The sequence below is a fragment of the Rhea pennata genome, chromosome 12, assembly GCF_028389875.1.
Source record: "Rhea pennata isolate bPtePen1 chromosome 12, bPtePen1.pri, whole genome shotgun sequence".
Lineage (NCBI taxonomy): Eukaryota > Metazoa > Chordata > Aves > Rheiformes > Rheidae > Rhea > Rhea pennata.
Window position 1 is genome coordinate 21127085 of NC_084674.1, and position 71445 is coordinate 21198529.

At 41.1% G+C, this 71445-nt stretch overlaps 1 protein-coding gene across 5 annotated transcripts; it reads left to right on the forward strand.

The window, feature by feature from the left end:
* Positions 1-317: 317 nt before the first annotated feature.
* Positions 318-59782, forward strand: POC1A (POC1 centriolar protein A). 5 transcript variants are annotated; one of them, XM_062585760.1, is made up of 11 exons: positions 318-552; positions 1982-2066; positions 5005-5176; positions 8996-9175; positions 9955-10062; positions 11491-11606; positions 17019-17152; positions 27154-27222; positions 30401-30499; positions 45554-45694; positions 59501-59782. In XM_062585760.1, exons 3-11 carry the CDS (start codon positions 5016-5018, stop codon positions 59597-59599), a joined length of 1107 nt encoding a protein of 368 aa, XP_062441744.1. In that variant the 5' UTR covers positions 318-552; positions 1982-2066; positions 5005-5015; the 3' UTR covers positions 59600-59782. The 5 variants fall into 5 exon arrangements, with proteins under 5 accessions (XP_062441744.1, XP_062441739.1, XP_062441740.1 ...); XM_062585755.1 differs by lacking the exon at positions 318-552 and adding an exon at positions 673-713; XM_062585756.1 differs by lacking the exon at positions 318-552 and adding an exon at positions 673-713 and having other exon boundaries at positions 45557-45694.
* Positions 59783-71445: the final 11663 nt, after the last annotated feature.

Consider the following 71445-nt stretch of genomic DNA (forward strand, 5'->3'; position numbering starts at 1 on the left):
ATTTCTCTCAGATGGGTTGTACTAAATAAGCCCTCGATGCTAAATAACCATTGTATCTTCTGTATATTCTGGTTTATTTATGTTCAGAGAAACAAAAGCTAATATTCAAATGCTAGAGAATTTCACGAGGTAGAGGTTAAGCTGCCCTGGAAACTGCCTCAGATTTCCAGGGATGGTGGGTCCGCAGCTGTACGGACAGAAGGACCAAGCTTGCAGGAGACGGAATCTGTGCAGAGCCGGAAGCCCAAAGGCTGGGGATAAATGCAGAGCCGCTCGCTCTCAACCCGCCCCCAAAGCCGCAGAGCGGTGGCCGCAGGATGGCGGTGCAGGAGGGGCGGACGGGCAGCTGCTGGGCGGAGCCCCGTCTTCGGGCTTCACCCCTGTGTGCCGGTGCCTGGGCCAGCGCTGCGCCTCCGTCAGTGCTGCGTTTGGCTCCAGGGCAGCCTGGACCGCACCAGGACTGGCCTGCTGTGGCTACCGGGGATGGCAGCAGGCTCCAGAGGGCCAGCGTGGCCGCTGCGTGGGGGCTAGTGACCGTGGATCAGGCCTGCGGTGCGGCGGGCCGGAGGGCGCGGGCGCGCGCGCGGGGGCCTGCGCCTTTAAGGGCGGCCGCGCGCCTGTAAGGGCGGGCGCCGTTGCTACGGGGGCGCGCGAGGCGCGGAAACCGAATCGCGGCGCGCGCGCGGGCGGGTGTCATGGCGGCCGCCTGCCTGGTGAGGGCCGGGCCGGGCCGGGCCGGGCCGGGGGGGGGGGGGGGGGTGCCCGGGCCTGCCGCGGCTGGCGCTGGGCCGCGGGGGGGGAGCGGGTTTGGGGGGTGGGGGAAGGTGCGGTGCTGCCCGGCGTGGGCCGCGCTGCGCCGCGCCGCGGAGAAGGGCCTGGGCCTGGTGCGGCAGTGCTGGCGCGAAGGCTGCGGACGGGGGGTTGCTGGGCTGCCGGAGGAACGGTCCGTGCGGCTGGGATGCGGCTGGGCGCCCATTGGCTTGTTCTGAAGCGTGGCCAAATGTTCTGTTGTGTTATAATGATTCTCTCTGCACTTTTTTTTTCCCTGTCTGACCCCCCCTTGCTTGGCCTCTGCTGGAGGCTGCTGTGTGGGGAGACGCTGCATTTGTCAGCAGTAGGGAAATGGGAGCAGTTGGTCCTTTTTGTTGTTGTTCCCGTGCTACCTGTCTGTTTTGATGGGCCTGCTCGCTCTTGCAAGTTTGTTCCCTTCTGTGCAAACAGTGGGCTCTTGGCTACACCTGGGGTGAGCTGAGCAGCTGTAAGAGCAAAGCTGTGCTTGACTGCTTGCTCAGGTGGTGCAGCAACAGGACTGATCTGTTCTAAAGCAGCTCTGGTGTGCCTGCACCAGGAGCGGTGGGAAGTGTGTTGCAGATACGTACAAATGGTTTGCACAGGTTGGTTAAGATCCAGGTGGTTACCTCAGCTTGGATAATTTTTCCTTTTTCCAACTTGTTAGTATAGGTAAAATTCACAATTTGTCTTGCAAGATGTACTTGTCTGTAGCAATGCGGTAATATGTTAGTGGGAAACATAGACCAATCTGAAAATGTTAAAAATCCGTTTGAGCAGCTGGGCAGCCCACATCCTGTCTCTTTGTGAGATTGCCATGCTGAACCACAGACTGTCTTACCTGCAAGTGCTTCTTATGCCAGGTATTTCACATAAGATGGATTATTTGAGTTCTTGCATCATGATATAGGACCCTGGCTTGTTTTATGCTTTGCTGGGACTGTGGAATCAGTCTGGCACCAGTGTGAAATGCACAGTAAAGAACTCTGATTCATTGGGAGTATATTGATTTAGGATCAGGGAGGAAGAACACTTAAACAGTCTCAGAACTTGCTGGGTTTTTTTTTGTCCTGAGTAGTTGGGCTTGCATGGTATGAATATGTGGTTTGGTTAACTTGTCGCAAAAATAAAATGCTTTTATTGTGCAAAGATAACTCTTAATCTATAGTCTCTAAACATTATTGTCTTTTAGGAAGATCCGTCTTTAGAGAGACACTTCAAAGGCCACAGAGATGCTGTCACTAGCGTGGACTTCAGTCTCAATAAGAAACAACTGGGTAAATCATCTCTCTGTGTTTTGGTAGTTGGGAAATAAAGAATGTCTCTCAGTTAAATGAAGGGAGCTGTGGCAATACTGAGTTATGAAAGAAGCAAATAAATTATTTTCAGGTTTAAGAGGTATATGTTTCTATGAGGACTTTAAAAAGATTGTGTTGCTAAACGTAGAGGTGGTTGATTGTGTACATCCTGCTAGAGCTTTAGGGACATCTATTATTGCATGTCATTTCATGTACCTTGCTTTCAAATAGTAGGCTTAAAGTAAAACCTCCCTCTTCCTTCCCCTGCCCGAGAGTCTGTCCTCCTCATCTTCCATTGGTCATGCTAAGGTGTCTCTCATAAGCTGCTATCTAATGAGCCAAGCTGTGGTCCGCTCTTGGCTCTGTGTGTTGAGAACGAACCAGTAGTTTTTTGGCTTTTAGTGAAGTCATTGCTCAGGGTAGTCTACATGCATGGTAGATGTGTGAGAACATCACTTTGACTTGCAGAGAAGATAAGGCAGAAGCGATGGAAGATGACTAGCTATAGGTAGCTGTATGCTCCTTGTAATAATCCTGTTTTGATCTATAAACCTACAAAACACGCTGGAAGTTGGAAGGAAATTAAAATTAATCAAATTAATTTTGGACCACCTGTCTTGGAATACCTGCTGTTGTTTTATTGCTGTCTACTATCTTTTTGTTTTTACTCTCTCTGTCATCACTTGTGGAGTAATAATTCTTTCTCTATCTGCGTCAGTGATTGTGTTTATAGATCCCTAAAACTTTATCTAGAGAGTACAAATCTGTTTCGCAAGGATGCTTTGAACGTAGTTTAGCATTGGTTTCTGTTGGCCTTTCAGAAGTAGTCCATGGGTCTTTGCTTCCTCTTACTAGGCCATTAAAATGTTATTCTTGGTATTTGTTATATGTGAGATCCAGTAAGAAAGGAAAAAAAAAACCTCTAAGACTTGTTTTTCTTTAGTTAATGTTAGGTCAGTCATGTATATGTGACTCTTTTTGAGGTTTAAAATTTTTTTTTTCTGTCTTCCGTCCTTTACTACCTTCCAAAATAAACCAACCAGACATAAAGGATGAAGTCTTTATTATTTTATTAAATTGTTTACTCAATCCAGTAATTATAATAGTTATCAATAGGTCACATCTAACCAACATCCTATTCGAGTGCTTTATTGAGATGGCAGAGCATTATTTTCCTTAAATTGTGTAGCACCGGAACTGGGGAAGCTGTTGTATTGCAATTTAGTATCTTCACCAGGCAGTGACTTAGTGTAGTTTTAACTAAAGTTTAAATGTCTTGACATTGTCTTCCCTTAAATCTTAACATCTCTAAGGAAAGATGTTGCATGTATGAAACAAACAACAACAACAAAAACCTGTCAGCGTAAACTGAAGCGAAAAATAGATAAGATTTCTCTTTCCTCAGCCCCCTTCCCCAGGGGACATGCATAATGAATGACCACATTTGAAATGGGCATATATTAATCCTGAATCGATAGCAGGAAAGGAGGTAACTATTACTTTTGTGTTGAAATGACTGTGAAAGAAAAGGACGTTTCCAGCAAAAGCTATTTGGTATTTTGCCATAATGCTAATGAACTGAAATCTCTTTGTAATTATCATACTGCAGTATCAGAACCTACCATCAAACTGTTCCTTTTTTTTCTAGGAGCAATTTAAGCCTTCCCTGGAGATAAGCCCCACTTGGCACTTGGGCAGAGAGATACAGATGCAGCTTTGGTTTGTTGGCAGGCTAAGATGTGTATACCCTGTACTTGCCTGTGGAAAATCTACAAAGTTTTCTGTTATTTAGGCAAAAATTGATTGAAGTGGTGTTTTTACTGTCACGGTTTCTGAGACTTGCCATCTAGTATTTTTTTTTCTTTTTGTTGAGTTGCTACCGGTATATATTTGCTCTTCTGCAAATCACTAGGATTCCTGTATTGCACGCTTGCACAGCATGGCAGGCTTCAGGGGAAGAGCAGCTCTTCTGAGCTCTGGGGAATTTTAGGCTGAAATGAAGTTGCATTTGGGGAAAGCTTTTGCCTAGTATTCTTGGCAGGGACAGGTTTTGCTCCCTTCATGTCAGGAGAGGTGTATAGCTTGTATGAAGTTCAGCGTCATGGAGGAGTCTGGGAACTAGTTTGCTAGGCAAGTAGGGAGCCTTTGTTGAACAAGATGGAGTAAGTTATGCTTGCAGCAGGTGTAGTGTGTGCATCTGATTTCTGCGTCCTGCTTGCATGACCCTGCACTAAGGGAGAACTTGGAGCAGCAGCAGTCCTGAGGGACAACTGTGTTCCTGTAAGTCGAATCTCTGCTCTGTGGGATCTCCTCCCAGCCCCTTCACTTTTCTCCTGCCTTTGGTCCTTTCTGCTCTCTTCCCATTAGGAACAGACCCTTGTTCTGTTCTATCCCTTTCTCAAGAGCCCAGGAGTGAAGGCAAGTTGCAGTTAGTGGGCTTTCTTTTTTCCCCCCCTTTTTTCCCCCACCCCCAATAAGCATAGAAGTAGTCCTGAGAATGGAAGAGGTATGAGTAGATGGACTGCTTCACAATTAAAAAAAAAAAAAAAAAAAAAAAAAAGGCTGCGAGATAACCTTTATCCACAGGATACTTGTGTGTTTCCTTAGTATGTACTTGTTTAGAAGTTTTGCTGCTTTTGTGTATTTTTGCCTCTGCAACTATTGCATGAACTGACTCCTAGTGGTAGAAATGTCGGTCCAGTCCAATATATGACTCTGTTTGAATTACCAATGCAATATACAATATGCAGTATGTTAATGAAGTTTAGTGCTCAAAGGACAGCACGCTTGAGATTGCTGGAAGCTGTGATATTGAACTGAGTGTGAAAGATAGTTAAGTGTAATTGGAGAAGAACTAATGTAAGCTTTTTTTTTTTTTTTTTTCCCTTCTTCTTTTTCCTTTCCATTTTCAATTCAGCAAGTGGCTCAATGGATTCGTGCTTGATGATCTGGAGTATGAGACCTCAGATGAGAGCCTATCGCTTTGTGGGCCACAAAGATGCAGTGATGTGTGTTCAGTTTTCACCTTCTGGCCACCTAGTGGCTTCAGGCTCCAGAGATAAAACAGTTCGTTTATGGATTCCCAGTGTGTAAGTATACATTATGTTTAACTATGGTTTCAGATTTCTCCCTGTTTCTTGATAGCAGTTCTTTGTGTCTGGAAATGGGAATTGTTTAAAGGAGCAGACAACCACTTTACATGGCAGTTCTGACAGAGGAGAGAGAGCTTGGTCTTGAAGAAGCGTTGAAAAAGAATCTAAAATTCTTTGTAGAGCTTAATGTGTCAATACTAACTTCTACTAATATAACAAGTCATTTAATATAACTAAGCAACGACTGTTTGATGCTTCTTCCCCTCTCCCTTGTCTTTTTTCTTAGCAAATTGCTCCTTTCCTTCTCTGCCAGTATTAAGTAAAGTGCTGAAGCACGAGTGGGGTTTAGTGGTGGAGAGTCCTGTTCCGTGATCAGGTCAGAGGTTAGTAGTCCACCAAACTTGCATAGCTTCTAATCTTTTATTTCTTGTGTTCCCCTGATAGTAAAGGATGGTGTATTAGTGAGATAAAGATGACCTTGATTGTATTTTGACAGTTTTGTGAGCTTGCATGTGATTAACAACTGTTTACTTACTATTTGTGTACCTTGTTGTCTTTTCCTCTGTAATTATGAAATCTCCGTTTTTGAGTAGAGAGTTTGATTGGCTTTAATTCATTAATGCTTAAGTCCTCGATAATCGTTGGCCGAAAGGTCTTATAACTTGCATCATTCTCGTCCACGATGTTGTGTTTTACATGATATGTGTCTTCAGTAAGGAACATTTAATTGAAATACAAAGCAATTGTGAGAGAGCTGCAAAGTTCTTGAAAACATGATCTTGCTCCAAGTAGTGAGAAGCTTTTGTAGCTGAGTTGCAGGAAAGCGGCTGCCAGCATTTCTTCTGGTCACTTGGTTCCTGCGCTAGAAAGCGCAATCCTCTCTGCGAATGGGCTGCCACGTAAAGAGGTTTCTTTGCTTCTGAGCTTGTGAATTCCTACTCTTAAGGATGGAAGAAGCACTGTCTCTGGGACCTGTGAGAAGCAGCCCTGATGTGTGTAGTGTTAGAGAAAACCCCCTCCAGTTTATTATAAACATGTCGCTTCAGGAACCTGGGAAAACTTTATTTGCTTGATTTTGTTGAGTTCTTCTGGTTATGATCAAGCACTAGAAGCTTTTTAGATGACTGTTGATGAATTTGATGGTTTACTAAACCTCTAGTAACCTGTGCTATGGAACTGATACAGTCTGAAAGTGGCTTTTTAAAATCTGTGCTAATGTTTGCTGGAGTAATACTCTTTCTCTGCTCCAGGCTAAACTAGATTTATCACCCCACTTCTCCCCATGCCCAACCGTCAAGGTGCTCACCTAAAACTGTCAGAATGCCTGAACTCTTGTAAATACCTATTGCTCATTTTGTATTCCGCTTAAGTTATACAGCTGGGGCAGATATGCCGTTACTCACATGTGACAAAAGCTTATTCCTTGCTTCTATTGCAAATTCCAATATATCTTTTAACTACAGAACTGTCACAGCGCTTTCTTAATGATGGAGTGACTATACTAGAAATATAGTAGAAACTGGGTAAAGAAAGTTAAAATTAATTTATAGTGGATTGGAACTAAAATGTACAGCTTGTAATTTTAATTCAGTTTAGTTAAACTTTCCCAGAGTTAATGATCAGAATGACATGCTAGCATATACATTATTAAAGGACACAAGGTATATTACATTCAATTAAAATTTAACCTTGCTGCTCATCCACCTGGAATAAAAAGAAGGATTCACAATATCTTTTTGCTATTTCCAATGTAATGATGAAAATAATTTAGGAAGTGAACTTCTTCATATTCTTGGACACTAATGTATAAATTGCAAGAAAGGACCAGAATGAAATGGGAAAACTGAACTTAAATGATTTGTGCTGTGTGATGGATCTTAATTGCTTTGGATGTGAGCACTCTGTGGTCTAAGCTGTACCTGTAGCTGTCATATCAGAAAATGGCCAGCATGGAAAGGGAATTATTGTTATGCTAGTCACACTGCCATGCACCGAGGTGCTCCTTTAATCTGTGCTTATTCAGTATTCTCTGTCAATTTACCTTCTCTAGATATAGCAAAAAAGCAGACATTGAGGTTGAATCAGATTTACAACCTTTGACTTGCAAGTTTTGCAGTGTGATTAAAAGCAGTGCATCCTCTCTATTGACAGGAAAACGGAGAAGGTGGATATTGTTCTACTGAAGTTATTAAGAAGTGCTAATCTTAGGTTAGCAAGGCACAGAAGTTAGTAGCCTTGCTGTTGAAAGCGTTCTGCTCGACAAAGTCGTGTCTTTGTTGAGAAATAGTACTTTCAAGCAATGTCCGTAACAGTCTCTAAAAAGAAGCATTTGAAAAAAAGACTGCTGACCTTAAATGTGCTTTGTTCCCATTCTCAGAATTATTAAGACTTTGAAGCCAGCTCAATGAAGAGTTGAAACACTGTGGTGATTCACAGTTAGTTCCTCCCAGAACGAGTGCACACACAGATTATAAAGAGACAGAACGGCATTCCATGATACTTGCAGAAGAGCAAACTGAATTTCAAGGGATACGGCATATCATAGCTTGTTTGTGGGACAGGACTTTTTTGGAAGAATTTGAGAACTTGCAGTCCCTTTCAAGGGCAGCATATTACTGATAGAGTCAATGCCACTGTCATGTGCGGATTTTTCTTTTGCAGTTTTGTATTTTTACAAGCCATGTTGACTTTTTTTTTTTTTTTTGCGCTATTTTGTGTTTCTGCTGCAAGTTTTTATCAGATTTGGGGATGTTCTGTGTCTTTGACAAAAAGAACTTTCCAAAGAAGCAGCCTTTCATTTTGTTCTTTTGCATTCTGGCAAATAAGATTTGAATGAAACGAGGCGGCTCTGACCTTTTTTTGAAAAGGGGGGGGATGTTGCTGGAAGTTAGAGTATTTTGATTTTTCTGCCCTTAGAGTTTCTGTAGTCTTGTAGATTTCTGTGTATGATGGGAGATTCTGGTTTTCTAGCAACCACACTATAAAACTTGACTATTAAATACTAATGGATAAGGGAGCAAACCACCATGTCTCTCTGTTCACTTTTGTCTGTGAATTTTGCGCTCATGGTAGTTCAGTAGATGTCGTGGAGATGTTCGTGACTCTTGGTCCAAAATACGCCTACTGGATAGTGAAATCCATTGCACTGTGCCTTGCATCAGTTTGCAAGAAAAATAATCCCTTACATGTACTTGGAAATGCTGCAGAAAGAAGAGTTAGTAATACTTAGCTTTCATCTTGTCCAGATTGCGTTAATGGTAGTTTTACTCAATTATCTACAGCATCAGACATTCCGAATTTACTGCATTATTTCTTTGTATGATGATACATAGGAAGCATTCTGCTGGAGTTAGGCCATTACAGTAGTAGTTGTGCGATAGTTGCCTGCTTGAATCTGTCTAAATGAACTGTGAAACCATTTACCCCCTTCTTACCTACATTGCAGTAAAGGACCTGGTAACTGTGTAGAATCTTCACCTCTTTTTTTATATTGATGTTGCTTCTGTAAAAATTGTTTTTTGATAGTTGCACAGATTAGCATTTTTGACTCTTCATAGGCCATGCAGATTGTTTCAATTTGAATTGGGCTCTGGTACCAAAGTAGAACAATTTTTTCGACTGTATGTTTTGAACAAACTCGTGGAGCTATACAATGGAGCTTGATCAATATTTTGTTTCATAATGTAAACATACAGAGTTCACATAGAAATAAAGGTTAATAGTACTGATTAGCATGCAGAAACTTAATGTTTTCAGATATGAAGCGTCTTTGCTGTCTTGTTACACAGTTTCAACATACTCTTTCATTCTCTACAGCAAAGGAGAATCTACTGTGTTCAAGGCTCATACGGCAACTGTAAGAAGTGTTCATTTCTCCAGCGATGGCCAGTCCTTGGTTACAGCTTCTGATGATAAAACGATCAAAGTGTGGACAGTTCACAGACAGAAATTTCTATTCTCGCTTAGTCAACACATAAACTGGGTTCGTTGTGCCAAGTAAGTACAGGTTTCTGGCAAATAGTGATGGTGATCTGTCCTTTGAAGTCAAGTATCATGATGATTTTGTGTAACATGCTTCTATTTAGGCTGGTTCAAATGTGTCTGTTGACTGAAATACATTGGTAACCTGCAGAGAGATTCCTCAGATAATAGTTGTGTAGCTAATCTGTATTTCTTTAATGATCTGTTCTAAACCAGACTTTTCTACTTAACTATTTGCTCCTTGTTTCAGTTTTACTTGATAGTGAGAATTTTATATATCAAAGCTACTGCAGAAGCAGAATGAGAGATTATATTTAATCTCAGTTTGGTTACTCTGAGGCTTGTTCTGCCTCTATTTTAAAATAAGTATCTGTGCTTCTTGCCCTCCCTTGTTTTGAGAAGCAGGACACTTAGGAGAACATGAAGATAATCATCTACAAGCATTTGGGTATGTGAAATTATTATTGTCATTCACAAGAACCACCTAGTGATAGCCTTTGATGCTTTTTCTAACGATAACAGAAAAGTGCATAAAATACTGGAAATGCTGCCAAAATAGAAGTGTTATTTTCTGTTAATTTGTTGACTTTTGGATAGTTTGAGGCCTTACAGATTGCTTTTTTCCTCAACCTACAGCAATTGCATTTGTAGTCTCACTGATAACCAGTATGATTGTTGGAAGAGCGAGGTGTGTTTACTGGCATAACTTGATAGTTGGCCCAATCCAGTTGACCCTATACACTTTTTTTTTTTTTTATGCAGGCAGTTCTTAATTGCTTTAATTCTTGTCTTAGATTCTCTCCTGATGGACGATTAATAGTGTCAGCCAGCGATGACAAAACTGTCAAACTGTGGGATAAAACCAGCAGAGAATGTATACATTCCTTCTGTGAGCATGGCGGGTAAGTACGTGGAAGTGCATGAGGACCAGCCTTACTGTGATTGCTAAAACAGGGATGCCTGCAGAATGTGCACGTGCTTTTTGCGACTGCAGTAAGAGAAATGATCCTTGTTCTGTCAATCATTTTCCCCAGTCTCTTGCAATTGGGCTTGAAAATTGTGCGGATGTGCATTATAGATGGAGTCGAATTAGCTTTTGGCACTTATTACAGAAGCAGCTAGCAGGGAACTCAATACTAAAAGCTTCCAGAATTGCTTTGATCTTGTTATGACTTGTCCAGGTTGGGACCCTGAGAATTCTATTTCAATAACTGTCCAGCATGTCAAGCCTTGGGGGCTTTTTGTTTTGTCTTGGGTTTTTTGTTACTATTCTTCATTTTTGGAAATAAAGTTAAGTTCTCAATTCCTTCTTCTAGTTTTGTCAGACTTTTATTGTGCTCTCAGCTGATGAAGTAAATTCAAAGAGAAGTGTACTGACAGATTGGTACCTGGATTATTTGTTTCATCCTTAGAACGATAGTTATTTAAATAAAAACTTCTTGTTCTAGTCAGCTGTTGAATCTGGGAATATTTTTGAAAGGGAATGCTGAGGCTCAGCAGAATTTAGTTTACTCAGAAATGCAGAACAAGTCATCAGTGAAAGACTGGAATCTTTCTAGTTTCTTGCTGCATTGAATTGTTTTTAAGCACACAGTTCTGTTGCTTTGAGATAATATACTATGATACTAAAGACATGTTCAGGCAACATTATTTTTTCCAATGCATTTAAGAACATGGCTTCTCCAAACAACCAACTGAAATTTCTTAGCTTTCTCAGCATTTGGTACACTAACTCAGTGTTATTAATCTTGTCTAATTTCTTGCATGAATTGGATGAGGTGTTAAAGATGCCTTTCATTGAGGGTTCTAAAGGTTCCTTTCTAGTTATACATCCAAATTAAAAGATGACGGCATGCAAGTCCAGAAGGAAGTTTGCTCTCAGCCCTGCTGTCTTTTATGTGGCAACATAATGATTTCAGGCACAAATTCATGAAGCTCCATCTTAAAACTAGTTAAGGGTAATAACAGAACAATCTGAATTTTGTATATACTAGTCTAGAAATACTGTTAATTTAGTAAAAGTCATGTGTTATGCAGACAATTTAACACTTGAAAATGTTGTAACAGTTGGATCCATCAAACTTTAGGATGTTTAAATCTACAGCTCCTACAATTATAATCCAAAACTTTGAAGATAGGTATTTTTAGATATGATCCTGCATTCTACTTAAGCAAGGTCTTGAAAATAATTCATAATACCAAATCACTCTTAAATTTTAATATCCTCCTCTCCATAATATATTAAGATGTCGCTTCACTCCTTGAAAAGGCCTTCTCCAATCTTAAGCAAGAGTTTAACATAAATCATTGGATTTAACTGCAATTTACAGGTTTGTGAATCATGTGGATTTTCATCCCAGTGGTACATGCATTGCTGCAGCTGGCACAGATAACACTGTGAAGGTGTGGGACGTTAGGATGAATAGACTTCTGCAGCATTATCAAGGCAAGTTAAGACCTTGGGGGTGGGGGGGAATATCTTAAAATATAGAGTTATCCAAAGTCCAAGGACTGCTTCTCCATCACCTGCTGGCTTTCCAGAAAGGCACTGACTTAAGCCTGCCAGGGAAGCCTTTTGTCACTAGACCTCATGCTTTGCTTTGTATTAGCCCCAAGACTGATTCTTACACACTGATGGGAAACCAGAGGGAGAACCTTGGTTCCAATTTCTTCCTCCCTGCCCGCCATCAAAAAAGGCAAAAAAAAACCAAACAAACAAAAAAAAAAAAACCCAACCAACCAACCGAAAAAACCTGCACAGTCCCATGTTGTGGATGTGCAGAGGTGTTATCTGCAATGTGTTTAGGTTTGTATTTACTGTTCCTGAAGAAATGATGTGCAATAGACAAGTTGTGGCCTTTGTCACCGCATAAGCACATGGAAAAATTGGATGCAGTCTAGCAAAGCAAATGGCTAAGTTCTTCATGAGAAAAATAAGAAAAGTTAACAAAAGAGGAAAATAAAAACTCATAGATTGCAATTTTAGACCGTAATTCATGTTTACAGTTCCCCCTCCAGTGTCTCCTTTGTTTTTTTTTTTTTTTTTTTTTTGAGTTGATTGTCCTTGATGTAGCTTGCCCTATGTGTCAGAATCTACATCTCTTCCCCCTTAGCCTCCAAATGGCATCTCTACACTATTACTGTTCCAGTCAAACTGATCAGTGCTTCCATTTGGTAGAACTGTGTAGTAACAAAGGACCTTTTCCATCCCTGTAAGCTTTTTTGAGTTTAGTTGTAGTTCTGTGCGTGTTAGTAACTTTAATGTAGCGCTTCTTTATTGCAAGTGATTTTAAGGATGTTACAGTATTTCGTAAATCCATGCATTCTGAGGCACTGTTTTCAGTACAGATAGCTTACTGAACTTAATTTTCTGTTAATTTTCTGTTAACTTTTTGTAAAAACCACTTTCAGTATATTGGTAAAGCATTCTAGAGATACAGGGTTGGAGCTTGCTCTCTTGTTCTTTCTGCCATCCACATCAGATAGTGCCAGTTTGTGAGCTCTTGCAGCTGAATGCCAGGCAGGAAAGGCAGAGTAGTAACTTAGTTTGCAGTTCGTTCTTGCTAACTTTAAGTTCAGAGCCATAAATTGAGTTCTAAATTAAAGCTGTTGGTCCTCTTGGATTTATACAACTATAGTCTAAAGCACTTCAAGAAGAATTATACATGTCTCTACTCACTCATTCAGGCAGTGAAAGAATTTGCATATTCTTTCAATATAAGTTCTCTAGCTTCCGTGTATCTTGATACAGAAGGACAGAGTAAGCCGTAGCAATGTCTGAAGAGCAGAGTTCTTCCGTTTGTCTTCGTTTACAGCGATCTGTGAAAGAGTAGACTTGCTGCCAATGAGAGCAGTGGGAGTTACTCATCTCAAAGCAAATGCAGATTATCTGCAGAGAAACTATTAAGATTATGAAAGTCCTTTGGGTTCCATAAGAAACTTAAAAGAGATCTGCAAAAAGAGCTTTCTAGGAAGTCTGCAAAGTTTGGAATCCTTTAGTACTTCACACAGAGGGCAGTTCTTTCACTCTTTCCATATGATAAAGACAGACTACTACGATGATATAATCTTACCATTAAGCGCTGATGGTGCCATGACCATCATTGGAACGGTTTTCTTCTTGGATAAAATTCATATCTTATTTCTGGCCTCAGCTTCTTGCAGCTTGATTGTGTTTTATTCTTGGCTTCTAGATTTAAGGTCTTTTATCAAGTGTATTCTCCCTATGTAGTCAAACCAAGCTCTTCAAGTTCTCTTTCAATTTTAAACCAGATTAAGCTCCTAGAACTCCCATATAAGATGGCTATTTTTTAATCAGTTATTACAGACTCGCAATCACTTCTAGTTCTCTGGTAGTTAAAATCTAGTGAAAATAAAGCCTTTTAATGATAATTGTTCCAATTAATTGTAATTGTATCAGCGCAACACTGGATATGAATGCTGAAGTGTGATTCTTGGTGTAATAACTATTGATAATTTGTGACCCTTATCAAAACTTGGAAACACCTTTGTCAAGTCTTGTTACTAAAATAGATAGCATACTTAAATACTTGAGCAGTGTCAGACTTTTACTCTACTCGATTAGCTTTTAAGCAGTGACAAGATCTGCAATGCCTGTTTCCAGACACAGTATTACTTGGCTCAGAAATGATCTCTCTTGCTTTCCGTTTACTGCTATTAAATTGTCCGAGTCCAATGTGAGTTAGATTTGGCTGCCGCGTTTCTTTTTGTGTCTTGGAATTTTCCCTTGTATCCCACCCTTACTAAATAGCATTTTAGTCAGGCACTCTTCCTATCGAAGTGTTACTTTTTGAGTGTTACTTTTAACAGCTACTACTGTATGAACCCTAATTATGCATGAAATATTGAATTAGAAATAGTCATGAAAGCCAAAGGAATCTAATAAATTGAAAAAGTAGTTATATGTAGTGATTTTATGCAAGTGTGGCTGCAAGGTTTTGTTGCTTTAAAGATGTCTGAGTCCTGTTCTAAGGATTTATACACAGGCCTTTCAGCTAAATCTCAGTTCCATGATCTCCCATGCAAAGAAGTGGCTATCTTAATTCCACTAGAGGGCACCTCTTCCTTCAGGATAAGGTCATAATGATAAACCAGTGCATAGTTTTGACCTGTTTCAAGGGAATCCCTTTTAAAGATTAAATTGGATTAAGGAGTTAATAGATAAGTAGTCCTTCCCATTTGCATTGCCACAGACTCTTACATGTTAAAATTTGATTGTTCTTCTGAAATCGGTAAGTCTTTTAGCTGTTTTGCTCATGTTACCAGTTCTTTTTCTAACTACGACCTTTGTAAATGCAGTTTAGAAGTAGAAAGCAAACTGCAAAACCTCTTGTATGGTATATCTCAGCAAAGTGAAGTATGCTCTGGCCCTTTCTGAACAGGAGAATAGAAAAATGCTTTATTCACGCCTCTGCTGCTTACTTCTTTGGTATAGTAAGTTAAACCTCTACAAAAAATGGCCAGTGCTTATTACCCAAAATTGTTCTCCCCCTGTGAAAATGTGTGTAGGGCGCATCTGTTGCAGGCCCACAGAAAATAACTCTAACCTGCTTTTCACTGCTATTTTAAAAGAGCAGTTAGTACAGCTGTACATTTTAGACAGAGGCTAGATGATGGTTATCTGTTCGTTGGGGACCATGATAATGTCAAATCCATCCCAATTTATTTTCTGACGATTTGGTTACTAAGGTGTTACTACTTTTATGTAGTAAACACCTTGTTAGCCTTAAGACAGTTATGTTCAGTCGCTCAGTAGGTTGCTGTGACTCTAATGGTTATCATGCAAGGGTGGTGCTTGAGCCCAGTGTCAATCTCTGAACTGACCTGTATTTTTCTAGGGCTTGGGTGGCGGAAGGGTAAGATTGTGGCAACAAGTCAGTGGGAGGTATCTCCTCTGGCTGCACCTGATTCAGTGGTTACAACATGAAGTGGACTGGGGTTGCAGGACTTGTTGGCGAGCTTCTGGGAGTGGTGTTCTGAGTGCTTTGGGGGGAGGTATGAGCTGGTTAAGCAGAAGATGGATAAAACTTTCTCTGAGCTTTTAACAGCCAAGAACTGCTTGGACACAGCAGCTGTGAGAGCTCACAAAGGCACGCAACCGATGCGGTTTCTTTCCAGTCTGAAAAGATTCTTGGTGAAGCTGGAAATGCTTTTTTCACTATCTGGAACTTAGAGGATGTATCATTATCTCCATCTATTGCTGATGTGATTCCATTTAGAACTTTAGTTCACAGAATATGTGCTTTCCTTTATCCAAATATAGACATTGAAGGGATGAAGAATATTACAAACTATTCAAAATAAAATATTTAAAGGAGAAACGTGTTTAGCTATTTTTTCAGGAGGAAAACCTCCACTTTTTTGTGTATGTTTTTCTAAGGTATAATATAATCTCATTGTGGGAGAGAAGAGCTAGCTTTCTGATAGAGGCAGTATTCACCTACAGGAATAATTGCTTAGAAGTCACCTATAATGAATTAAGACTTTTTTTCTATGCTTTGTTTTAGTAGTCCAGGTGAAGAGGAGTTATCTTTAAGAACTTAAGCTGACATGTCTAGTGTTTCTGAGGTAGTCTTAAAAGTAGATGCTTTCTGTTTTACAATTAAGCAGCTTTATTTCAGATTTCTGCTTCAAATCCACATCTGCAAAAAAAAAAAAAAAAAAAAGTGCAGTGTCTTTAAAATTGTATTTGGAGGGAGTATTTTTAACATGCAATTTGGACATACACCAGTAAGTATAAGTATACCAGTATATGAAACTCCTAAGGAAATGTAAGTTTAAATTTTTTTTCTTATTATTTATTTATTTATTTATTTTTATTAGTAGTAGATTCAAGATACCAGAATGTTTGGAGAGCAAGTAGTATAATTATTCTTAATTAGATACTTAAACGAACCAAAACTCTTCGAGCATAATTTCACTATTTTATAATGTCACATACACTCGAAAAGCTGTGCATATGTGAAGTACTGCCTGTTCCCATAAATAAATATACTCAGTAGCTTATTTTCTTAAAAGTTTTTAAAAAAAGTCTACATTAGGTGAATGTTTAATGCTACAGTGAATTTGTTTGACTTTTTTCTAGAGCATTTTCTTTAACTCTCTTCAGAATAACTCCTCAGTTTCATCTTCATGCAGGAACACTTGCTTTATTCGAAGTTCATACCCACTTGCTTTATTGGAAGTTCATACTTAGGCATAGTTTGTCTACTCATACTTGTTATTTTAATATTTTCAGTGAGGTGAACTTAGTCTGAAGAAGTAATATTTACACTGCCCAATTACATGGGATCATTTTCAGATTGCAAGTACTTTCCTAATGTATCTTAAACCCAGTTCCAGTTAGTCAGGTAGCAAGCAAAAAGAACCTATACAAAGCCAATTTTGAGTCTGTCTTTCGTGGTAATTTTAATGTTCTCCTTAATGTACTTAGCTTATAGATTTTATTTTAAAATGGCTTGAAAGTGAGAAAATTAGCTCGCCAGTGGTAAAATATGTCAATGTCCAGCTTTCTTACAGAATCGTGCAGCTCACTCATGCACCCAGACATGTTTTTAGGGCTAACTGGAAGCTTTTGTAGGGCTAAGTTGCTCAAGAATAATTGGCAAAACTTTCTTTTCCTTTCAGTAAAGTAATGCCCGTTTTCACAGGAGTTCAATACTGCCCTTGTTCTATAGCGCTTTGAGGAGTTCTGTGGAGTCTTTCCCCAGTGATGACTTTCCTGTTAAACTTTATAACAGAATATTGGAATGTGCTTGTACCTTATTTTATTATTTTGCCTTGGGCTTATTATGTAAGTGGTCTCAATGATAATTGTGTACATTTTTTCCATTCTTAGTTCACAGTGCTGTGGTAAACAGTCTTTCCTTTCACCCTTCTGGAAATTATCTGGTTACTGCTTCCAATGATTCAACACTTAAAATTCTGGATTTGCTAGAAGGACGACTTCTGTATACTCTTCATGGTCACCAGGTGAGGAAAAGCCTTTTATACAGCAATGTACAAACCCACAGCATACCAGACAAATTTGTGACAAAGTCTTAGATTTCTTCATAACCAGAGTATTTTGAAAGTTTCCTTGTGTAAAATAATGGAAACTTTTGAAATTATCATTGTTTTGGAGGGAAGGAGTATGGGGTTGAAAGGAGATAAGGTAGGAATGGAGAGAGTGATGAAACAAGACAGAAACCAAGTCCTCGTGTTGAGGATGCAAACCGTCAGTGCTGTTCCCCAGATTCTGTGCCCCTGGGTCAGTCGTGCACTCTCTGTACCCCAGGTCTGTCGTCTCCCTTTCTCTAAAGCTCTACAAACAGCACTTCACTCCCTGACCGGACTGCTGTAAAAATAAATGCAGTTCTGCAGTCAGGCAGTTAAGGACAGTGGTGGTAAAACTGAGGAAATGTATTTTGGGGTGTGCTTTGGGAATATCCTTCCATCTTATTTACTTACTGAATTAATTAATTGAAAGTGATAAATGCTATTGTTCCGTTAAGTTTAACCAATCGACCTATTAGTACTCTGCTGCTGGATGTGTTGCTTGTAAAGTTAATAATTATACAAATGCTTGGAGCGCTTCTTTTAAATGTTAGATGTAAACAAATAGCCTAATTTCATTGTCTGTGCTGAGCAAGTCTGAAAGGCATGGAAAAAACAAGCCTATTTTAAAGGCTTTCCTTTTTTGAAGGCGACAAAACATATTCTTAACCCACTAGCCTCTGTTAAATTAAGGCTGAACCTTAAAATGCCAGAAGCTAGCTGGGGAAAATCACAGCCTGGAGCTGTAGGGAGTGGAGGTGGCAGGTGAATTCTAGGCAATGACAGTAGCTCTATAAGCTGCAAAACTGATAATTCTGGCTTTTTGGGGCTTTAGGTCTAGTGATTGCATTCTCTCATGTCTGGAAAGGGTTGAGTTCATTCTGCAAATGCTCTTCCACTGTGCATATTAATACATTTCTCTCATATTTTGTAATTTCAGTGGAAAAAATAATAATCTCATTCTTAAAGCTCCACCTCGTGGAAAGATCTGATTAAAACTGACCAAAGGGTTCAAACGTTGGAAAGGGTGGGATAAAGGTGTGGAGGAAAGAGGGAATGGTCGCTCTCCCAAAGGATACACCTCATCTGCGTAAGACTTCCTTCCTTTGAAGACTGGAGCAAGGGGTTATGCACATCAGGCAGGGCTGTAAAGTTTTTAACTGTTGTCTTAATCTCATTTTTATATTTGTCCTTTGTGTTAACTGGCCAGCTGAATGGTTAGGAAGTAGCTATCTGGAAAAGGATAAGTGTAGTTGGATGGTGGGCAGCCTTAATCCGTCCCTCAAGAAGGGACGTGCTTGGTTATTAAGTAGTAAGCTGAACTTGCTTTCAGTTCTTTCCTTTAAGCTGTAGGCTGTTTCTGGCCAAATGCAGTGGCGTGGGGAAGAGATCTTACTTTGAATGAGAATCACAGCTGTGGTAAAACTGATAGTGATAATGGAAGTCTTCAGAAGAAGGCCACAAAGCCCTTTCTAGGCTGATGCTGTACTAAATTAAGGACTTCTACAAAATGTTTCTTGAATCATCTGCTTAGATGTTAGGTTAAAACTGCATGATTTTTTGACTCTTTCAGATCAATAAAATAATGACTGTCACTTTATCCCAATCACCTACCAGGCATTGGAAATGCTTTGACACTGGCACAACTGAGGGGTGGTTGTCATTGTGGGCTTACAGCTTCTCCTGCTTGGAAACAAATGGAAGTGCAAAAGTGGCTGGTAGTGCTTTCTGGTTTTCTTCCATCAGAAGGTAGATTCCTTTACTGGCTGCTGCTCTATCCAGCCTGCTCTGCTGGTAGATAAACCGAGTCTATTTGATACTGAGAGCTCTATTTTTTTTTTTTTGACCAAGAAAAACACACAAAGGGGGTGTGGTTTCCTTGGTCATTAAGTAGATTTGTCTTTTTAAGTGAGGGCTATAGGAATATTAGTCACCAAATGAACAGCCTGTTCTGAAGACATTCTTAAGTAGTGAGTTTGTGTGGGTGAATATGTTGCTCCAGACTTAGTTTGTACTCTTGACAGCTGACTGCTTTTCTGTTGTTCTCAGAGGGCTGCATGAAAGTGGACACTCGAAGAAAGAAGACTTAAGGTCCTTTAGACATACTTTGACGCAACTTTTGGAGTGCCAGGAATTTGTTACCAGCTGATTAACTGTAGTTTACATAGGGAGAATTGCCAAGTTTACATTGCTGTCTTTAATTATAACAGTGCTTGCTCCCTTGTAGAAGGATCATTAGAGACGGGAGTTTGCAGCTTGGAGCTGACATCTTGCAGCTGCAAAATGTAATTCTGTACAGAACTGCATATTTTCATTCTTGAGTGCCTCAAGTTGTGAAGTACTTTTGGCTGATTCTATACAGATGAGACACAGAGCTGATACGTAGGTCCAACATTGGGCCTGAGTCATCATCCAGGAACAGACTGTTTTGGGGCCTGTAAGTCACCTCCAGATAGTTGTTAGTGAAGAGCAGGTATGTATACTGTGTCTGTCCGCCCTTTGGAGCGGTCTGATGAGAGCATTTCCAGACAGCTTCCTTAGGGGAATGAAAGTTCTCAGTAAATATTTGGAAAACATCCGCATTGTTATGTTTATAAATGGGAAGCCAGAAAATGCAAAGTTAGGATTCTGCAAGCAACCTTAGCTTGAATCATGAAGTAGTTGCATTCCACCTACCTGGGTGGTGTAAGTGCTCTCTGCTTTGCTGAGTAAAAAGCAAGATACTGTGAGCAGGTATGCAGGAAACGGATGTGCTCCTTTACTGTCTGCTGCCAGGTCTACATAGGTGGCATTCACACGCATGCATGGTAGCCCGCTCTAAAGGGTGTGAGGGCCTCTTTGGGTCATACAGCACTGCACCAGGATGGGGAGAGAAAAGGGTGCATTACAAAGAATAAGCAACTGGCTTTAGATATCATTCTAAATTCAAATGAATTGCAATCTTTCTGTGATTCTTCTTCTTTTTTTTCTTGTATTTGGTTTGGTTTGGGTTGAGTTTTTTGACCTTAAACTTCTGGAATCAAAATGTTACTGAAGATTCAGTTATAAGGTGCCAATGTATTAGGGAAACAGCATTAATCTTCCCCTGTTAGCTGGAGCACACCTTTATTGTCTGGTCAGGGATGGCGCAAGCCTGCAGTTCGCGCTTCATATAGCGATAAAAGACATTTCAAAACTGTCTGCTGAGACTCCTTGTGACTTCTTGCTAGAGCTCTTTTCTATATGAAGACAGCCCTTTTTGTTGCCATCTTTGTCTCCTTGTCCTTTTTTCCTTAGTTCTCCTTATCTCTCTCCTTTTCTCTTTTTTGTGTTACCACCACCATTGTGCAGTTTCTAGGAATCTGCCCCGTGTTATCTGGAAGTGCTGATTCTTTTTATACTCACTATAGCCTTCAATTCCATCTCTACTTGGGGACAATACTTAGCTCTATCCTACACCTCTTGACTTGCCAAGGTAATGCCTGTGCTAATACCTTTTCCCCCTGCATTGTCTTTGCTACTGTCTCATTGCTGCTCCCCCCCCCACCTTAGACTCATATTAAAATTGGCTTTTCCTATCTGGTGTTTCTTCTACAGCATTCATGCTGTATCTTGTATGAGATTATGAAACAAGTTATGTTGGCTTTGTCAGCATTCCTGTCCCTCATTCTTCCTGACTGACTTCCTCTCTGAATTCAGCTTTCTTCTTCTACAGTGCATCCAGACTTGTCTTTCATCTTTTGTGTTGAGGTTGAGTAGATCTTTGTAGCTATGTGCTTCCTTGTTTGCAATTTGTCGTTAAACTGAGACCTTGGATCATTGTTCTCCACCTTACCAAAAGATCTGTTAATTTTAGTTAGTCTTCACTGAACTGTTCTCGGCTATCTTTTTGCTGCTAAAATGAAGTGATAGGGGAAACATGTGGGTCATTCAGCATCTTGTCTCAGACCCTCTGTATTCCTTTGGCCTTTGGAGCATTTATCAGGTTTCTCACTTGCTCTTGGCACTCTCATAACTGTCCTGATCACCTGCTCTTTCCCTCTCTTGTCATTTCAAAGTTAGTCTGCTTGTCCTCTTGCCTTCTTCTCTTGTGCTTTAGAGCAGTTGAAAGCATCTTAAATAGCGACAATGGCTACTCTGTTAAACTGATAATCCCATGCCTGTTTACCACCTCCCAGACTTTCTTCTCAGGCTTTTGTCATTACTTATCTCTTTTTTTTTCTCTTTGTGCTAACTATCTATTCCAGGAGAATCTGACTGAGTGTACTGCCTGTTTACTTCCCTCTTTTATGTCTCCTTCTATGGGCAGCAGAAGAGGAAGCTCTAATTCAACTGTTCACGTTCCTGTTTCCAATTCTTGGTACCTCTCTTACTCTCTTACCTCTCTCTTCTCTACTAAGCAAATATTCATTTGTTTCTTCAAGAACTTAAATAGGTCTGCCAGCATCCTTGACCCTACTTCTCTCCAACTACCTTCATCTCTGCCTTTCCTTTCATCTTACTGAATGTGCATCATTAAACTTACGGTTTATTCTTGGACTCTCTCAAGTTTGACTTGTTTCTTCTGTTATGCTAAAGTCAAAGTCTTAGCTTTCATCTTAGCTGAAGCTCAGAAGTCTGCCTTCTCCTGACTTGAATTGACCGTTGATGGTGTTGGCCCTGCTGTTCTTGAAACTGTGCACTCTGTCTTCTGTCTTTTACCAATTTTTTTGAGGAAGGAAGTGTAAGGCTCAAGGTACCTCTCTGATTCATCTGCTGTCTGTACGCAGGTATGGCTCTTTGCTCCAGATATATTTCCATTTCTCCGTTTCCAGGATTCTTGACTTGTCTCTTCAGTATCTCTTTAGAGATCCGTTTTTTAGCTCTGCCATTAAAAGCTTTGTTTTCAGGAATGCTATTCCTGCTGTCCCTTGTCATTGCTTTCTCATCTGTTACAGATGCTACTAACATCCTGCCAGTCATTAGTGCTGTAATCAGTATGCTGCCTTCAGATCTGATCTCTCTAGCTGATGAATGCAGACTGCACTGAAGTCATTCATAATCTTCCTGTGCATCGTTTCTTAAAGCCACACTTTGTGTGAACTGATCAAACTGCAGATCGCTAGAGCAATAAAGGCCTTGTGGTCGCTAGCTTTAATCAGTAGGAGGTGAGAAAATTGGAGTGGGAAAGGAAAAAGTGATCTGTCTCTTGGTGGTCAGTGTTTAAATTAGACTGTGTAATATGAAGCTGTGCCTCGGGTTTCTTAACTATGTATGCAGCTAGAACTGGTTGCCCTGTGTTTCAGCTACCATGCCATGGCTGTCTGATCTTGTCCAAATCTTGTTCAGTGGGAACTCTGTCGCAAAGGACTAGGTTTAACCATGTTAGCGTTTCTTTTGTAGCTCTTGGTGCCCCAGTTTCTTTGCATTCAGTGCTGTTTGTCCTTTTCAGGGCACCTTGGAGCATACCACTCAACCTGGTGCTGTTCTTCTGCTGGGGGATTTGAATCCTGATAGCTATGATGTTCTTTTCACTCAACTTCTCCAATGCATGATGTTTTGTTTTGTTTTTTTTATATATACTTTCCCTCAGACTTTCCAAAGTTGTCCTACTGTCACTAAAACTGTAGTTACCCTTTCAAACTTTGAGGTGCACAAAAGCTCAACAGTCTTCTTGCTGTCTTGGTATCTCATTGTCAAACCTCTTCTCTCTGAGCCTTTCTGTTTCCTAAGCTGGTAAGGCAAGAAACAATAGGAATTTGGGGACTGATGCTATCAGCTTTTAGTTCCTGCAACACCTGAAGTAATGAGGATGCAGAACTAGAACTTCCGACTGCTCTGGGGATGCTAATAAAAGGACATTTATATTCTGCTACAGGAAAAAATAATACAGGTGATCCTTTAGAAGGTTGCTATAACCCAGCACATTCTGGCTGCACTGGAAATAATGAAGCATAAATTTCTGCCTACAGCTTGGAGAGAAGAACGTGCAGCCACCTCTTTAAATGCAAAATAGTAACTTTAAAGAAAAAAAAAACTGAAGGAAGCTTTGAATTTTTCAGGCTCCAGCCATGTACCTGTTGTCCAGGACTTTGTCACAGATTCATCAGCTCTTTGCCATGCTTACCTGGAACGAATGCAAGTTAGGCTATGTCTAAACACTGGTGTGTGTGGCTTTTTCAATTTTTGTTTTATGTGTTTATATTAAATCCGAAGAGTATTTGGCAAACAGTTATTTGTATGTTGCCATAGCAAACCTGTTATATCCGGGAGGAGTGCTGTATGTGTATGTAGCAAAAAGTCTTTTCACTTAATTTATGTCAACAGATCTGTAGAGGATGTTGTGTCTATTGACTTGTTTGTTCCCCTTCTTTCAATTTCTAAAGGCACATTCCACCTTTGATACCAGTTTCTATTTTGGGAGGAATATGCTCTGTAGAATCTCCTCCCCTCCCCTTCCATTCAGAATGTCCTGACTTTGGAGTTAATTCATGTCCTGTTTTGATGTGATTTGTAAATTGTGCTAAATTTTATCTAAATACACTGAAATATTTAGAGACTGAGGAAATCATTTTGCAAAATGTTGCTGTTCTCGTGTGTTCCTCGCTTGTGCTCATTTCTGAACGTTTTGTCTCAACTGGTTCCTCCCCGCGTCCTGACTTGCACTCTGACTGTCATAAACAAGTAAAACTTCCATATCCTCAGAACCCAATCTTTTCAAATACAGCATTTGATACCTTGATAATGCACCGACATAATAGAAGGGTACTGTTTATAATGTTTCCCACTTCATTCAGAAACTTCAATCATTCAGCAATATTCTGGGTTTATATACTTGTTTTTTTCCTTTTTCCGTGTCTGTCTTTTGCTTTTCCTTTTTATTTTAGGGAACCTCCATTAGTGACAGTGTGGTCAGAATGCTGAGTATTTCCTGGGGTAGGGGGAAAGCAGATGGGAGCAGAAGAGGGCAGAAGTACACTTTGTCTCGGTCTATTGACGACGGTGATGTTGGTTTGAAAGGACTGCACCATTTAATGCCATGTTAGCTGAACAAGCTTAGTCACGTTAATGATTGTGCGTGCATTCTGAAAATACTGCAAGGAGATCTATTCAGGCTAGGTACTCCATAACGAGATGACCTACACTATTAGGTGATAAACCTCTTTAGAAATCACTTCAGATGAAATGATGGTATGGGAATGTCAGAAAGTGTTTTTAAGGAGGCTGAAACTCTTCAAACACAGCATGAGCAGATAGAGATTGTAGTTTTGCCAGCACAATCTTACGCCAGCGTATTTGAAAGTATAGAAGACTGTAGGCTGCAAGTTGCAGTGAGTGTGGGGCATTTATCCAAAGTGCTGTTGTTCGTATGTACGTCTTGCTTCAGGATTTTTAAAGATGAATTTGCTTTTTTAGGACATGAGAGAAAGAAGGGAGATGAGAAATGATTTGGTCTGGAGATGTGGGGTTTTCATGGAAGACCCTTTGGGAAGACGTAGTCCTGCTAGAATAGTACATCCATGTGATACAGGGTGCTGAGAGGTTGCTTACCTGCCTTCTGAGAGATATATCTCAGAATCTGAGAGATATATCTGAGATAGTGTTACTTGAAGGCAGATAACTTTATTTCCATTGGGAAGTATGTATTTGTGTTTTCTTTCTTTAAGTCTGTCACAAGCTCAGCTTGCTTTCCCAGCAAACTTGGCCATGTGCAGCCTCTGGAAAGTTAATTTGAGCTCAGGCAAAAACTTAGACTTAAGACAGTCTGCTAAATAGTATGTTTAGTAGCTGCCATAAAACCTCCCTATCTGCATCCTTGGCTGTTTATTCCCAGCAGAATAGTTTGTCTCTTGCGTCTATGCTCTAACACACATAACTGTTTCCCAACTCTGTTCAGCTGCATCTCGGAATGTCTCTCATCGTTCTCGCATGCTTCCTTCCGAGTGCTTGCTTAAAGGTTGAAAACCTATTAAACTAGATGTGTGGTGTGGAATGCCTGCCTCTGCTCAGGCACAGCTTCAGAAAAAGAACAGACAAGGCTGTTCAAAGTCTCTCGGAACTGACTGTTTAAGTGCACGGCTTCCTCAAAATGCAAGGGTCTCTGCTGTGCAAAGGTGATCATGGACACGTTAGTTCTGGCATCTCTTCTGTAAAACTACTGCGAAGAGAAAAGCAGTTTTAAACCTGACAACTGACATAAATCTACATAGATTGTTATCCTGTAGCTTGAAAATAGCAAGCAACAGTGCCGTAAGTAGTGCTTGCCTCCTCTTTGCATTCTCTTGTGCTGCTGCAGGTGCCTAGTGCCTGCTTGGTTTGAAGCCTTTGTCATTGCTTGTCTACATCCTCTAACAGGTGAGGGTCTGCGAAGAAGTGCTTCTGTGGCATCGTCTCCAATAGCTTCAGATGTTCTCCCCTGTGTTGACTTTGTCCTGTTAATGTGTATCCAAAGGAGAGCAGTTGCCTCCTGCCAAACTCTACAGTAATCTGTAGCACTCTTTAAGTTGAGGCTAATTTACAAAAGCAGGTGGGTTCTGCTGATGCTGTTGTCTGCCATTCAGTGACCTGCCCTTCTGTTGTTCTTTCTAGCACTCCTCAGTCCTTGTCTTTTCCTTCCTCTTGTGCTGAGCACAGTGGTCTTGACTCTCAAGTCTCAAAGTGAGTAATTGGATTCTACTCTGAATACTGAAGTGAACATATGTTCAGTTGTTCTGCTTGTACAGATTCCTTGACTTAAAATGCTGCTAGCCCTGTCTGTCTTATAAAAATCAGATATATGAGGCATAATTGATTGATTACTTTGGTAGTTGGTCAGATGTATTCTGAAGTTATGCCACGGTGGAGTGGTGATAGCTTTAAGTGTTGGGTCTTCTGCAGTGGGCAGTTTGCATGGAATGGCCTAGAAATATATAGACCATAATAACAGTTGCCTAAATCTTTTAGCTTTGCTAGAAAACTGAAGCTGTAGAACTGAACATCTTTCACCTCTTGCCTGGGAAGCAATCATCTAGCCTTACTTATTGGCTATTTTCAGCATCAGTCACGTGTTCTGTGCTGTCCCTTAGTGACAGCTATATATTTTCAAAGAAATGCTGTGCCATTGTCTATGGGGAATGTGTTGCACACTGCAGTCTATGAAATACAGTGTCTACTGGTGCCAGTACCTTGAGTATTTTGGATAACATGCAAAGTTGTGGCCCCTTGCACAAGTAGGTGGCACATGCGTATTATTGTGTGAGAATCTTGGATTAGCGGGTTTTTCTTTCATGTTTCTAGTGCTCATGCTCTGAAGAGGAGTTTGGAAAATATGAAATCTTAAGGCTTGGCAGTTGGAGTCTGACAGGTGAATTTATCACTTCTCGAAGTTGTGATTCAAAACCCTGATTTTCATGGGGCATGGCATATGATATGTGAATGCTGAATGTTGTCAGTATTGGGGATATTTTTTTTTATCCTAACAGTCTCTCTCAGTACTGTTTGCTGTACTCTGTGTGTCTGTGTCTGTTTAAACCTCCTTTTCTAATTCCAAACGTTCCATAAGGATGGCTTAGGAGCAAGCTTTCTTCCGGGCCCCAGCTGAAGGCTGCGCTTACAGATCCAAACACTCTCACCTCTTTCAAAAGATAAACAGGAGTTTTAGGACATGCTAATTCTAAAGGGAAGAGCAAATGACTGAGGAGGAACAAGGAAAAAGCTGAAGCAGTTAAATTTAGTTTGTTCCTCTCTGTCTTAATGTCATTCATATTAGCAAAGCTAGGTGTCTTAAACTCCATGAAAAATGTGGGAAACAGTAACCCACTACTAGCAAGATCAGCATGCTGATTGTGGGCCATTTATGTGACTGATAAGAGCTTTCTAAGTTTTGCCTTTAGATTGCTGATGTCAAAAGTGAAGTATCTTGTAAAGCTATAGTAAATAAAGCTTTATAACCTTACCCTCCATGCTGCCCTTCTCAACCTATCCCTTAAATTTATTCACAGGGGCCAGCCACCTGCGTAGCTTTCTCAAGAACTGGAGACTTGTTTGCTTCTGGGGGTTCTGATGAACAGGTATGTGACTGCTTTAATTTGATAATGATATGCCCTGTTCTTACTGTTTTCTCTTAATTCTCTTAATAGCTATACTAGTGTACCTAGTTGCTTTTTAAAGAAAACGATTGTTTAAAAAATGATGAGGAGTATTAAATACAGAGGTTTTTCTGACTGAGGAAGCATGTAAGCTGAATGGGTTGGGAGTGAGGCACATGAAACGGAGGGAGTATTACCTTTATATACAGGCCTTGTTTCTTACATGCTTTTCCGAGGCATCTGCTTCTGGCTGCTGCTGGGCACTGGGCTAGAGGGGTGTAAAAATGACTGTGTTGAGTCAGCCTGACGATCTGCATAGCCCAGGATTCTCTCTGGCATGTACTACTGGCTAATTCTGAGGGAAACGTGTAAGGACAAGGAAAGCAGGCAGAACTTCCCGTAGGTAGCCTTCCATACTTTACTGATGTGCAAGGCAAGGACCTTGTATTTCAGAGTTCCCAATGTTCTCTTCCTCCCACAAATTTGTATTGTCAGTCGTACTTGATATTAAGCCATTTCCAGTGCTGAGACCAAATGGTTTCATGTCTGATTAGACACACATACAGGCTGCAAGTCTTTTGATTAATGGTAACCTGCTGCCAAACTCTACAAATGCTGCAGTTGCACAGCTTTTTTTGTGTCAGAGTTGGACTTTTCTCTGCTCAGCTCCATATGTGCACCGGGACTAAGAACCTGTATATCTCATATTGCTTGTGCGCCTTTGTGTAGAAGCTTTTGGTGGATGAAGGAGTTGTATCTCTTTCTTACGCTTTTTGGTTTTGATTTGTAATCTAGATTCACATTTCTTTATAAAAAGCCGCTGGATTTTATTCTCTGTTGTCAGCAGGGTGAAGCAAAAACATACTCAGTATATCTGTACCATCCTTAAGTGACTTGCAGTGCTCTTCATAGCTGGTGACAGTTTTAGGAGCTGTTGCTTTTTAATTTCTTTTCATAGACCAGCTAAGAAAGATGGCATAGCTTGCTATCCTGTCTCTCCAAGACTGCTTTTCATTTAAGCTTTTAAATCAGAGGTTTTCAAAGGAGGGAGGGAGAGAGAGAGACAGAGAAGCATCTAGTTTTTTGTCTTAAATTATATTGCGATCACTTTATTAAGGGTTGCTCTTGAAATGCTTATCTAACACAAAAAATAAAAGTGCCTTTTGCTGCCGTTTAATGTGCTCTCAAGAGCTGAGATGACGCTGGAAGTTGCATTTGTATAGCAATTCATTGTTGTTTATTTTCAATAGGAAAAAAATGGAATATAGATTTTTATTTCCAGTTCTGACAGCCAAAAAGCTAACTTTTGCTTTCTAACTAAAAAGGGTGAGTTAGCCTACTTTTCTCCATTGTATGAAGGACATTCCTTTAAAAAGCTTTTGTTTTATCCTTCTTTTTCTTTCCATCGGTTGGAATTTCTTTCTATAAATCAAGGCTCATTGCAAGTATGATTTACTTTTTTTCTTAAAATGTCTCCTGCTACTATTAAAATGAGACAGTGAATGGTAAAGCTTCCCCCAGAAAGATCCTTTGTAGAAAGGTATGTTTTTGGCATTTGACCATAAACAAGCTTCTCTGGAAGCCAGTTCTATTGCAGCTCGGAGCTGCAAACCTTTCTGAAAGTGTGTTTGGGGAAAACTGGCTGTAACTTTCCTGTTCTTAGCTTTCATGAAGGAATTGCCTTGCTCCTGTTGGGTTTGTATATGAAAATGCAGACAATGCTGCCTTTCATACCTGGAGAAAAAACTTTAATGTACAATGTATGTATGTAATAAAAACAGCATTAGTCTTAGATTGCTAGTATTATAGTCTATGAATCTTTTTCATCGGAATGGACCTCCCTGAATACTCTCTTTCTGAACCTGAGAGAAATTATGAGAAATAATGATAATCCAGAAAAACTCTATAGGTCAGAGAGAAAGTTCTGTGAAGGAATTTAAATATATAGTGCTTATGACCCATCTGAAAAGACATGTTTAATTACTGAGTTTTTTTAGCCAGGCTCTTGTATGAGTCTACTGAAATCAAGAGGTGTCACTTGCACTCTGTGCTGCAAATACATGTTAATTTTGAATATGGTTAGCATGAGCGGCCCTCCTGAAGATAAAGGCAGACTTCAATGCCAAGAAATGGTATGAGTATGAGTAGGCACCCATTTTTGTCATGTCTCCACTGAGCTATGTTGCACTTCTCTTAATCCCCATGTTAGACTGTGTAGCAACATCTGTTTTTGTAGTAGCACCTTTGTCCATTGTGAAGGCATGATCTGTGCTGTAAAAGAGCATCGTCTGTTCTTCTGTCACACAGCGGATAAACGTGCAAGTACAAAAGAAAAGTCCCTATGTATTTCACAGAAAGGAAGGACAAAACCTTTTTCATGGCCAAGGATTTTACTTCATAGATTTGCTCCTAATATGCTGAAGTGATACATTAGTGTGCCTGATTGTAGCTCCTCGCCTCTTCTAAAATAGATACTTAATGCATTATGGAGAGGAGGTACCTATATGTAGGATTTACTTCTGGTAGCTAGTGGGAAAAATAGCTTAAGATCTCTAGTATGAGTTTTGAAGTACTAATCTCTCCTTTCTCTGAGAATGAATCTTTTGGGGTGAAGGGGAAACCAAGCACTAGCTGTTTGGTGTGTGACTCATAAGTGCTATAATATAGAACATAGTATTTTAATATATTCATGGTTTAATGGTATGTTCCGCATATCGCTTTGAAGTTTTCTAGGTAGCATTAGTGCCATGATGTTCCTGACTGAAGTAGAGTTGGAAGAGATCATTTATCCACTGAGAACTCAGTTGCGCTACATCTGTGTTCAGTAATGTATTTACAAGTAACAATCTTTAGTTTAGTTCCTGAGTGTTGGAACAGGTTGTCCAGAGAGATGGAGGCTCCATCTTTGGACAAATTCCAAAGCTGTCTGGACACAGTCCGAGGCAGCCTGCTCTAGGTGACTGACCCTGCTTGAGTGGGGGGATTGGGCTAGATGACATCCAAAGGTCCCCTCCAGCCTCAATCTTTCTGTGATTTGATCAAAAGTAAAGCTGCCTTTGGCAGACTGACTCTTCTCTGATGTGGTGGCAAAATTGACCTTTAAGTAAAGGTAGACTGGAAGTTTTGATACACTTAACTTAGCAACTTGCCTTTTCTGCAGGTGATGGTATGGAAGACTAACTTTGATGCAGCAGATTATGGTGATGTGCTGAAAACACAGAAGGCTGGCAGTAACGTGGATGGGACCCATCACAGTCTGGTAGGTCAGCATAACTTCATCGGTGCTTGACTGTAGACACTTCAACTTCCATAGCAAGTATGATTGAAGAAAATTAAGTATAATAGTTGGAAAAATAAGAATACATGTAGTGCATATATATGCATTTTTCACTGTGTTCAAGAATTTGTGGTAGGCTTGGACAGTATTGTACATGGGAAAGCCCAGACATTAGTAGCAACTGAAGTCATTTTTGAAATGAAACGTTCAGGCTGCTGTCGGCCTTAAAAATAGATGTTATTCAGAATATTTTTTTTAATTAATGGCTAATAGAGACAAGATGTCTGTGCAGAGAGTTAACAAAAGTTAGAAATAGATGGCATAGCATACTAGTGTTTTGTTCCAGAATATACACTGATACAAGTGTAGTATTGATGTTGGACATCATGACTGTTACAAAAGTAGCAGTTTAAGGATATTGGCTATATGAGTTATAATTTTTGCACATAGCAATGCTTCACTTAAATTTTTATATTGCGTCATATCACTCTAGACCTTTTTAATGTTTGACTATACCTGTAGGATTCTGGAATACGTTGTTACAGTGGCTGTGTTTTGGCACATCTGCTTCAGTGTGTGGTAAGCTGAAAAATAGATTGTGAACTAGTAGGTTTATGCATCTCTGAGGTACCTTAATCGAAAGGTAAGCTTCGAAGTGACATCTGTTGCTCTGTGACAGTATTCATAGTCTGATCAGCTTAGCTTTTTGTTGAGCTACCAGAATATGTTCTCTCTCAAACACAGTAGCGTTTTTACTTTAAGAGGACTTGAGTCTGTTGCTGGAGGTGCTGGAGTAGCCATAGTATTTTGTAAAAGACAAGATTCTAGCCTAGCTTGTTACAGCTGTAAAGCTGATGCCTTATAATGTGGAGTGCTTGGTCAAGAGAAGCCATAAAGACAGAATGCAAATGCTGAGTGAGAAGGAGAAAAAGATAGAAAGCAATCATAAAAAGAGAGAGGAGGTAAAAGTGTATATTGGTCCTTGGCTAGCTTTGGCTAAAACTGACACCTTTCTTTCCCTCTTCTCCTGTATTCTAACCCTAGAGTTTTGCAGACCATGAAACCAGTGACATCTTTATTTATTAGCCCGTTGAGCTGGACTAACTTTGAACTCTGTCTGCTTTAATTTCAGATATTCTGCATAGTATAATTCGGGGCTGAAATGTAGCAGAGACAGAGAAAGCCTATATGGAAGAAATACCATTTTCAGTAGGTAGTATTCCTAGCAGTAGCATAAATAGTGTTGACAAGGTATCCTCTAATACAGTATTACAATAAGATTACCCCAATCTGTACAGCTATCATTACTAGAACATGTTATTCAGTGGTAATTTAAGGAAAGGAAAAAATGCCTTCTCTTCTAAAACTTAGCTAATTCTAGAACCTCTATCAGCAGGTGGTAAGATATGTGTTGAAGGTGACTTCTGAACAAAACCCTTGAATAATGACTTTCCCACCCAAACATCTGTCCTTCCTCAAACAGCTGCATTCCCCCGTGGAAAACGGCTTCCTCGACAGATGTCCCGTGGATGCTGATGGGACCAACTGTTTGTATTTGCGTACTGCTGAGAAGCAAGTCCGTGTTATATAATGTTGATTGACAAGGATTGTGCTTTGGGCCCATGGGAAGCTGAGAACTGCAAATTCTGAGAGGCGTAATAAGTTGGATCGGACCAGGTGTTACATTTTTACAGAGGGCAGAGTGAATCCATGTTGAAGCATGCTGAAGAGGCATACTTTGATCTGGAGACCTAAATTACTTCAAAGCAGTATTTGAAGTGACACCCGAATGCCACCTTTGGCTTGGGCATGCAGCATGGGAGCTGCTGTTCCCAATGGTAGTACCTGAATAAAAAATGTGGGAAAGTTCTTGTATTACATAAAACTTCTGGAAGATCAAACTGAGAGTGAAAGTCAATGGGATTCTTCCTTCTGGTTTATTCCTGGGGCAAATATGGTGTTATAGTGGTTAGGATCATTCCTGTTTTGCCTTGAACTATAGTGCAGCTCTGTTCTGCTGTAAAGAAATGGAGTTTTAATTCCTCTCTCTTGTGCTACGCAATCTAATCTGGGCTGCCAAAATCAAGATGATACTATTTTGGGGGGTATCAGCCATGCTGTGGCTGTCTGCTACAAGAACAATCATAAAGCATGCAAAATCAGGACCTAAACAGTCTCTGCTAATGGCTGTCCACACTTAAGAACGTGGAAATGCAAAGTAAGAGAATCCTGACTGTCTTTGTATTTTATTTTATTAAGAGTGCAACACTTCAATCAAACTGTTTTTAATATAAGGTTAGAAGAGGAAGATACAGAATAAACAACATAGTCTAAGAGCTTGTACTGAATCCCAGCGATTAAGTTAAATTTTAGAGTTGATACGAAATCTTCTTCATTGTTAAAAAGAAGCTAGTAACTCTGAGAATGGCATGGCTTATTATTTTAAGGAATGTGCATGTAAATTGAACATGGAGACTTTAACTCCATAATAAAGTGTCCATCCATGAAAGAAAAAAATAATAGACTGCCAAGTAAAGTTCTTTAGTTTTTATCTTTTAGAAATGTGTTATTTTAGGCTCCCTTTAACAAGCACTGTCATTGCTACAACCTCCTGTAAGACTTATTTCCCTATATAGCCCTCTTCAGAAGGGCTCCGTTTTCTTTTAAGCAGAATGTTCATTTTTAAAAATGAAGTACTTGGGTAGGTGGGTTTAGGTGGGTGGGTAGGTAGTTAAGGTCAACTTTATTTCTGCTGCTTCTCTCCCATCAAAATTAGTTGTAAAACTGCAGCTTGTGTTTTTGGATTCATACTGAAGTCGCCCTTTCCTTCAATGAAAAGGGAAGCTGCTCCATCTCTTCCTCCACTGCCGTGTTGCTGTGCCAAGATTGCGTTCTTAAATAACACAGATTTTGCAGACGTACTTTTACATGTAGCTATACCCGAAAGTCATGTCTGGCAGTACTCCTTTTCAGCACGCATTAAATAAGTGGACATTACTCTTGACACATCTTGAATCAATATCCACCTTCTACTGAAATCGAAGAGATTATTTTTTCCAAGGAGAGTGTATGCAGCGATGTCTAGTTCTGGGGTTCCCCCCCTGCTTCTTAAGTGTTGTGAAAGCATAAATGCTGATCGAAACAGTGGCTGCGTAAATACGCTCTGTTTTGTACCCAGTTTCTCTTGGGGAGAGGCAGGCTAACGTGCATGTGCTAAGAAAGAATAATGGAATGCAGACATCAAAATTAGCTTGGCAATGAGAAAAAAAGAATCCTTAGTAACTGGTGGGATAAAAGGAGCATGAAACACTGTCAAGGTTGATGAGCTGCTTGAAAACAAACTTGCTCTAAAATAATTTTCATTTCAATAGGTAGATGGAGATTGCAGCCTTTGGAAGATGCTACTTTCTCAGGCACTTGGTTAAAGTTAATTATGGTTCATTGTAGCAGTAGGCATGAGCTTGAAAGTTGCTTTGCCCACCTTCTTGTGTTTTCTGTAAATGTGAGGTTTGGGAGATCCATTAGTCCCTGCACATGCCAGTTTTACTTTCAAAGCAGGATGCAAGTGAAAGAGGAAAGCATTGATGAGCAGGAATTGGTCATGACTATGGTAGAGTAGACAGAGACAGGAAAGTGATAGGGAATACTAAAGCTGCCAAAAGTAAATTTAAAATATATTTTAGTGTAGATGCCAGAATTCAGAGATTCTGAATGTTAAATCAGAATTATGATGGTTCAGAAATAAAAGCTATTTTATAAATAATCGACTAATGACTGCTGTTACTAAGTATTGAATAAGTGCTTTGGAAACTCCAAGTTCAGGGGCAAGCACCCCTACATACTTGCTGTGTAGAGCTCATTAGAAGAGACGAAATCTTATAGTCCTGTGTCTTGATTCTATTAGCATTTAGGTGTTTGCTTTGATCTAGATACTAAGGAGTTGAGTAAATTCACGTTTTACGCTGAAATAATTGGGAAATGAGGACCACTAAAGGAAAGTCGAGACGTAAGGCACGGATTTTGCATGTGACTTTATATATATGGAGTCATATGCTGTTTCTTAAGGTCAGTAATTCTGTGTGAACATAAGGATATGTATAAAGATCTGTAGGATTAAATCAAAAAACTTATTTTCGTAGCATATCAGATCTAAGAACATTTACTTGTGATGTAGTATCTTTAATACTGCAATGTAATCTTTCCAGAGAGTGGATAAACATGTTTTATTTTGGGGTTCTCGTGATGGATTCTTTTTTCTTAAATATAAGAAAAGATTTCTACATGTATCTACAACTGACATGAGTGTAGAAGAACAGGTAGTTCATTATATGATAGACATGCTGCTATTGTTTGACTAATTCCACGAAGACCATGTATGGTAAAGTCTTAAGAACAAATGGTGAACAGATGATGGTCACGTCAGCAGTTAGATGTTTAGAAAGTGCTTGGATGTTTAGCTAAATCTACCCTGAAAATAGTGAATAAAAAGTTGATGAATATAATTTTTCACACAATATTATGGGAAATAAGTAATGTAATTGATGTAGAGACTCTTTAGTCATGCTTCAATATAGGCCTGCCTTCGGCGTGTTGCAACTCCGTGAGAGTAGTGCATTGCAAAGGATGAGGCTGATGAGGAGACTTTCAGTCTAAGTCTCTGAAGCTCTTTTTGCTGTTGCATTTAGCTTCCTAAGAAACTTGTTTGAAACCCATTCAGGGGACAGTACCTCAAAAGCAGAACTATCTTTAATGGCGGTGGCTTCAAATGGCCAAAAGGCAGTGTACGAAACAGTTTTCAACTACTGTGTGTGGTTTGATTATCTCAGACTCAGTGGATTCTGGTGAGAGAGGTAATAGGTATGGCAGAAGATAACCTCACAGGACATGATGACGAAACGTGTATCTCTTGCCACTTTGTTTGTGGATTCTGCAGCCATGTAACCTAAACAGACCCTGTGCATGGATGCAACACTTTTTTTTTTCTTTTTTTTTCTTTTTCTGGGAGAACTCGTATATGCAAACTTTTGATTTTGTAAGGAAGCTGTAGGACTAGCTTAAAAAGTACAGCCAGTGTGTTAGTTACCCTAGTTCAGAATGACATTGCTTAGCTTTCAGCTCCTGATGTGAATTGGAGAGACCCACTCACGTGACTGGGTAGGAGACAGCCACAAGAGCAGGTAATCCCTTAGTATGATGGTTTGGGAAACAACTCACTGAGCAGACGTGCAGAGTTCTCCTGTGTCATTCGTCTGCCAGGGAGTCCTTCTGCTCTTCTAAAATTCAAGAACACAAATGTGTTAAATACCTTGCTCTTAAGGTAAATGGTACTCAGTTGCAGGGTTTCCAAATGTGAGAGGTAATGGCATAGCAGACACAGTCATTTGCAATGTGAACAAAGTGAAGCTTTGGAAGAGCACCGCTTCAGCAGATGGGATTTTTAAATGAAAGGCAAATAGCCCATGACTCCTCAAATGTGTCTTGGTTTAGATGGGCATTCAAGCGTCTTTCTACAGTACTGGGCTTCAGGTTTTCTTCAGAAGGCATTGGATGATGCCTTATTTCTTCAATGTCTGCTTTTTCCAAAATGATTTTGTTGAATAGGATTGGAGACTAATTCCTTGTGTAATCCATGAAACTTTATGAGGAGATTGTCATTTCAGCATGGTTCTCCCTGTTTAGTTTGTCTGGGAAATCCTTCCTGGGCAAACCAGAGTCTGCGTAATTATCAACTATAATGAATTTCTTGAAAAGGATGATGTGCCCTTTGCTGTCTCAGTAAGCACATTTTTATATAACTGCAATATTGTTTATATCTCTGGGAGCTATATTTTTCTTTGAAAAGAAATTACTGTAAAAACACATTCTCACAACCAGTATAGTTCATAAATCAATTATTCTTAAAGAAAAATATGCAAAAAGACTGTCAAGTTCACTTAAGTCTACTGAAATCCAACTGAACTTCCATATTCAAATCTACCTGTTGTGTTTATTCCCTCTGTCCCGTGTTTTCTGACCTTACGTGCCTTCTGTGCTTAGCCAGTGCTCTCTGTGCTGACTGTAGCAGTTCTTTCTGTTAGGAAGTCATTCTTTGCATAAATAAATTCTCCTGGAGGTACTCATATGCCAAATGTGCTTTCTCATTTTTGACTTTTTGGCTTCCAAATCAGTAGCTGTCTCTAATTTAATGCTTATGAATGCTCTTCTAAAAAAAAAAAAAAAAAAAAAAAAAAAACACTTTCTGTGAAATCTCCTCCTGAGAAGAAGCTTCACATAGTTAAGCACCCCTCATGCTATTAAAAACTGAAGAGCAGCAGCTCTGTGCCAGTGAATGTGCTGTAATTTGCACCTACTCACCATTCTTCTACTACATTCTCTTTTAAGAGTTGGAAGGAAGGAAGGAATCTGGTGTTCAATAGCAGGGGATCCAGCCTTCAGTCCTCCAGTTAAATGTAGTCTGCAAAATCTTTTTTTTTTTTTTTTTTTTTTTTTTTTTTTTTTTTGTTCCCTTTCCTGATCTACTGATTCGCACTTTATTTCCCTGGGATCTCTCAGGAGAATGCATTCCCACTGCAGGAGTTTTGTAAATAGCAAGTCTTGAAGGTCTTGGAAATAGGTATGTAGATTATTGACTTAGAGAATACTTGTGAAAAGTGCTCAAGATATCCATGTTTCCACTGCTTTCTGCCTTGCTCTGCTATCTGAGCAGAAAACTATTTGAGATCCAGAATGATGATTTTTCTGTTTCCAGGCTTCTCTTTTCTTTACCTCAAGCAGCTAGTAGCTCTTTCTGCGTAGGAAGTGTATTCCTGTGGTGCTTTCTGTGCATCTCACTGGAAACTAGAGATTTATGGTAGGATAAACTCTAATTCCAAAAGGTGTACAGGACACTTGGTTGACTAAGGAGCTGTCTTGGTGAGAACACAAGGCAAGTCGAGATTGCGTGCTTGATCTCTTAATGTCTAGATTGACATTCTCATGAACGCTGGAAAAATAGTTGTTCTTCCTATTGCAGACTAGTATAATTAGTAGAAACTATGGTTAGTGTGGGCCAGAAAGAGTTCACTGCCTAATAACTAAATCACTTTAAGTACTTGTGTTCTTGATAACAACTGAGATACAAGCTTGATATTATATTGTGTATTTAGTGGCCTTTCTGGTATTTCTTGCCAAATTTTGTCTGATCTCCTCCATTGTGGTACAGATAATCTACGTATCAGTGTTATGTGGGGTTGCTGCAGAGTCACTTGTGGGTGGTCACCGCTGAGGGGGTAACCTCTCAGTTTCATCACTAGAAAGACTTGATCCAGATGAGCCGTGCAGTCCATCTCTAATTCACTGAAGAATAAAGTCTGGCAATGGTACCAGCTTCCTTCATATAAGGAAGCCTGAATTTATCTGAGCAGAACTGGATAACAATATCAGTTTGTTGTGCTCTTTGTGGAGTTTTACTGCAGATCTCTGACTTTCTGCATCCTAATTTGATTGGGAAACTGCATCGGAGCCAAACTAATTTTCTTCGCTCGCTCCATGAAATCAGTGTCTACCTCATGAGCAGATGAGAGAGGAGCTTCTTCCTGGAAGATATTAATTGTTGGCCCATTAGTAGTGTATGTTGCTGCCTTTTTTCGTTGTTGGATAAAACTGATTTTTTTTTCACAAGCTAGTGGCGTTTGTCCCCAAGCCGCTGCACTTCCTCTGAAACTCCTGCCTTGTGTGTCCTGGCCATCCTTCTCTAACTCTGCGGACTGTATCAGAGATACAGACAGGTGATTTTGTATTTTAACATTTCTTAGGTCTCACTGCTGAACGGTTATCATAGTTTCTCCATCTTGTTTTAACAGGGCGAAGGCAGGATGCAGGCTGTGTCCGCTTGGCTTTCAAAGGTTCTTTGAATGACTTGCAACAACTTTGGTGATTAGCAGATACAAGCAGCTGTATTGTTACATCCATCTTCTATGGTGTTCTCATTTGACAAGATTTTTGCAGAAATAAGAGGATTGGATTTTTTTTTTTTTTTTTTTTTTTTTTTTTTGCAGTGAGTGGGTTTGTTCATGGGTTAACAGTTGATGCTTCTAGTGTGGTAAGATACTCAAGCAAAATAAGGCAAGTCATACCAGGCATTATGGGTCAGAATAAAAATTGCCTTTTTAGTTTAGCACTATTTCAGGCTAACGAATGTAGATTCACCCACTTATGTTGCTGCTGTGTGTGGCTTGTTTTAATAGTTGAGTCATGATTCAGAGAGGAGACAGAGGCAAGATTTTTATTTATTTCCAAGATGCTGTTCTGTGTCAGCTTTGAGAGATGGATGAAGATGACTCGAGCCTTAAAAGTTTAAGACTTTTTAAATTTTTCTGCTGAAATCTGAACTTGAAATGAGTGAAATAAAAAATGAGCATATTGTTGTTTTGTGAGTATAAATGTATATGATACTACTATATATTTTTATATATGTGTGTTTGTTTATATATATTGCTTCATTGCAAAGAGATGAATGATTCTGATGAGCAAAATGACATAGAAGCTGTTGTTCATACTTCATGGTATCACTGTGTGTGTTTTGTTTTTTGCTGTGAAAACTTGCTTTTGATGTAAAAGAGCCTGTAGTTAGCTCAAGTTAGCTGAAGATAAATGCTTTCTTTGCTCCTGTGTTTAGCAGCGATTCCTTTGGGAGCTTTTCCCAAAAGTGACTTTAGACAGGGCCAGAAAACAAGCTTGAAGTAAGCTTGATGTGATATTTATCAAAGATACAGGTAAGTTGGAGAAGGAAGAGTGAACTAGAAGAGGTGGATAAATGAACAGCTGTCTGAAGGAAGGCTTACTTGAAGGGAAAAAGAACAGAGTGCGAATCTGCTCTGGGCCTAAAAATATGGAATAGCGTCACTTTTAGAGATGAGATTCTAGTGTTTTTGTAAGTAAGTATAAAACCCAGTCCAAGTGCAGTTGTTTGTTTTATGAATAGGCTGGTTTCATGTCTGTTTGAATACTGTAACTGGCCAGTAGTTGTCAACCCCTATTTCTTTCCAGTACCATAGTCAGTAGAACTAGATTGTATGATGAGTCTTTGTTTAAAATACACAGACACATCTGCCTGCCTTTGCCAGTGCTCCACTGAGGCATTGGCACAGAAGTGCCTGGGGATTTAAAGAGATTTGAGATATACCTAATAACCATATTTCTTTTGAGGATGACTACAGAATTAATATATTTTGGCCTGGGAAACAGCATGCTCGTTACTGTTGGTGTGCCAAGTGTAAATGTTTTAATTTGGTATCTTCAGTGCACCAGTGGGGAAGAGGATTCTGTCTGAAACGTTTCTGGCCTCTTGCATATCTAACCCAACTCACCCCTCAGTGTTAGGTAGAAATACACATGAAAATTAAAGAGGGGTAATGCTCTCTTTACCTCCCTTCTCCTCTTTTCTTCCATTATCAAACTGAGCGCTAGGATAAGAGGTGAGCAGAGATGAGCTGTGGGTCTAAATTGTTTCATAAAACAAATTGAATTTGTGTCTTAACCCTGGCTGTTACTGTATGCTGGTTTGGAGAGTAGATGGGGAATAGTGCCAGTCTTGCAGGTGTGATTGGTCCAGAATTTGCAGTGCCAGTGCTACCTTGAAGAGGAAGGTTTTCCCAATCTAGGGAAATGTTTGGGCTTGAATACCCATGTTCAGTCCGTGATATTTTGTACTTCATAAGGAGAAGTGAAGTTGCCTCTCAGTTCTTAATAGGTGCTCTAATGTGGCATGGTGTACTCCAGCTGACCTTCCTGCAGAGTTTACCTTGAAGCTGATATGCTTCCACTGGATGTCACTGTTGCTCTCTGTGAATACAGTTAAAATATCATTTTACCTGTGGTGAAAATGACTACTTGAAACATCTTTAAAAAAAAAGAAAAAAAGAAAAAAAGAAAAAAAAGAAAAAGAAAATGTAATGATATTTTCCTCTTGTTTGGATTAGCAGTATTGGGGTTTGAATAGATAGTGTATGCTACATTTTTTTCCCCTCCGCTCTCCAATCCTCTCTCCTCCTTTTTTGTTTTAGCTAAGCTATTGAATTTAGTTGCTCTTGCTGAATAATGAATTGGATTTATGCATTGCTTAAAGGCAGTGCCATTTTTCTTGATTAAAAAAAAAATCTTAGAGGCATATGCTATCCTTTTAATAGGGAAGAAAGAAAAAAGAGAGAGAAACTATTTACACTTCAGGACTTGAATCAAGTGACTAGAGGTAAAGCTGAAAAGAACCCTGACCTCAGTTCCTCTCTTCTGGTGGGGAAAGGTAGGAAGAGAATGGAAAAGGAGAAATATTTCATCTAGATCTAATTACAGGAATACTACTCTTTATTAGTAGGTGTAAAATTTTCAGATAGGTTGTAATCCTGGCAGTGTCTGTTCTAAATATCAACATTTAGAAAGCTAAATGGCATTTTTTTTTCCACTGTCCGTTGGGATTTTACTACTGATGTGTATGTATTTTGTAGTTAATATTTGCCCCCCAGATCAGCATGGCAATAGCTGGCTCGAATGCTGTTAGGCTAAAACTGTTTTCATCAGAGGCTTCAGAAATGAAGGAAGGCTTCTGGAAGGATGGTGGCTGAATTTCCCTCTTCCCCAAGTAGTTGCACTGTGCTGTCTTTAAGTGGTTGCTATAAATAAATCGCTTCTGTTTTCCCTTTATCGCTAAGAGCTGTATTGTATTCTAAAACTGCTTATCCATTCTTCCTTTAATGTTCAGCTGCTTCTTGCTATACTTCCAGTGCTTAATAAGCAGATGTTGTAATAAGATATTTAATGGCAAATACATTTGTTCCGTTGTGCTGAATAAATCATGCTCTTGAACTCTGACTAAAATAGATTAAACCTCTACAGCAGTGTTGTTGTTCCTGGTGCCCTTCCCCAGAGCTCATCTGGCGCTTTACCTTGCGGTTGAGTCGGAAGGGAGCACAGGTTCTCCTTGTGCAATCGTGACACTTGTCAGTACTGAGACAGTCATGAAGCCAATGCATATTTCAGGGCTCTTCCTGTATTTTTTTTTTTTTTTTTTTAACATCTTGACTTTAAAATCAGTAGTGGCTGGCTCACCACATGCTTTATACTGCTTTTGAGACAAAGGTAGCTGTAGCTTGGTCAGTGGTGGTGGTCATTTTTGATGGACAGTATCGGGCTATTTTAGTCCCCCTTTACAAAATTGGAAACAATTTCAGCCTGGGGGCAATTAAGTTCTTCCTCATTTGGGTGCAAGGTTTCTGTCAAGTTTACTGTCCCTTTAGGCAGTGATAGGCACAGGTTATAGTTTGGCTATTAAGAGAAAGTTTCTGAATGTTTTTGTCTTCCCTTAGTATGTCAGGGCAAGGCTTTCCCCAGAAACCCACACTCATGCTTAGCAGTGTCAGATTCAGAGGATGCATCAACAGGTCAATAGGTAAGTTTGTCTAATAGTGCAACTTCAACCGATGTCACTGCTGTATTTGTACCATGACAAAAGTACGGATAGTTGTTTTATGGAGGATGACCTGTCACTCTGAGTCACTGTACAGACTCCGTCACGTTTTTTGATGAAGGATTGTTTTCTTTAGCTCATAAAAAGTATTTAAATTTATCATTGTCATCTCTCAAATAGATACCAAAATGATTTCTGGAGATTCACTTAGATTTGAACTACTTACACAGCAGATACCAGCACATTTTATGAAACCCTGGTTGCATTTCCTCACATGGGCAAAGCTTTTATTGACCTTAATGAGTGGGCACCTGGGTACGGAAAACCCAAAAGGATAAAAAAACAAAACAAAACAAAACAAAACAAAAAAAAAAAAAACAAAACCCTGTCCTTTTCCTTGGAGTCATGGTAGGAGGGCCATGGTGTCGTTGTTCTCCTCTGTTCCTGAGGCTTCTAATACCTGAGAGGGGTATGCTTTGGGCAGTGTTGGTGCAAATATTCAGACTTAGGCTCTTCAGCCTCTTCCAAAAAGTGAGTTGAGTCTAATTATTTGTCTGGAATCTGATCCAAAAGAGTCTGGATGCAAATGCTTTGGCTTAACCCATAGAAAGGAAAGTACTGTGCCTTGGTGAGAGAGGAAGCAGCATGCGCATCCACCTTGGCCTAGCTAGTTGTCAGCTGATCCTTTACTCTTGTCCCTCTGCTGTTCTGAATATCACAGTTCCTACTGCAGTTGTCTTGCAATGGTTTGGGGTTTTTTGGTTGTGGTTTTTTTTTTTCATTTATGACTAGCTGAGAGCTTGCAGGCTCTTTCTGTGAGGTGCACCGTGCATTGGACATACCTGTGTTAGGCAAATCCCAGCTCACCTCGTGTGGAGTGCTTGTGCGTAGGGCCCCTCGTGGAGAAACCCACTTGGAAGGGTCCCAAGTTCCGTGTTGTGGCTTCATGCCGTCAGAGTGGGTGGGATGATTAGGAAGATGCATCTAACAGATTTCATACTTCTCTGCTTGGCTTTGTGGGCTGCAATGCAAAGTGGTATGCTTTTGTTTTTTCAAATGTAGGTACACTTCTGCTTTTGGGGAGGGTTACTGGCCAGAGTGCCTTTGGGAGCCCACAGGCTTTGTAGAGGTGGTTTGCTTGACTTTTTATGGTGGCAGCACGTAGCCTGTTGGTTGCTCAGCAGGTTCTGGTGTCTATGGTGTCTATGGTAAAACAGCTGCTGCTGCCTCCAGCTTCAACTTGACATGGTGAGGGAGCATCTGCCCCTAAAGCATCAGCTGTGGGAACATTTATGCAGTTTTGCCCTTGCAAATACACCAGACTCTTATTAAACTTTCTGGACTGTGTAATGTAGCAAAGAGAATATTAACTCTGGGTTCAACCCAACTGCTTGTTATGAAAAGCTGTCTGACATATGTTTTAAAGATAGAAGAGAAAATATGTTGATACAGTCATTTCTCTGCTTCTATTAGTCAGCTTGTTCTACTGATTTTTGAAGTGGAAAACTCATAATTATTTGTGGCTTTTAAGTGCAAGTTGAATATAGTGTTAGCTCATTCAAATTTCTGCTGTGCCATGTTTGACTGGCCTAAAGTTACTCTGTCAAAATATGAAAATAACAAGAAATATACTTTTTATGCTAGTTACCTGTTGAGTAGTGTTTTGTTTTGCTTTTTTATTTTAAAAATTTAAACAACAAATAAGAGGTTGATTAAGTTGATTAAGTGAGCACCCTGTGGTGCTTGGGCCACCTGCAGCTCACAAGCTGCTTAAGTGAGGCTCCCATGCCAAGGAATATAGTGTGGCTCAGAGTGTGGCTGTGTTGACCTAGGACCTGCAGATAATCTAAATTACTGGAACTGGGAGAAAGCAAATTAGCAGAGGGTGGTGTGGCTGGTACCACCTGAGATTCAGCTGCATCCCCAGCCTGTGGTGTAGCATGGTGATCCTTGTGGTGCAGTAGTTGTGGGTAGCACTTGAGCTGCTCGTAAACCTTTACGTTCCCTTCCTGCCCCTTAGGAAATAGTTGCCATGTGATACCTGGCTGGGTGGATCTGGGTGGGCTTTGTGTGGTTGTGGTGCTGGATCCGGGTTGCAGCTGAAAGGCTTGCTAGGTATCGCACAGCGCAATTATTGCGGGGATCTGAAAACTTCAGCAGCATTCAGACTTCTGCAAAGCAGTGACAAATTATTTTTGACTCTCAATGCACTGAATAATTCTGTTTTTAAAGTTACGTGAGGTGGGCTAAGATCTTGCAACAGCTTAGTGGCATCATTGTTGTCTCTGTGTATGTGTCTAGCATCAAATACAGAAGTGCACAGGTAAATGTAGTGCTAATCAGGTATGCATTCATTAATACTGGGTTTAAGAAGAGAGATGTGAAGCCGCTCTTTGTTTCTTGTTAATGAACACATACACAAGAACTTTTAGGGAGGGGTTTTCAGTCTATCAAAAACTTCTTCCTTTTCTATTGATTTGCAAAGCTCAGTCATTTACACGAGCAATAGGCGCCTGCAGTGGAACTGTCATTCCTCCATGGCTTGACGACTGGTACATTTTTGGTGCTGTGATCCTGGCTTTAGATTCAAATGGTGTTTCTTAATGTATGGTAAGAAACCTAACACTTTGCAATTGCTTATTCAGTGGGCTACCTTTTCTCTTAGATGAGCGTCTCTGACCAGGTTCTTTTGGTGGCAATGCGGATAGATAATGCAAATACTATTTGTTCTAGAAGAAAGATACTGTTTCAAAAGAAAAGAGGAATAAGTTCTCTAGTAAAGATCCGATTGTTTTAAAAACTTAATTTAAAATTTTCTGAATGAAATAATCAAGCTTGTATAACTAAAATAGTTGAAATTGAAACTTCAAAGTAAACTTGTTCTTGTAACCTCATTGAGGAGGAGGAACCACTTCAAGATATAAACAAAATTAAAATGACTGAATGAAAATTATATCTGTTTTAACTTAATGCATATTGAAACATTTAGCTTTTGTTGAACTCTACATTACTGCAACTTTGACTTCTTACAGTTAACAAACATGTAGAGAGCCTTCTTCTGTACTATGCAATAACTTCTTTCACTGTTGGTGTGAAATAATAGAAAACCTTACTAGCATAATTTAATTTTTATAAATCAGATGTGGTATTTCCATATGACTCCAAAAAGTTTCCATTTACCTGCATCGTCTGTGCCTGTGTAGCACATGAACAAAGCCCTTTGCACATACATAATTTGAACCTAACCAGAGAGTTGCAAGCTTGACATCTATGATTTGCCTTTCCTGATGAAGGTGTCATTGAAGAAAAACAAACAACCCCCCAGCACGCGCGTGCACACACACATGCGCACACACACACACACAAACACACTAAATGCCCTTTGAGGGCAGACAAGACTGCAGCAGCTTTTTCCCTTCCAGTTGCACTTAAAGTAAACAATTATTTTTCTCTCTTTTTCTTTTGATAGTGTTGTTTTCTTTTAATAATGATTGTTTCCCAGCAATAATTGTACTTTATAGTTTTCTTCTATAAAGCTGTAACTTTCTCCAGTTGTTTGCATTGCGGTAGCAAATTATGTCTGTTTATTTTCCTAGCAGTCAGAAATGGAGTGTGGTGTTCATCTTAAGAAAACTAAAGCTCAAGATCCTGGTAGGAACCACCAGCAGCAGCAGGAGGAGGAGACCATTGCAAATACTCTAGAGCATATTGTGGGACAGCTGGATGTTCTGACTCAGGTACAGAGTTGTGCTTAGTTTTGTGATGATAATGGTTCCTATGGCTAGAAGAATCAGAAGTATTTTTGTGATAGCATCTTAGAATAAGACTGTGGTTAGTTCAGAATCTGTGCTTTTAGTAGCTTACTGACAAATCTTTCAGCTGCTTAAAGCAGCTTATCTCCATCAGTTCCCTCTCATCAACTTCCGGCTCAGGCTCTACTATTCCCCCAGTTCCTTTATGCTGCAGTGCAGCAGAGAGCCAGCTCTGATATCCTCTACTGTTAGCTAATGTTTAGCCAAAGTAATGCCTGAAGGAGTGGCTAGGTTAGCCAGTAGTTAGGCTTGGGCTTCTGTAGATAATGTCTTTCCTTCCCCGACTCAGTTAGACTGCAGTGTGTAGGTAAACTTGGAGATTCTCCTGCTTTCCTCCACCCCACCTTCAGCTACACAGTCCAGTTCCTGCAGTATTCTCCTCCCATCTGCAAGTCTGGGCCTTTCCATGCCTCATCTCTCAGACAGGCTTGCTCACCCACAGCTAGCAAACAGCTAAGCCCTTGCTCAAGCATTACTGTACAATTCTTCCTCAAAGCCATTAAATAATGCTAAACATTAAGAAAACTCACCAAACTGATGGATAACCCTCTAGCTGCTTGAACAGTACTATCCATTAGTGTTAATCTAACACACAAGTTTGTTCAGTAAGAACTTGAGGACAGCATCATTCTTTGTTTAACCAAATAGGTGCTCATTGCCCCAATTGGGAAGTGTTCGTATCCAACCATTACCTGTAATTGGATATCACTGACTACTTTTTAGGGACGTGGGAAGCAGGGAGGAAGCATGAGATAGTGAACATTGGTGATCTTCTGGAAAATCTGTGTGGGAGGGCTTTTCTGGGAGCTTCTTAGTGTTTCTGAAAAAGAATCAGCAGATCTTGGACACAGTATCGAACATTGATCAGTAGTCCTGTTAGTTAGACCTTTGCTCTTGAGGGAGATATTTGTTGTCAAAAAATGTAAGATGATTGGTTGGAGGGCACGACGGGATTGAAGTAGATCTGATTTAAGGAAATAAAACATTCCAGGATTGCGCACAGTCTAAAACAGCACAGAGTAAAACCAAGAAGATACGTAAGTTTATTTGGCAGAAATACAAGACAGCACTCTTTCCACAATCTTTAGAACACACTGAACATTAGGGGGAAAAAAAAAAGTTGTATGGCATTGGACCCTCATGCTTGTGATTAGAATGCAACTAAGTGTATATGCTGAATATCTTATTACTGTTTTTGTCTCCCGAGTAAGGTTGGAATGTGATCCTTATCTCTCATTACATTAAATCAGATTCACAGTTCTGGTGATGGAGGTGTAATGGCTCCATTTCAACTTCATAGGTGTTTAGAGGAGGCAAATATTGCAGTAAACAGTATGTGTGGGATTTAAACTAGATAAAAGCAATGCAAACATAGCTCTAGAAGTTATTGTGTAAGCATAGAAAATTCAAAATGTTGTTTAAAGATTGGCAGAAAGAGAAATTGAGATCAGTTGGGGAGGAGTAAATTAGTAGGTTTTTAGGACAAAATTGGAAATAAGACTGAAATTGTAGTAAAAAAAGAAAGCAGCCAAAACTAACTTTATATTCAGCAACTGTAGTTTTTTTTTTCCCTCCTTAGAATATTTAATTTCCTGTTTGTTCTAATCTTTTTATGTTGTATTTTACTATTAATGCCATCTTAATGCCTATGTAAAAGTAGATCCATCTGGCGTACAGTTGAAATGGTTTCGTAATTCATTTTCACTCTATTAATATTGCACCTGTTTTTGATATTTAGAAGTAAAACAAACCAACACGAAACTATCTAAGTTGAGCAAATGAGAATGGGGGAAGTCCTCATTCATATAATAGAGGAAATTCCTTTAAAAGGAGATATATAATATAGGCAGTAAGCTAGCAGAGTGATGGAAGGTGACTCTAGAAGACATCCCCTTTTCCTGCGGGTGCACAGTGTCCAGTGGGGTGTAACTCGGAGGGGAATGCAGGTCTGGCAGCACCCCTCTTATCCCCTTTTGTACAGGCAGAGGGTGACGGGGAGGTGCCGTGGAGGAGCCCACCAGTAGCTACAATCTCCGAGTGACGTGCAAACAGCAGCTAGTGATACTACTTTGGTCATCTTCATTCTAGGCATTTCTGCTGCAGCACAACTAACAACTAATGTTGTGTGTTTTGTGTTGGGTTTGCCGACTTCTTTTTGTGAAAGAGAGACACCACGTCTATGGAAGCTTTTGTTTAAAAAAGAAAAAGCCACGTAACAGACATCAGGATTTCTCTCTTCTTGCAGAAAGACTGAGGATATACCATTGGTTTTCTGTGGTGCACTGTCATAAATCATTGGCTCATAATTCCTGAGTGTTGTCTGTTCAGAAGGAACACTAATAACATAAGCAGAACCATACAGTTTACGCTATTAGTTGAAAAGACAAGACTCCCCATGATACTTCCAGGAAAAACCCTCTTTCGGCACAGTCATCCTAGAGTTTTCCAGGAACTAAAACTTGTTAGCTTTGTGGGAGGTTGGATGTATTTCTAATGTAATACCTTTAGTTCCTGTGCTCTTTGTTCTCATAGTTTCCAACACTGTGTTAACATAATGGAATATTTAAACTTACAGAAGTTGTGATAAACTACTTTGGGAAATTGTGCAAATCTCAAAGTAATTTACTCATCTTCTAATATTTCTTTTAGCTGTCATTTCAAGGTTTATCACATGAAACTTAATTTAAAAGTAGGAGAGAAAACATTGATGTTTTCTTTCAAAATTTTCCACTGGAAAGAGATAATAGTAAGAAATCAGCTGAACGCTGTCATCTCTTGCCAATGCACAGCTTTGTTCGGGGCTGCGCGCTTGAAGCCGCATTGTCTGCTGCGCACCAAGCATCGGTACCTTCCCTCCACTGACAGTAGGTTCTGGATGAAGTGGAGTGTCACGCACTTGGAGACAGCAGGATTGTTTTTATTCTGTTAAGAGGTCTCTTCCTGCCAGACACCAATTGCAAGTACAAGTGCGGAGGCTGTAGAGGCGTTACGCCCCGCACAGCAAGATGCACTTGAACGGACTTGCTTTTTTAGCTAGGCACTTCAGTTATTCTTATTAGAAGTTGTATCAAAAGAGACTAGTGGCAGTTGTATACCACTTCTAGCAAAAACTGTTAGAACTGATAGATATGAGTCCCCTCAAATTTATGAGGCTTCATTTTGTCCTGTTAACATCTTGCTATGATTTTGTCCTAGGATTTTGGCAGCTTTCTTTTAACCAGATTTTGAGTCAACTTAATTTTCCTCCTCTCTCCTCTCCAGAATTATGTCAACTCATTTTTGTTTTACTTGTAAGGAAACAGCCTAATATGACCTGACAGAGTTCCTGCTTGTTTATTCTCTTCATAGATTCCTCATGTTTTTATAAACATAGGTTGTAGGCCATATTTTACATGCAAATAAAGTCGTCAGGGCTTGGACTCTGTTTTCCGGAAGAGTAGCGCATACTGAATGACTTTGCTGCTTTGAGGAATGGAGTGAAGTTAAGATCTGGACATAGTGGTTCTTGGATTACTTAAAGGTATTCTGGTGCCCTTTGTAGGAAAGCAGGCAAATCAAATCTGATGGAGAAGTGAGGAAGAGGAGAGTAATGAGTGTATTGCTCTTTCCTTTCCTGCAGCTTAATATCTTGTCAATGTCTGAAGAATTATTGCATCCTGTTCTGAAATGCCTACAAAGAAACGATTTGGAGGGAAATGGCAAAACACTTACCAAGTATTTGTAATCAAAGGCTAGATCTTAGTATCTCAGTGTGTATATGAATGAATATTAAAATTTTTATGGGAAAATAAAAGTTTTTTTTTTTCTTGGGTAACTCATTCCTTAGTATTATAGAACAAAGTTGTTTTTGGCTGGAGCCAAAATGGAGCGGATATTAACAGTTTGTTTGGTGTGCTACCTGAAATGCATTTCCTATACTTGCAGCTTGACGGCTCTGAAAAAGGATCATCAGTGAATAAGTATCTCAGCTATGGTGGAAACTTGCATTTGCAATGATTAGTTTAAAGGGGTTTATATACTTTTGCCCTCATTCTGAATACCTGCAGTTACCACATTCACTCTGTTAATCTGTAGCGCTGCTATGCAATAGGCACTGAGAAAGAAGTTGCTGTTTTTACGTGGGAAGATAGATATTTCTTCTAAGTGAAGAGTTCAGAGTCAGGTTATCATAAAAGAAATCATAAATAGCTGAGATAATCCACCCACAGGAAACAGTTTCATATACATTCAAAACTAATCTGCACTGAAGCTGGGAGAAAACAGCACAATGAGGTGGAGAAGACTCAATAAATCCCTGAGATAATCCAAGGCAGAACCAAAGGACAATCTATCTCATGTGAGATTAAAGGATTATTTCACTTATTCCAGAAAAGATTGCAGAGGAAGGGAGGAGAAGAATTTTTTAAATGAAGTCATTTAGTACAAAAAAAATCTTGGGGGAGAAATGAGAAGCTTTTTAATTAAAATTGAAAGTATTTGTGCAATGCGTATAATAAAAATTAAATTTGGTAGTCTTTACTTTGAGATATGGTCTTCAAAGAATGTGTTTGTAAGGAGTGAATGACGCTCTCTTCTGCGAAGTGTTGAACATAGATTAAACAACTGGCTTAGTAAAATAAATTTTTTTGACTTCAAGTAGTTACAAGTCAACAGGTCAGATTTATAGTTAAACATTCCTTACCTGAGCCTGGCAGAAACAGCATGGTTTGTATATTACTTTCAGTACCTGCGTACCCACTGGCAACAAGAGGTTCCAGCAAAAAAGTGTGTTGGGGGGAACCTTTGAAGTGCAAACAGTTTTTATTCCAAAAGCAATGTTGTTTGCAATCCAAAACATTAAAAAAAAAAAAAGTTTCCACCTGAAAAATTGGTGAAATGCTGGAGGAGCTTGGTTTTGAAACCTTTATTTAGAGGACATAGAGGCTGTTTCTTATGAGTTAAGACCATCTCTTGGAGATACAGGAGCTTTGATCTCTCACTCAGAAGGAAAATAAATAAAATGATCTGGTTATTGCCAGTCTTCTGTATAGTATCATCAGAGCTAGTCTTTTGCTGAAATTCACTTCCAAAATAATGCTTGTGGCAAAATCTCCGTAAACCTAGGTCCAAATGGATTTTTCTTTCTTCTAAGACTGCAAAAATTAAATGAGCTCCTAGTTATACTGCTGCATTAGCATTCTAGGACACTGTCCAAAGCTTGGCCTCTCCAAAATGCTGATTGTCTCCCTGGAGGTTCAGAGGACCTTCAACTGGCATTAGCATGCAACGGCAAAGAGTGCTAAGCACCTCCCACAGTTCATTTTCACAGGCAGACCTTGAAGAGGGATCCTTTGATACATTTGATTAATAAAAATTGTTACTTGGCTGTTGGGTACAAGCAGCTGGGTTAATTTTACTGAGTGATTTGTTCAGTACTGTTCTGGGGTATATTGGGCGGCAGAGGAAGGAAACAGTATGAGAAGTGTTTTCTGAAGCACACCCTCATAATTATGGTTGGAGGAAACCTCTAGTCTTTTGGGGCTGCTAAACTGTGTGTTGTAAGGTTACTCTCACGGTACGTTCTTGAATATCTCTTGGTAGCTCATCAGAACTTGTGTTGTTTTCATACCAGATGGTGAAACACAGTTTCCTAACTCCTTTTGCCATCCTTTGCTGATCTAACCGCATGGCTGCAGAGACTATGCACCACAGAGACTGCCGCTGCCCTTACCTGAGCAGAAGCATCCGCAAATGCCCTTCTAGAAACTTGCGGGGCACAACGTAAGTGCCTGCAATTTGGCACTGGCTGATGAACTGTCAAGGTTGAAGCAGTAGAGATGTGTGATGAAACGTCTTTAATAAGGTGGCTCTTGAATGCAAATTGAAAGGCTCAGCAGTGTGGTTACGGACAGCTTGTATGCTTTGTGTCCCCACACGGTACAGAGACAATTGGCAGAGCCTGTGGCTCATCTTATTTGCTCTTAGGATTGGTTTAGTAGAAAGGGAGATCCTCTTCTGTACCTCAGGGTGGGTCCCTTTGGTCATGGTGATACAGCTGCTGCCATACTGCTTGGCCTGGTGAAGTAAATAATGCCGCGATTTCCGGGTAACCTTGTATGTTTTTCCTTCTGGAAAAAGTGCAACTAGTACTGTGAGTGTTAAAACTAGTGTTGTCGCTGTACTTATCGTCTGCTACAGGACTGCCAAAGCTGCTTCTAGAATCTAGTTAGTTATTTAACTGTGCTTCAAGCATCTGTAGAAACTGGAATGTGCTAGGAGGTGGAAGGAGAGATGGCAGCAAGTAATGGTGTGGGAGGGGTAGTTGAGCAATACTCATTTCAAAATTGAGAAACTCTTTCTTTCCTTCTGTGTTTTGATACTGCTCAGTATCAAAAATCCCTAACAAGCGTTGCTAGTAACAGGTGGCTGGTTGACTGTTGACTGAAGAGAATTGGTGTGGCTATGGGCTCGTGCTCTGCATTGGAGAACAAACTTCAAAGTTATTTAGCTGCACGGCTTCTTGAGCAAGTCTAGAGTTCTGCATAGGGGTCTTGATGAGGCCAGGTTAAGGATGTTGTTCGTACTTCTGCAGGCACTGTGACGTATCCTAATCCATGTGACACAAGGCTACTTATTTTCAAGGGTTAAGAGAAACTGAGAAAGAAATACACTGGAGCTCTTGCAGCAGCATGGGGGCCTCCAGCGTCAGAACAACATGGGTTTGCGTTACTGCGTGCAATAACAAAGCTTGTACAGGGAAGGCCTCCTCTGCTGCGCTGATTTTAGGGAAGATGCTCTCGGGAGAGGAGGGGAGGTAGGCAGCTTTGGAAGCCTGACTGTCCCAGAGTGTATATAAGAGGTCTTGATCTGATTTATGTATGTTGAAAAGGTTCATAAAAGCAGGTGCTTGCATGGCTGATCTCTGTCTCCTAAGAAGACTGCTCACAAGAGGAGGTGAAATCTGCCTGTGCGTTGTAACATGGGCAAGCGACTAGAGCTCTGTCAGAAGCCTGGGTCCTCAAGAGGTTTGCTTATTTGTCTTTTTTTTTTTTTCCCCTTCCCTCTGCCCTTTAGCAAGCTGTTTGCTAGTTGAAGGTTTTGGTAAAGCAGTGTGTAGCATCTTGATAGTGACTGTGTGTGACCATCACTATCTGTCTCTACAGAAATGCCTAGACTTAAGCTCTAAACTTTTTGCCTACTCCCGTAAGGTAAGGAAAATGTGGCTAGTCTTGATATCATAGGATTGTGTAACAGGAGGCATAGCACAGGCCTAGGAAACCATGGCAAGTGTACTTCTATGACTTCCAGCTCCTCCTGGCTGTACAGCAGCACTGAACAAGAAAGTGTCACCTAGTTGCTCTGAGACTTAGCATTTTGTAGTGCAAAGTATAGAAATTTCTGAAATTGAAGTATTTTACAAAGTAAACACATGAAGACTCATAAAGTTACATTAAAGAAGGACTGAGGTAGAAAAAGGCTAAATGAAATATCATCTTCATCCTGAAATAATCAATATGGTATCCTTAAATCAGTCTATATAATATTCTGTGCAAAATAGTCTTTGAGAATTTTCTTTAGTGTTTACATTCAAAACAAGTAAGCTTGTGAAGAGCTACAAAGCTTATTTAACATGTCTTTGGGATAGAAGATCTTGTTTTAATTTATGAAAGGACAAGAAGCTATCACTTTAGAAATCATTTTGCATTTTTGAAAAACGTTAGTTGTGTATTTGATCTCTGAAATTAAGGCTTGGATCACTAGTGAGGCTTGTCCCAGTGTGCAGAGAGCCTTGCATTCGTATGATTGCAATATAAAACATTAATAACTGTGAAGTCTTTTGCCTTGTTAGGCATTCAAATACAAGACTTACTTCCTTGGTTTGTGTAAAATGCCAGCTCTTGCTCATACCTATTGAGAGGATAAGGGCTGCAATGTTGGCAGCTATTTCTGGAGTGTCTCAAAATTGTGTCTGGATATGACGTGTTTAAGGATGATAGACTAGTTCTCTTTAAGTAAGCTTAGTAGTAGTAAGGATTTCTTTTAAGTTTCATTATATGCAACTATTGAGATTGAAGGAAGCTGACGGCAAGTAAGGGCAAAATGATAGGGAGCTTACAGGACAGGTTCATGCTTAAACCTCAGAGTGACTTGCTGCACAAGTTCTTCTCTGAACCTTTTAATTTTGCAGCTGAAGTTTGGTATTTTTAACTCTTGTCTATGGAATGAACTAATAACTTTTCCTGTAAGCATTCAAATCTCAGATATGGCTGCCCTGATGCAAACAGCTCTTGTGGTAGTTTATTTCACTTGTTGAATTAGTTTAGAGAAAGGGCTCCCAAGCTCAATTTACCTGGGTGTCTGCTAATTCCTGTCTCCACACAGGGACTGTGTGTATGTTCAGGAAGGCATTTAGTGGGTGTTTGAGGTACCCTCTTAGGGACACCTGCGTATAATAGCTGGGGACTCCTTGTGTAGCTATTACTCCGTTTAATTGAGGCACTCAATAGCTGCAGTCAAGGGTACTCTTTTTCTTCCAAGACTGTTTTCACTTTCCAGTATGATGCTAATAGAAGTAACGAAGGCTGTTCAGCAGGCCTTGGTCTGCAGTGGTCGTGGATTCGTGTCCTAGAGGTAGGTATTGAGGTACCTATGAACCCAGTCATTAGCGCTGGCCAAGGAAGAACCCTTGAGGCTCCTTAAATGGTAACGTGGTGTCATTAGGGTGCAGTTTATTTGCTCTACTTTGTGATCCTATTTGGAGCTGAAATCTGCTCTGAAATGACCCTTTTCTGGAAAGCCAAGTAACCCATAGAAGTATAAATGGGCATTTAGCTCTTCTAAAACAGACTAGTGCTGGCCTCCTTATCTACAGAAAGCAGAGCTCTTAAGTCTTCAAGTCCAGGTCAAACTTAACAAGTCTCATTCTGCAAATCCGTGGGCCATCTGCCCCGTGGTAGAATCTCCCTCCTCTGCTGTGCTTCCTTCCCTCTCTGCTCATCCACTTGTGATTGGGGGGGAGCGAGAGGCTATTTGTGAGGCCTCAAGAAGCTCAGTTCAGTGAGGTTTTTGTTCGTTGTCAGTGTCTGATAGTTAGGGCTTCCTTTTTGCTTTTCTTCTTGAGAGGAATCCCTAAGTCTCTCCTCGTACAAGTGTGGAGACTGAGGAATATATGTATGTATATATGTGTGTGTGTTTGTGTGTATATATATATTTTTTTAATTACCTGAAGAGGTAAACTGGATAGTTTCTCCCTGGGTAGTTCAGGACAAAAGCAAACTTCTGAATGTGAGCAACGGAGCTGATCTGGGAAAATGAACCCAAGTACAACTGGGCCATGTTACATGCTGAAGAAGAGTAAATCTTGAGACAGCAGCCACTGTTTTGAATTACTAGCCTGAGCTGTTGGTGTGATGATTCAGTGCAGCTTCTTATGATATCCTGCCAAAAGTGCTGGTATAGATATGCGATACAAAGCCTGTCTGATTTTGAATGTTGCTTGCCCTAAGCCTAGAAAAGCAGGTCACTATCATCGCTAGCATCACTGTAAGGTGATGCTATGAAGAAAATTAAATAAGGGTGTATTCATAGTAAAGAGATATAATCATTCCAACGTCTTTGTACTTCGACTTAGAAATCTCTCTATCCAAAACTATCCTTAGGATATCTCTGATAGATTCCCCTCCTCCTCGCCTCAGTATAGTACTTCTGCATGTGTTACCTGGTCTTTTGCAGATGCTTTTTTTGGATTAAAAACGAACATTCTTTTCATAAGTTAACATGTGAGATGGGAAGGAGAATCTTAAAGAGGTAGAAGAATAACACTCTTTCTTGTGCTATTTGATACATTATGCATAAATGCCCTGCAAAATCATTCTTAGTGTGTGCTTCGAATAATTCGTAACAGCCTGTGAGGACTGAGTTTTAAGGTTTTTTGTGTTTAAGTAAAGCTGGGGAACAAATTCCACCTGCTTGCAGATCAGGGCCCCCGCTGCACATCCGCAATCAGAGCGGCGTTGCGGTATTGCTCTTTGCTGGTGAGATCAGAGCCGGCGCGAGCCTGGCGTGCTGAAAACGCCTGTGCGCCGCCCGGGGCAGGAACCGCAGCCTCCTGCTCGCAGGGCAGCCGTCCCTCGGCGCCCCGGGCCTGGCCTTACTGCTTGCTTCCCCTGCTCGTGTTCGCTTCGCTCCTGGCTCCAGGTTAAGTGCTGTTCCAGTTAACCACTGCGCTCTCACCCGCTTATCCCCAGGGGCTTCAGGCGTTGCTCTCGGCCGCTCTGCTGCGGGGCTCGTCCAGGAGCAAGGACTCGGGAGGCCGCCGACGTGTTGTACCTTGAGGATAGCTAGTGCGATCTGCTTAATTGCTCCAGACTCTGCTTTTCTGGTTTCCTTTGGCAGTTGTTGATCTGGTTTATGTTGGCCTTTAATTAGCACCTGGTTCTCCTTATCTTTAGTCCTCAAAAGAGGCTGGCCCGGGAGGGCCTGCGAAAGGCTCGACCTTGAGGCTAATAGTGGTTAAACTGTCTCTGCTGCTTAATCAGCCAGGGAAATGTTTAACATGAATTAAAGGGGAGATGGTGATGAAAGCTGAAACTGTTGCAGAACTGGGGCTTGGCATAGAATCACAAATCACCATTATTATTTAGGTTGAGGGAGTAAAAATAACGTGAAGGAATAACATAGGGCGCTGAGAATCGTTAAAGCAAATGTTACCAGTGGATGCTTCTGTTCGGGTGTTGTGGGGAGGATGGAGCTGAATATTCCCCAGACTTAAAAAGTAACTAGGACGCAACATTTTTAACATAATTTCTCAAGCACATTCCTAAAGAGAAATTTGACTTTCCTAAGTAAAATGTGTGAGGATGAATGAAGAGAAATGTTGCATAAACTGTTGCCCAGGTTGCTAGAAGTGATTTAAATAAATTTTCTTTTGGGAGGGGAAATTCTTTATTCTACTGTGGTGCCTGTAATATGGCTCAGTAGGTTATTTTTAAAAGCTGTCTACTGTAATGTGAGAAATACTCCTTAAAAAAAATCAGGTTGATCTTTCTTTTATATAAGCCTAGAGTTGTTATCCTTCTGCCAATTTATGTGCTACAATTTTAATATAAATTATCTAGCTTTTACTCCCTGATGTGTAATGGAGATGCAGAATTTGCTTAGGACACAAAGGAAGCCAGGGTCCTGGTATGGAGAAAGGTGTTGAGTGCACACTTGACTCAAGTTAACTCTCACTGAATTGAGCTAAGGGTGTTTCCTCGTTATGTTAATTGTCAGTTACCTTCTGAAATGCAGTAACAAAACTTTGTAGCAGCTGAATGAGTGCAGTTTAATTTGCCTATCAACAGGGACTTGGTTTATAAATAGCAACATGGAAATACTGTAAAACTGTCAGCTGTGAATAAAGTAGCATTTTGTTTGTGTGAGCTGCAGTATAGCAATAATAGTAGCTGAACAGTGTTTGCACTTTTCCTTACCTTCCTGGGACCTCAGATGCCCTCTGTGTTTTGGATGTCGTGTATATTCAAGCATAGGTGGGCTGTTGTGGTCAGCTTCTACTTTGGATTTTCAAGATTTCATTTTTTGACTTCCTCTTCCATTTTTAGCTTCCAAAAAATACTCACCACAAGTTTATTATCATGGAAACTGTGTATGAATATAAACAGAAAACATTTTCCTTGCAACTTTTTCTACAAACTCAACATTTTCTGAAATCCACTTTGTTTGCATTTTGTTTTATCATGCTGTGTGTCACAGTGCTTAGCTTACACTGGCAGTGTCGTGCTGGCAATAAATCATGGAATGAAGGACCTGCAAGTAATTTGGGGCTTTACTTCTAGCAGGGTAGTGTGACCAGGACATGCATTCAGTTGATCAGCTTCTCAAATGAAATTTGATGCAATTTTTTTTTTTGGTACATTTTAAATGAAAAACTGAGTCTTGATTTACCAAGTCGTCTTTTTAAATGGAGAAATGAGAATCCCCACTGATTTTCATTCTCTGTCTGGTTGGTTCCAGGCTAAGATCTTTCCTGTAAAGCCCTAGTACGCATTCTGCCTGCTGTGTTCTTCCTTGATCGGCTTTGCTCCTGACCTCTGCAAGACAGCCACTGGGTAATAGCTTGGCTGGATACAAAACAGATGAAATCCTGTCTCCTCTGCATAGACGACAGAGCTCCTGCTGGCTCTGGGGCACCTGGGATTTTACCTGGTGGCTCCCCAGGTTTGGTTTTGGCTCTCTGTGCTGCACTTCTTGCACCTCGAAAGGAGTGGCCATAGAGAAGAAAACCCTCAGGATAATGCTTGTGCTGTAAGCCAGGGCAACATTCAAATAAATCAAATCGGTCCTCTCAGGTAAAACTTTCTGCACTTGCAGCAAGGATACACTACGCAATAGGAGCCTGTTCTGCCTTGTCATGGGTTAGTGGTGCTTTTGTCAAAGCAATAAGCTTTGAACTGTTGTTTGGAAAGAAAAGCATGTGTTACTGGCAAATCCTGTAATGCACAGTCCTTTCTGAGGTGGTTGATGTGTGATTTTGTGACGTGGCTGAAGGGAAATGGCTTTGCATAGTGTTCAGTGCTCTGTTTGTATCACATCTGTTGTTTTCTTTTCATCCCCCACCACTTTCTTTCATTTCCAAAATCATTTTACAGGAGGCTTCTGGTCACTCGAATGACCCTAGCCAAGCTATTTCCTCTCTTTGTGCTTCAGTTTTCCCAGCTGTAAAAAGGGGATGATGAGACCTGCTTTCTTTTGTCAAGCACTTAGAGATGTGCTTACGAAATGTGCTATTAAAAGGTTTTCTATGTATAACTTCTATACAAATAGTGGTTGTCCAAGTTTGTTTGAATTACTTTATCAAAGTCCAAGATTCTGAACATCCTTTGTTTTTAATAGAGGATGTTATTTATGAAGTAAAAATGTTCAAAATGTGAAACTATTGATTGTTGCTGATAAGTTTATGATTTTAAAGCATTAAGTATAATCACCATCTATTATCAGTCATTCTGGTGTTTTGGGGAGTTGGAAAGCAGTTCTGCATAGCTAGCTCCCTTGATTACCTCAAAGTGATCAATAAAAGGTTTTCAGCAGAGGCTTTCATTGCCAAGTGGTTAAAATGTTCTTCCTGTGTATCCTGTGTATGATGATTTCAGCTCTAGGAGAAAGATGCAACAGTCCTTTCTGAGGTAACTTAATTGCACAGAAATATTTAGACTGCCAATTTTGGTTTAATTCCCCTCCATCACTCAATTGCACTACCTCAGCCTGGGAGGTTTTTCTTCCTTGTCATCGTGCTTGTCAGGTAAGTTCTGCGTATTGTAATTTCAACAAACCTACAGAATTCAGGAAGGAGAGAGAAGTGTGGGAAGCTAAGACAAGTCAAAACTAAAACCGGGAAGTACTACTCAAAACCTTTACCTCTTGTTAGCAAAAACACTTCTGAGTGTTTGATGGTTCAAAAACCATGCTATTTTATGAATGTGGAAGGAAATGCAGAGCCCAGTGCGAAAGCGCTTCAGTGTTATAATCGATGCCTGGTGCTGTGCTTACAGGAGAGCTCGGCACCTGACATCTGCCATTACTGGTGGCTGAAGTTGTTTGGGACTGAGACTAGCTAAAATGCTAATACTGGAGTGTAGTCTCAAAATACCTCAGAATTCTACCTGAATTTAGCACTGATTCCTCTCAGTGTGTGTGCTGTGTGTAGCTTGTCTTTTTAAGTGGATCAATGACAGCTTTTATTTTATTTTGCAGACGGTTTCCATCCTGGAGCAGAGGCTGACACTCACTGAAGACAAGCTGAAAGAATGTCTTGAGAATCAGCAGAAAATTATTCAGAGCAAAGTGAATTGACTTTGAAGGTGCTTGGAGGTTTGAGGCTTGTTGATTTGTGTTTTTAACAGTGTGTGTGTGTGACTGGCTTTAATTTGAGAACAATCAGTTTTTGATTAAAATGTACAGTTATTGTATCTGTAAATATAAAGCTTTGTTACTTTATTAAAATAAAAAGAGGATTTTATTCATAAGCATGGATAATGATTATGATCTCTTGTGTTTTCCAGATACTGTAGTAGCCCAAGTGTGGTATGAGGACTATCTAGCAAGGTTGCATCTCTTATGCCTTAGCTGCTGCGGAGTGAGTTTAAAGTGTTTAAACATCTTGGAATTACCAAGTGTCTCTCTCACATGGTACTAGGGTTTTTGCTGAAATGTGTGCTGGCAAAGAGCTCCTGAGGGGATAGCTTGTGCAGGGGAGCCTGATGTAGTGGGGGTTCACCAGAGTTGCTGTTGCCTGCAGAAGGTTCTGTCTCACCCAAGTCCCAAACGGTTGCTGGAGCATCTGACTAAACACTTTAGATACCAGATGATATTTGCGCAGAGATGCTGTTCCAGTGGGTGGGATTTAACCTGCTCCCTCATGCGGTGTGTGGAAAACAATTTGCTGTGCTTGAGGCTGGAGAAGAGGCTCTAGCTAGTCAGATAAGGGGTTTTTGCTTTGTCTTGATCTGTTCCTTAAATTAAAGGCAGGAGAGGAGGAGAAAGTGGAGGCAAATAAACAGCAGAACGCTTGCTGCAGTCCTAGAACTTTCTCCTTCTCATACTGGAATACTTTTAATTTTCGGTCGTCCTGCAGATGTTTTCACTCGCACCTACGCTCTCTCCTTGCTCCCCCTGCTGCTCCTCCAAGACTTACTTTCAGGGCTTTAGCAGGCATTCAATATGTAGCTTCATAAGAATTTGGACTTCTGGGAGATTCTATTCTCCAACACCTCTTCTGCTAATGTGCACTGGAGATTTCCTTTCTTGCAGTAAACTGCCTTGACCAGTATTACCCACGTTCCTGAAGAAGTGGGCTGCTGGAACTTGGCCATCTCCAGGTTAACGAAATGCTCCTCAATACAGTCCTTCTGACCCCTTAAAATGAGTTTACATCAGTTCCTGCCCTTGGCTGTCCCTTCTCATCATTGCTCATTTTCCAGACTCAGCTTCCAAAGCCTCCCGTCTCCATACGTGCAGTGGGTGTTGTGGAACCTTGATCGAGGACTGGCTGGCATTCGTATTTCACACAGGGCTTAGCTGATCTTAAGGCCAGCCTTGGTTTTTTTTTTTTGCACCTGTTTCTGTTGAAGGCTGTCTGCCTGTGTTGTCTTACCATGTTAATTCTGTTGAGAACTGCCTTCTTCCACCCGGATGAGGCTGTCTGCATTCCCCTGCCACCACCAGAAAGTTTTTGATGTGCTTCCATTCTGGTACTTTCCACATCTCTAAGAACTTCTTGTTGGCATTATCACAATATTTCATTCTTTTTGATTTGCATAAAGCTAAGAGCTTTCTCATTTCCAAACTTATTTGGTTGATTATAAATTTGAATTTCTCTCTGCTCAACCACAGGCTGTTTGTTTGCTGTTTCCAAGCTCTGAGTCTGATAAAATCATTATTTTCTCTTAGATTAAGCTAATGGAATCAATTCAGTGATGTTCTTTGGTGCTCTTGCTGTAATCTTTCAGTGGCTTTCTGTTGGGAGACTGACATCATTTTCATTGAAGTTCTGTGTACGTCCTGATGCTGATGGATAGGGAGAAGGGGAGTAAAAAGTAGGCAAGGTTTACTTACTGCTAGAAAAAGACTGTTCCTGCATTGATCTGGTATGATTGAAGCAGCAACAAAAATGTGTTGCAAGAGCCTGATTTATCGTCTTGATCCCAGATGTTCTGGACTAGCCTTTAGGGGAAGATAGGGGTTTGGAGGAGAGAGGAAAACTCAAGTTATTTTCAACATTCATCAATTTTTAAACTTGGTTTTTAAAAATAGCATTCTCCTTCTTTAATTCGTAGTTTCTAATGTCTTGAAGACCACAAAAGCAATTTGTATATAGTATTTTATGGAAAATGCCGATAAAAATGATTTGGATGCATTTGATATAGACCCTTTTTCTGTTCAGATGTTCTGAGTGAATCCATTTGAGAGATAATTGTGTTTCTACAATAGATGAGAAACTCGGGTGCTGAAAGGCAAGCTAGTGGAATGCAGGGAAAGTTGCTTTTCTGTAGCCAAGTTCTTCAAAGCATTCATTTGATCAGTACAGTATATTTTTGTAAAGATAACCCATAGCTTACGAGTGTGAGGAGTTACAGGGGAGGGGGCAGTCTACGAAACTATATGATTTTTTGTTGCAAGACATAATATAAAGGGAGTCTCTTCTGACAGTACTCTCATCTCAGTAGTTCCCTTGTCCCAAATCTCAGTAACTTGCTCTCTTTTCTTTTCCCTCCTCACCACCTCTTATCTAAAGAGCGGATATCAGGACTTACCAAGTACCAGTACTTCTAAAGGAGGTGTATCACTAGAGACAGGCAGTGTGTGGAACGTGCGATAAAAAAACATACATAAATGCTGAGCAATACTCTGAAAAATCTGAGGAGCACAAATCTGATTGTTTTTCTTATCTCTAGGTTTCGTGCTTAATTTTATCCACTAAATGCCAGATTTGTTGAGAGCTGAGGGCAAAATAGGCTCCAGAGTGAGTTAAATCCACTTTTGCTTTTACACTCATTTTCTTGACCTGGGAGTGTCTGCAGTGACTGCTTTGCCAAGCTGTTAATTTGGGGAGCAGTGGAATAGCTGAATGAGGAAGACTACTTTGTGTCTCTGGACTGAGGCTGCTTCTGTACAGTGGGAGGACAGCTCACACTTTAAAACTGCTGGTGATGAAATCCCTCTAGGAGGAGGCTACAAAGAGTTAAGGATTTTGTTTTGGATCTCCAAGGCACACTTGAAGCCAAGTTCTTAAAAAAGTAGTTTAATTTGTTGCCATTACATTTGCCAGACGTATGACCTCACTAAACTTTTAGCAACAGTTCTTTGTGCCGAGATTGGCCCTTGGGGAAACCGGCTATGCCTGAAGGCTGCTGCAAATGGATTTTTGGCCGCTGTGACTACGGAGCATGTTAAACATAATCATGATCTGTGAAAAAGTAAGAATCTTCAAGCACAGCCCACTTTCCTTCCTGTCTGGGAGCTGGAATTGGACAGATACCACAGTTTAGCTCGTAACTGAATAGTCAAAAAGAGAGCACTGATATTGACCGTTCTGACCTGGAAGCTAGATGACCAGGAGAATCCTCTGTCACAGTGTCACATCTGGGCATGTGTCTGCCGGCTAACTAGAAAATAAAATCCAACTCTAATCTAAATTGTTGAGCTTAAACTAGCCAATTTCCTGGTACAAACCACTTATATAATGTCTTAAGAGATCTGCTTTTGAACTAAGTGTTTTTTGAGTGAGTAGGAGGGGAGGGAAACGAATCATTCCGCAAAGGTTTGTCACTTATGAAATGAAAGTAGAAGTATGTTTCTTCTCGTTGTTTTAGAAATGACTGATCTCCCTGTGCAATGCCAGTGCTTTTCAAATGGCATGATCTGATCAGCTGCTGTTGTAGGAAGGAAGTGTGATGGGAAGGAAGATTGATCTCTTTGCCCATCTGTATATTTAACCTGGGTTTAGCCTGCTGTAAAAAGTTTCACATGTATCTTGGGAAAGCTGAGATCTGTTTCCAACTCTGCAACAGAACTGTTGTTGCCCGCAATCTTTCTTTAGTCTCTGGTTTTCCTTGTCAGTGGTATTAATTTCTTCCTTTTGTGAGATTCAGGTTCTGTGGATGAACAACTAATTGGAGATTCGAATGTTATGTGTCAGGGACGAGAAAGGTCTGTTGCCTCTGAAGTACAGGCCTCTAGCATCCTTTATTCCTCTCTCTTTCCTCCTAGCACGGGGGCTGGTGCTGCTGGTGAATGTGTGCTGACCACCTCTGCCATTCAGAATGAGTGACAGCTGTCTTTAGGGCTTTCAGATGGAAACTGCAGCCACCTGCTTGCTGAACAAGAAAGAGGTACTGCTGCTCCTGTCCTCTTCCTGTCCCCTCCTTCCCAGAAGCTAGGGACCTGCCAAAGGGTTTATGTAACTGCTCCCACACCGAGGTCTGTCCAAGCAACCTGTTTTTTTTTGGGGGGGGGGGGGGAACCAAAACGAACTTTTGAAGTTAACTGGGATCATTTCTAAGCAAAGATCAGTACATGCTTGAGCACATGCTTAAGTACATGTGTGTGATACTATGGGTGATCTCTCATGGGGAATGAGCATTGTAAACAACAGGGGATGTTCTGGCAGAGGGTAACTTATTGCCTGCTTAACAAAAGCTGGAACAGGTTGAGTGACCATTGCTTGAGGCCACAGCACTACGAATTTGCAGTCTGCAAAGGCATCTTTCCCTAGAGATCACCCTTAGCTTTCTTTATACTCACTCCAGCCCTGCCTCCCTAATAACACAATACAGCTGGAAACCCACAGTTTTGTTGTCACAAAACAGCCTAAATCAGCATAGTGACCCAGCGCCAAAAACCTGTCACCTCAGTTCTCCTTCACTGTTTCTGTTCCCTGCAGGCATCTTCCATGCAGCTAATAACTTGCTGCTGTTTACTGGACACCTGTCAAGTTGAGGATATGGTAGCAGTCTGCGTAACACAACAATCCTTTAGACTGCAGGGATGATTTTTCAGAAAATGTCTAACAAGTAGTGCATATAAAGGCTGATCCTGCTTACTCCAAGAGCTCGTGACTGCATGGAGTGTGCTGTTGATGGCAGCTGTTCTTTCAGTTGGTGACTGAAAGGGTTAAGCTGAAATAGTTTTCTGGATGGAGCTCTAGTATTGCTTCACTTCCCTTTTTACATTCCCTCTGTGAGTATTTTCTTAACAGCTGTCTGGGAGCTGTTCCATTCAGACTTCCCCTCGTGTGGGCCTATGAAAACACCCAGTCTGCTGCTCTCGGGAAAGTTTCCATTGTCCCGTTTGCACACCCTGCTGCAAGGCCAAAGGCAGCCTTGGGTATGTCGGCCTGAAGTAGATGGGTATTCCTTACGGAGGGGAAATTTCACTGCTGAGCTGGAATGGGCAGATCTTATTGAGCCCCTCCAGCTTCTGAGCGTGCTCAGCACCATGAGGTCCTCTGTGACGAGGACCTCCTTATAATGTGATTAGGGGCAGGGGTCATTGCTTTCCCCATCTGTGAATCTACGTGGCCACACATAGATACTGTAACAACAGGAAAGACAATGCTTGCCTGCTGTTACACTTGGTCCATATAGTGCAGCAGGCTGCTTTGTGCTAACCAGAGGTAGTAGCAAGATAGTTTTCATCCTCTGAAAACTTAGGAAGGTCTTTTTTCTTCTACCCTCCAGTTGTCCAGGTTCTCTGGAAGGCTGTTGTTGTTTCGGAGGACTTTTCCTTTTGTCCTGGGGGGAATTCACATTACTTTCTCTGTCAGTGTCTTCTGATGCAGGCCTGCAGTTGGAGGAGATTCCCTTTGAGCATTGGACTCGATAGATAAGAGCTTTTTCCACGGCTGTTGAACCGTGATAGAGGTTATTGTGCAACTGTACAAGTTGCTGAATGCTTTGTTTTCATGTGCTAAACAGGGTTGGAGCAGAAGTGTGTGACATTGCTAGTGAGGACTGGTGGCACACAAGCCGTCTTCTGGTGGCAAGAGTGTCCCCAGATGGGGAACTGTCTAGCACAACATTGTGAGCGCTATGTTCCCCCAGACCTGTGCCCATCTGAAACTCTCACAGTTCAGTGCAGGGAGTGAGGTAGTGTGTTAACCTGTTGAATTTCCCTCCTTGCATATGGGTCTGCTGGCTCCTGATAGAGTCGAAAGTTTCCCCTGGTTCAATCGCAGATTCTCGTTGGAACTTTGGGAATGAGAGAGTAGCCTTTGGTTTTCCAGCTCTGTGTCAGCTTTGCCTGTGGGTTGTTTCATCACATCTGAAGTTCGTCTGTGGTAACGGTAGAAGAAACCCTTCACCGGAGAAGCTTCAAATTTAGTGAGTGCAACAAGGTCAAGATGATGATCTAGTTCTGCTTTTGAAGTCTTAGGGAAACACTGTACTAACAAAGAGAAGCTTTGCAAAGCAATACTCTAGAAAGCTCCACTTACTGTTTCTTCTGGTCTGCCACTGTTCGCATTTGGCTGGAAGGTAAAGTGCATGTTAGGGTGGTGCTTGCTTATATGAAGTTGGAGGGAGGCAGACAGCTGGAGCAGAAATGGTAGCATTCAGTTGGGACTTGACTTACCAAGGCTTCAGGTCCGTGAGCATTGCTGGGGAATGGCAAGACCTAATTTCTGTTGTTGACTCTGAGGCTACCCAGAAAACATGCTCTCAAGCCATTTTCAACTCACATAGTTCTGGTCAAAGGACATCTCTGCTGTTCTGCTCAATAGCACTCAACAGCAGCAATATTGCAGCTGGAAAGCGCCTGGCTAAATCAGAACTGTAGGACAGGGAGATGTACTGAAAGAAAAGCTCTCAGGATGGGCCCAATGGCAGAGACTAAAATCCTGCATATATGGTGTGATAGAGAGGACTGATCTGACAGTGATGCGGATGTATTTGCAGTGCAATAGTTCTGTTCTTCAGGAATTTGATCTTCAGTAAAATACAGTGACAAAATACTACTAGTGCTTCCAGGCCGTCATGACTGTTGCTGTGTGAGAAGTGCAGGCATCAGGCCCTGTGGGTTTGTAGAGCAAGACCCCTCAAGATGATCTGTTTGCATACTGGTGTAGTAACCAGTAGATTAAGTAGATTAAGGAATTGCTTTAATGCCACTTGGTCTTTTGCTTAAGGATCAATGCACACCTGCTTAGTTATTATTTTGTAGATCTTCTTTGTATCCTAAGAGGGAGATTATTTGACTTGTATATTTACGCGATGTGTTTCTTTCCTTTACTCTATTATTTATGAAATCAATGAATCTTAAAAAGGAATACTCTCTGCACAGTGTCTGGAGCAAGGTGTGCTTGATGAGAATGCAAAAATGTGCCTGCTAACAGGGCCGTTTACACCAGGCAAGTGTCGTCGTCGTGGAGAAGAACAACTCTCCTGAACACAAAGGAGAAGTTTGTCCATGAAAGCAGCATCTTGACAGCATCTCAGGTGAGGTGGGGGGAAAATCAGAAGTTCTTGCCTAAATACCTGCAAGTCACGTAGTAGAGCAGTTGCAAGGGTAGGAATAGATGCCATGGAATTGGTCTTCTAAATTTGGCAACCCGGGCAGGAGAGGGGGGGCAGGACCTAACCTGGGTGCTGCAGAGAACAGTGAGAATTCTGTAGATGCCGTTAACGAAGGTGGCTGTGTTGATAGTACTAGGCATACTCATTTTGCTTTAAAGTATTGGAGGCAGTTCATGTGGCTGTTTAATCTGATTTTTTTGAGGGGAGGCCAGGTAGGCCTATGGCTCTCGTGCAGCACCCTGCATGAGATGTTATAAAGCTATCTCATGTCTGTGCTAAGACTGGCCTGATTGTCATCTTCTAAAATACCTGCAGCAGCCCAGGCTTTTGACTGGCGAGGTTACACATGCCTGTGGTTCTAGTGGGCCTAAGCCCTAAACTGGCCCGCAGCTTTCCAAGTTGTGACTTTGGCAACCTGTCGATGCAGACAGGAAAAGTGAAGTCCTCTGTGTTAAAAGGTGGCAGTGAGGGGTCTCAGCTGGCACAGCTGGCAGTGATATACCTCACAACTGCATTTTGCAGTAGGCTGCACTGGTGAAAGAGCCCTTGGATAGCTAGAAATGCCCAAAGTGCAGTCTGGGAGCATCCTGGCTTTGCCTTTTCTCTCTCTCGCTCTCTCTGCACTTGTGCATGTTGTAGAAGGGACCTCAGCCATTGCCTTCCTCTGGTGTGGTCATGGGCTGGTGTCAGCAAAGGGCCAGCTATTACCATGTTCTCCTGGCTCCAAGGTTCGGTGGGCAATAGCCAGCATTAACTTCCTTTCTTAAAGGAACCTAAACCACCAGAAGAACCAGCTTCTCAGCCAGCCAACGTAGAGCTGTCTTTTGATACCAGCTGGGGATGTGGATAGAGGCATCTTCTGCAAACGCTGGAGCAGAGTAAGAGGAAGTGTTTGTTTGTTCTCCCCTCTTTCTGCGTCTTTCCTGTTTTAAATGAGTGTCTGCTACCTTAGAGTCAAAGAGCAGCTAGTCTGTATCCCAGCAGATTGCCTGCATCTCTGAGAAGTCAAATGCCTCAGGAGCACAGATCCATGTGGAGTAAATCCTTGGAGAACGGCACAGAGCCCAGAGGAAGGCTAGGGGGGTTGCAGGGGTCACTGCAGGGAAAGAGGAGAACTATGGAGCAATCAAGCAGCAGGACTGAGCAGGGCTCAAGAGTAAACTGCTTCTTACTGCTACCAGGTCATGGAGTTTGTTAGTCTCTGGGCTAGCCCTCAGGCTGGGCTCTGGGATCTAGGGAATAAACTGCTCTGACCTATGAGTGGGTCAGCTCAGAGGGGGAATGAGGTGGGGGGACCTGGGGCCACAACCTGATGGGGCATGGCTGGAGGGCACTGAGGCTGGGGCTCATGTGGGCCTTGCTTCCCCAGGGGGGTGGGGAGCTCTCTTGCGTTGCCATAGCTGCTTGTGAGGTCAAGAGCAAGCGCTTGGGTAGATCCCTAGGTCCTGGCTGTTCCCCTCTGCAGGATTTCTCTGTGATAGTATCTCTAGGCAGAGCAAGAGCTGCGGAGGTTTGTGCCACGATCCCCTCTGGCACACACTACCCAGAAATGATTACCTGCTTGGAGTTATCTCCATCCCCTCCCCAGAGCTGTGAAAGGCCACAGCTGGCAGTGAAGTTCCATGTTCTCGAAATCAGCAGTAGTCTGGCTGTTCCTCGGCTGCGGGTGAGGGTCTGGCTGCAGCAACTGGCTCTGCAGGCTCTGGTGTGGGCCCGACAGGCAGCAGAGCTGTGGCTATTTTAGTACCTCTGGCAATTAGTTGCTTCAAGCAACTACCTGCTTTGCCTAGGCCTAGAACTTCTCTACCCACTTACAAATTAAACTGTGTTTTAATCTCATGAAACTTGCTTGAGCGTGATCTAGAGCTTGGGATTAGAGCTGAGTCCTTCCTTGCGAAAGGAAGAGGTCCACTTGCTTCAAATCAAGAAAGAAAGTGAGCAAGTCTCTGGCTCTGCTCCCTTTCCCTTCTCGCAGTGTTCTGATACTGATGAAGCTGTTCTTTTCCCTGTGGCCAGGGGATTTTGCTGCCCTCCCTGCCCATTTGCTATGACTGGCTTGCTCAGTGTGCAGTTCAGCAGCACGTTTCAGCAGCTACATTCTTTGCTGCAATTACCCCTCTGTCCTGCCTCTCATTTCTGTGCTTCTTTTGTTGCCAGGTTTTGGAAGAGAAGCAAAGATTAAAGAGAGCAGTGATGATTATACTTAATAGCAAAGAAAATTGGCACGATGATTGGGGACTGTTTTCCTTCCCTCTCTCCCACCTATTAAAGTTCTGAGGGAACTTTGAAATGGTGTGCAGTCCTCTCACCAGGACTGTGCCGCACTCCGCCATGGGAACGGCGGGGAGTGGAGAGCCAGCAGCATATCCTACGTGCGTTTGTGCCCACTGGACTTTCCAGCCTGGCCCCAGTGGTCAGGAAAGTAGCTTCCCCCTCCCCGCCTTGCCTGCTTCCGCAAGTGAACATGTTGCCCTGGCCCCTGCGTTCTGACTACTTAGTGAATTGGGAGGGAGGGCCAGGCTAGTTGTAAAACACTTGGATGCCTTTTAGATGTAAATATCTTGGTAATTTACTGTGATGGGAAATGAGCAGCAGAAAGTGGATGATGGCTAAATGAGGGTCTGCTAAAGCCATCTTTCCTTAATCCACCATGGCACTGCACAGACTTGCTTAAAAAGCTGCTGAGTAAGCTGCCCCTCATCCTGCAATGAGCTGCTCTGGTGTTGCCCTGGGGCCCAAAGCTTTGGGATAGCATTGCAGCTGCAGTGCTACTGCTGCGCAGGTTTCTTGGGAAAAGCTGTACCTGTAGGCAGCCTATGAGTGGCTCGCGGCACACAGAGCTCCCTCTGTCCCACGAGAGTTAGGGACCCCTGGAGAATGTCTGCGTTTGCTCCAGGCTCCGATGCCCTTTATCTTACACTGGGGCAGCTGATCAACAACAGGTTGTTAAGGGTGGAGAGGTTGTTCTCAGCCTGTCCGTGAGTGGAAAGGTGCTGCTTTCATTTTGGACTTGAATAGGGAGATGTATGTATCTAACAGCCTCTCTTTTTTTTTTTTCCTCCCAACCTGTATCTGCTGTTTTAGTAGGAGGTGCTACCTTAGATCTCTAGACTGTCTCAGCCACAACACTGTAACTTTGGTTGCATTTGAATGTTGCAAAGAACCAAAGTACGTGAGGTGTACAAGATGCCTGGCTGGGGCAGGTATCTGTGTGAGTCCTTCTTGTTCAGCGTGCTGTGTTGGGAGGTTCAGAAATGCCAGTTGTTACCTGCACTGCAGACATTGCAAAAGCTTCTTCCCACCTGGAAGATCAATTTGAAATGAATCTGGTGGCATGTCAGATGTCCAGAGAGTTGGACAGTGTAGGAAAGAGCAAAAGAGCAGTGCCTGTGTTATTGCTGATTGAGCCAGGGTGTCTGTTCTTGGTAGAGCAGCTGATGAGGCCACCGGTGCAGTGAGATCATAAACCCCAGAGGTAAGTACGTACTGTTGCCTTGGCAGGAACTTCTTTAAAAATATGAATGTGTTCTTATTCCAATATTAATTTAATGTGCTGTCCCCTCCCTGAGCCAGACTGTAATTTGCCCATGGGGACAACTATGCTAGGACTTTGTCCTCTCCTTGCTGTCCAGCAAGACTCCATCCAAGGGAATTGCTGGCCTCCCTTTCCCCCAACAGATCAGGCAGAGGTAGGAAAGAGTGAGTTAGCCTGCAGAAGAGCACTTGTTGACCAGCAGACTTCCAGCATCAAGCTTTTCTAGGTGACAGCAAACAGAAAGCTATGTGTTGGAGATGTGGGAGGCTTTTCATTCCCTTTTCCTCATTCCAACGTGGAAGGAAACTTCTCTGGAGAATCCAGACGATGTGTTTGGAGAGATCCAGCATGCTGAGCAGGGACTCAGTGCCACAGCAATACTTGTTGGCCTGCAGGTTTCAGGTTTCCCCTCTGCCAGGCCTCAGACCTAAATCCTCCAGGAATTTATCGGCAGACTGCAGCACTTAAGTGCCCGGTGTGTGGTTGTTTCCTAATCCAGAAAGAGTCAGCAGGGAAATAGACACCAATGCAGAGAATGAAATCTAATATGGAACTTATAACTCATGGAGTTTCAGCAGGTGAGAGGCAAAATTACAAATGCTTCAAATCTGCAAAGCTGATCGTTGTGCAAAGCATAAAATGTGCACGGGGGTGCAGCTTCCCTTGTGGGCTTGGAAAAGCATCTTAGGGATGCTTCCAGGGTAGTCAACAGGATTCTTCATTCCCCCCCCTCCACCAAGGATGCTTCCAGGCCCAAGCCTTTTAAGCTGGAGTTGTACTTGCTTATGCTCATTTTTGCGCTTTGGACTGCAAAGATCTGCACAGATCCGAAATGGGAGTTGGCAGGTAATCCAGAGATCACTGTCTGCCTCAGTGCAGGGGACAAACACCCTGGCCAGCTGAAGGAGGGAAGAAGGCAGTGGAGAACCCTGTTTCAGAGGTTGATCCTTGGAGAATAGCAGGTTCCTTGGCTGAGTGCTGAAGCGATGGCTCAATTACAGTATGCTGGAGGCTGTATCAAATTTTCCACTGCCCTGAACCAAACACTGTTCACTGCAGGCAGCTTCCCCCAGCCTTTGCAACTAGAGTACAAG

Coding starts and splice junctions, on each gene's coding strand:
- POC1A (XM_062585755.1), top strand. Junction 2,067..5,004: donor TCTCAATAAGAAACAACTGG/GTAAATCATCTC, acceptor TTTTCAATTCAG/CAAGTGGCTCAATGGATTCG. Junction 30,500..45,553: donor ATGGGACCCATCACAGTCTG/GTAGGTCAGCAT, acceptor TTATTTTCCTAG/CAGTCAGAAATGGAGTGTGG.